The sequence below is a fragment of the Palaemon carinicauda genome, chromosome 20 (assembly GCF_036898095.1).
Source record: "Palaemon carinicauda isolate YSFRI2023 chromosome 20, ASM3689809v2, whole genome shotgun sequence".
Lineage (NCBI taxonomy): Eukaryota > Metazoa > Arthropoda > Malacostraca > Decapoda > Palaemonidae > Palaemon > Palaemon carinicauda.
This window is the reverse complement of record NC_090744.1, coordinates 13,320,558-13,384,142: the sequence shown is the minus strand read 5'-3', so window position 1 is coordinate 13,384,142 and position 63,585 is coordinate 13,320,558. Positions and strand designations below refer to the sequence as shown.

Genomic DNA, 63,585 nt, shown 5'->3' with positions numbered 1-63,585 from the left:
TTACTACTGGTGCTATCTCTATTATTATTATTATTATTATTATTATTATTATTATTATTATTATTATTACTACTGGTGCTATCTATATTATTATTATTATTATTATTATTATTATTACTACTGGTGCTATCTTTATTATTATTATTATTACTACTGGTGCTATCTATATTATTATTATTATTATTATTATTATTATTATTATTACTACTGGTGCTATCTATATTATTATTATTATTATTATTATTATTATTACTACTGGTGCTATCTATATTATTATTATTATTATTATTATTATTATTATTATTATTATTATTATTATTATTATTACTGGTGCTATCTATATTATTATTATTATTATTATTATTATTATTATTATTATTATTATTATTACTACTACTGGTGCTATCTATATTATTATTATTATTATTATTATTATTATTATTATTATTATTATTATTACTGCTGGTGCTATCTATATTATTATTATTATTATTATTATTATTACTACTACTACTACTACTACTACTGCTGCTATCTATATTATTATTATTATTATTGTTATTACTACTACTACTGGTGCTATCTATACTATTATTATTATTATTATTATTATTATTACTACTACTGGTGCTATCTATATTTTTATTATTATTATTATTATTATTATTATTACTACCGGTGCTATCTATATTATTATTATTATTATTATTATTATTATTATTACTACTGGTGCTATCTATATTATTATTATTATTATTATTATTATTATTATTATTACTACTACTGGTGCTATCTATATTATTATTATTACTATTATTATTATTATTACTACTGGTGCTATCTATATTATTATTATTATTATTATTATTATTATTACTGGTGCTATCTATATTATTATTATTATTATTATTATTATCATTATTATTATTATTATTACTACTGGTGCTATCTATATTATTATTATTATTATTATTATTATTATTATTATTATTATTACTGGTGCTATCTCTATTATTATTATTATCATTATTATTATTATTATTATTATTATTATTATTATTATTACTGGAGCTATTTATATTATTATTATTATTATTATTATTATCATTATTACTGGTGCTATCTATATTATTATTATTATTATTATTATTTTTATTATTATTACTACTGGTGCTATCTATATTATTATTATTATTATTATTATTATTATTATTATTATTACTACTGGTGCTATCTATATTATTATTATTATTATTATTATTATTATTACTACTGGTGCTATCTATATTATTATTATTATTATTATTATTACTACTGGTGCTATCTATATTATTATTATTATTATTATTATTATTATTATTATTATTATTATTATTATTACTACTGGTGCTATCTATATTATTATTATTATTATTATTATTATTATTATTATTATTATTATTACTACTACTGGTGCTATCTATATTATTATTATTATTATTATTATTATTGTTATTATTATTATTATTACTGCTGGTGCTATCTATATTATTATTATTATTATTATTATTATTACTACTACTACTACTACTACTACTACTGCTATCTATATTATTATTATTATTATTATTGTTATTACTACTACTACTGGTGCTATCTATACTATTATTATTATTATTATTATTATTATTATTATTATTATTACTACTGGTGCTATCTATATTTTTATTATTATTATTATTATTATTATTACTACCGGTGCTATCTATATTATTATTATTATTATTATTATTATTATTATTATTATTATTACTACTGGTGCTATCTATATTATTATTATTATTATTATTATTATTATTATTACTACTACTGGTGCTATCTATATTATTATTATTACTATTATTATTATTATTACTACTGGTGCTATCTATATTATTATTACTATTATTATTATTATTACTGGTGCTATCTATATTATTATTATTATTATTATTATTATTATTATTATTATCATTATTATTATTATTATTACTACTGGTGCTATCTATATTATTATTATTATTATTATTATTATTATTATTACTGGTGCTATCTCTATTATTATTATTATCATTATTATTATTATTATTATTATTATTATTATTATTACTGGTGCTATCTATATTATTATTATTATTATTATTATTATTATTATTATTATTATTATTATTATTATTATTATTATTACTGGTGCTATCTATATTATTATTATTATTATTATTTTTATTATTATTACTACTGGTGCTATCTATATTATTATTATTATTATTATTATTATTATTATTACTACTGGTGCTATCTATATTATTATTATTATTATTATTATTATTATTATTATTATTATTATTATTATTACTACTGGTGCTATCTATATTATTATTGTTATTATTATTATTATTATTATTATTATTATTATTATTATTATTATTACTACTGGTGCTATCTATATTATTATTATTATCATTATTATTATTATTATCATTATTATTATTATTATTATTATTATTATTACTGGTGCTATCTATATTATTATTATTATTATTATTATTATTATTATTATTATTATTACTACTACTGGTGCTATCTATATTATTATTATTATTATTATTATTACTGGTGCTATCTATATTATTATTATTATTATTATTATTATTATTATTATTACTACTACTGGTGCTATCTATATTATTATTATTATTATTATTATTATTATTTTTATTATTATTATTATTATTATTATTACTACTGGTGCTATCTATATTATTATTATTATTACTATCATTATTATTATTACTACTGGTGCTATCTATATTATTATTATTATTATTATTATTATTATTATTATTATTATTATTATTATTATTATTATTATTATTATTATTATTCAGATAAATGGAGGGCGTCATTATGACGATAGACTTCATTCCTTTATCTTGAAGAATTTTGACATGCAAATTGGGATGGTGAAATCCTTAACCTTTACAATTCAGTTATGAAATATATTAACAAATGTTTGATATATATATATATATATATATATATATATATATATATATATGTGTGTGTGTGTGTGTGTGTGTGTGTGTGTGTGTGTGTATGTGTGTGTGTGTGTGTGTATTGTATACATAATGTTATGCTAGCTTTAATAATGTCAAGTAATATTTATTTTGTCTTTTTCGTGAAGTTCCCCCTTAATTGTACTTCCATAGCATTTACTCTGTAATCCTTGTTTGAACTGTGATTTTGTTTGTATTTATTTTTCCTTGTTTGGGGTGAAGTTTAGTCTTCTTTGGAAGTTAGAATTTGTTTTAAGGTCAGATTCTCTGGTGCGTTGTAACTATTAAGTATTACTCTTTAAGTATCTCCAGTATTTCGTAAGTTGCTCCAGCAAGAGTTGATTTTGTATTCTATTCAATTGTTTTGTTTTAGTGTACATGAGTTGTGGTGAATTTAGTTGTATATATTTTGTAGTGGTCCAGAGAATAGTGACCCCCCCTTTTGTTCAGTGTTTTGAAGTGCAAGGGGCGAACTACCTATGCAGTCTTTTAGATTTTCAACGATGCTGTGATAATGAATCTCGGAGGTTAGTTTGTAAGGCGTATAAGCTAACCCCTGAATTCTATGGAAGTAATATTCGGAAATTTGTAAGGCCGAAATTGTGTAGAACATGTTCATACCTTAGTATTTTGATGTGGGTCAAATCAGCTCGGGTTGACATATTTGTGAAGTAAAGAGAATTGAGTGAGACAATTTTACGAGGTATTTAGTTAAACCTTAATGGAAAGTAATTATGATAATATTACACACCTGGTAGACTTAAGAACCATAGTTGAATTGAATCGCTAGAAATTCTATGGAATAGATTGTGAAAATTCAGATGGTTAAACATGCCTACTATAATTACGGGTGATAAACTCTTCCTACAGTAGGAGGTTAACTTTGTATATCTAGCACTATAATCTTGCAGGACATTTCATGCATTAAATTCCCAGCTTGAAAAAGCTTTTCTGATATCATTACTTTTTCAGATTTACCTCTACTATCAGTTGTGGCTTCACAATGTGGTATTGACACCTGCGACTAATCCATTCTGTTGGAGACCTACAACTACCTCCTTACAAGCAGGAAGCTATGGAACGGGAAGTAGTTTCTTATCCAGAATGGGTTGGCAGAGCAGTGACCAACTCATGGGCCTTACCCTGCATCTTTTACCAAAAAACCAGGTTAGTCTTAAGTCTCGAAAGTTTATCGGAAGTTGAACTCTGCCTCCCTTAAAGACACTAATCCTTTGATAAGCGTTTCCATTAAGTTGCAAATCCCAAACTTTTAATTAAGTTTTATTAACCTACTAGAAAAGTACCCTTGACAGAAAATTCTAGGAAGGCTTCTGCCTATGTCATATCTGTAGTTAAATTTCGAAACTGTTATTCCCTTTGAAATGACAAATGCTGTTTTTAAACATTTCAACCTTTTAATGTTATGTTTCAGTTGAGAAATGTTGTCATTGACACTGGTCCACGACTATACGTGCAAAATACATTAAAAGATCGTGAGACCTGTTACTTCACCTACAAGACCTGGCAGAAAACTACCATTGGAAAGTCTCAACTTGGGTCATGGATGTTGGGAGCGGAATGATTTCACCCAAGTATGATGGGTTACATGTATCAAATATTGCCTACTCACAACCCTCTATGGCTAGATTTTATAAATCTGAACTTTTCAGCTAGCTGTACCAATGGTTAATCTCGCCAGCCCTAAGATTGACTCTAGTGGGCAGAAGATTGTCAACGTGCATTTGCAGCTAATGAATCCAAAGTCTTCAGTGTTGAAGGCTATCTGAATCGGACAAGCTGTTTATCTCAAAGTAGAAGCTAGTGATGTGGCTGTAGGAGCAGCTTTGATGCAGATTGGTGACTGATTTACGACCCCTAGATTTCTTAGTCAAGTAAACTGTAACCTCAGTTCCTAGATGACAGTGGAAGAGGCGGTTTGGGCTCTTTCATGCTCTTGAAAAAAAAATTATTTGTAAGTCATATTTCTCTTGTGAATAAAATTTATAGATAATCTCGTCTAGTTTTTTTCTGACGGTAATCCATTGTGTTTTGTTAACCCTTTTACCCCAAGGCTATTTGGAACTTTCCAGCCCTTAACCCCCAGGGGTTATTTTTTTCAAGCACATTATGCAGTATATTTTTTTCAAATTGCTCTAACAGCCTTAATTTTCGTCATAGAGAGGTCAGGTTGGTCTCATTCTCTTGGAAAATGCCCGGTTTCTCAAAATATCAAAAATATGCAAAAAAAAATTGTAAATAGCCGTTATTTTCAAAGACGTACTATTACGTCCATGGTGGTAAAGGGATGTGTTTTGTGAAACGTACCAGTACGTCCTTTTTGGGGGTAAAAGGGTTAATAGAATTAAAAAAAAAAAACTTAAAGGTCTACTCTATGGGCCTTGGTCCTGCATCAGTATAACAAGTATATTTCGTATTAAAGTTGTGATTAGACCTCATTGCTGATATGCTTTCCAGATGTTTAGACTTTAGCTTCTGTGTAAAAATTCTTAACTATCGGTTTGTTACTTGGATCTACAATGTTCTGTTTCCTCTTTCAGAGGGATGTGTTGTATAAGTTATTCTTTTAAATATTTATCCCTTTTGTGTTCCCTAATGTGCTTATATGAAATTGCCATGTGATTTTATTGAATTATTTATATTTGGTTATTCTTTGTTATAGTTTAATCTTTGAGAAGTTGTATTTTAAGTAGATTCAGTCTGTAACTGTGAAGGTTTGATTAAATTTCCAAAGGTATTTTCGTAATTTGGTCCCCAGGAATTGATTTGTCATTACTTTGTTCTATTAGAATTAAGCTTTTCAGTTTTTAAGTTGTGTGATGATTTGGGAGTTTTCGAAAGATAAACATTGATTTATATAAAATATTTATACATAGTCGTGTTCAAATATAAATCAAGTAGTGTTTTTCTCTAGTTTTTGTCTCCTTTATTATATACTAAATACTATTGTAGAGTCTCTTAGACAAATAAAGGATTGTTACCAGTAGCGTAACAGCAGATATACCTATATAATTTATTATGGGCATGTATATTATTATACAAACTCTTAATTCATTCTATACTCTTAAAAGCATAAAACTGAGGCTTTCTGCAAGGGAAAGGCAGAGTTAGAAGAAAGATAAGTGGCCTTGAGTGAACTCGCAGATGGTAGAAATGTTCCTTATTCCCGTGCAGACCTTTAAAGTGGGAGAAGGGTGTGAGGTATCTAATAAATAATTCAAATTAAAGTTGATAAATCCAGAGGAAAGCTTAACCACATTGAAGTAGGATGGCAAATTAGAGAAGCCTTTGTCAGTTCTTTTAGAATATGAACTGGATATGTATATTCACTGAAACCAGACTGACTGGATTCTTAAAAAAAAGCCTTATTATTATTATTACTATTATTACTATCCAAGCTACAACCCTAGTTGGAAAAGCAAGATGCTATAAGCCCAGGGGCTCCAACAGGGAAAAATAGCCCAGTAAGGAAAGGAAATAAGGAAATAAATAAAAGAGAACAAATTAACAAATCATTCTAAAAAAAGTAACAACGTCAAAACAGTCATGTCACATATAAACTATTAACATCAAAAACAAATATGTCATAAATAAACTATAAAAAGACTCATGTCCGCCTGGTCAACAAAAAAGCATTTGCTCCAACTTTGAACTTTTGAAGTTCTACTGATTCAACTACCCGATTAGGAAGATCATTCCACAACTTGGTAACAGCTGGAATAAAACTTGTAGAGGAAAGTGGTTTCTACATCCTGGGAGAGAGCATGGCACTTCATATCGGGAAGTAAGTTTTTTTTTTTTCTAATGAACTGATGATGGGGAACAGATATACCAGAGTATGCTTGGACATCTTCGTGGGAAATATCTCTACGAAATTGACCATTTAGGAATAAAAGGTAATATGAAAAGTCACTACTGCATGACATATTTAGACCGAGACCTGATATACGAAGCGACAACAAAACTTTGGTCTCGACTCTTTAGACACCAAGTTGAGACCAGGAAAAGTAATGCAACCCTACTTCATAATTCCCAGATTTGACATTGAAAAACTAAGATAACACAAGTAATGAAAAGGATTGTTATAGCGCTGAAACAGATTTGTGGCCTTAGAAATGTTACTTGATAATGAAGAACACACAGATTCGAATATTCATTGTAAAATAAGTTGAAATCTTTCAAGAATCTGCCAACATCACAATCAGACAGAGGAGTAAAACGGAATAAATGGTTCAGTTGTGAAACATGGAAACTAATAAAGAAAAGAATAGCAAAACTTGACTTTGAATCATTAAAGGAAAACAACCGATTTTTTTTTACCTAATTAAGAACTGAATACACGAACCTTGATAGTGAAGTAAACGAGATGATTTAGAAGAGAAAAGAAGGTTCACAATTCGTTTTGTTTTTGGACAAGAATAGAAATAGCAATCTTCTGGCTTATGGAACCTGTTTGAAATATCTTAGACATATAATAATGTATGGACAGCACATACATTAATGTATACTCTGCGAATGTGTTTTTATATGATTATATATAGGCCTATACGTATCAACATAAATGTTTCCCAATATACTGAAATAACTAAATCCTTATTTATGGATTTTACATGGCATTTTGATATTCGATTGGTCATTTATACATATAATGCACATTTAATCAAAACAATGATTTGGTTAATTTTATATTGTTCTATAATGAATAATATAATAACATGATATAATAATAATTCTCTCTCTCTCCCTCTCTCTCTCTCTCTCTCTCTCTCTCTCTCTCTCTCTCTCTCTCTCTCTCTCTCTCTCTCTCTCTCTCTTTATATGTGAATAATATAATGTAGCATATATTTAATAGAATATTATAAAGTAATTATTTCAATGAAATATAATACTTACAGTATGAAAATAAATAAGTTTATCATATCATGATGAATAAATCTATGATAATATACTGGAAACTGCATTACAATACACAAAATGGCCTTTGTTCGGTTGCCCAAATAATGCCAACATATGTATTAATATTTCATATTTAATATTGTATTTTTACTTAGCAAGACATAAGATAAATTAAAATAAAACTTAGAATTTATATAAAAACCTTTAAACAAGTATATAAACTCAAATAAAGCATACATATATATTTAAAAAACATTAAATAAATTTAAAAGTTGAAACCTTTTTACTTTTCTTCCCGGTATTGGGTGCCAGAATGAACCAGGGGTGCCATTCGTACGATAATTATCGTACATGTACGATTATTTTAGGTCCAGTACGATGTACGATACATACCTTAGGTATATATATATATATATGTGTGGTGTGTGTGTTTAATTAAACAATTATACTAAAATATTTTAAAATAAGTCAATTATGTAACTCCTTGATAATTATATTGAAACTGTGTACGATAATTTTGGTTGATAAACGACAATTTTAAGGCTCATGTACGATAATCCAGTCGAAATAATCTGGCAACAGAGTTGCCAGACTTTCTAAAAGAGAAAAGGCCAACTTCTAATCAACCACAGCTTTAAAAGGCCAACCCATTATTAGAAAAAAAGGCCCAAAATACAGTATTTAAGGCCCACTTTTTTCATAATGTTACTAAAGGCCAACATATTTCAAAAAGGTTAAACTTGAGGTTTTTTGGCCTGAAAAAAGGCCAACCTGGCAACCCTGTCTGGCAACCCTGACGTAAACAAAAACAAACTTTGTTGATCCTCGGCAACATGGTTAAAAAAGCAGTTTCACTTGTACAGTGCTTTATTTAGATGTGAAATGAATAGGTAAGAGTAATTTCAATATTGTAATACTTTTTAAAAGTGATTTATGTTTATATATAAAGATTATAGACTTAAATTCGTTGAATTATACTTGAATCTCAGTCCCCAAGATCTTGTCCCGCTTACGATCGTTTTAACCTTTGGCCACAAAAAGGTGTTAAATATTTCATTATTAAGAGAATTTCCTCTATAACAGTTTGATCTTATATATCTCAATATATAATTGATAAATAGTATTCAATCGTACTGTAGCAGGGAAAAGCCATTAGTTCAGGCTAGATCGAAAATAGTCATACGGTGGTGGGTAGGTTCTCAAATGCAGTTTTCGGTGTATAATTATATTTTAAGAAGATAATCGATAAATATTATTAAAATATATCATGTTTCAGTTTTATTATGGTTATATGCAGTAAATTACCTATATAGTTTAACTTGAGAACTGGTATTAGCATTATTTAAATATAACGGGCTTATATTTACCCTTGCACCGCTAACCCAATTTAGGAAGGTAGCTATACTTTGGCACCCCAATGACTTAATATCAGTTTGGTGACTCCGTTCCTACTCGGAACAGTGCACTGATAAGGGGTGTATGTGTGATAGCGGCCACCTGTATGTATGATGTCGGCCAGCTAAGAATACGGCAGTGTAAGGGGGGTTGCAGGGGTCGTTAACCCCCCATTAGTTAAGTAGGTAAGGACACAGCCTGGAGGTCAGGTTAGGGCAGGGGAGTTTAGGTTAGCTGGTGTCTACTGTGCACTCGGGAGGAACTAGCCGTTGATATACAAAGGCTCCTATGGTGTAGTTAAGCCGAAGGATTTTTAGGTTAACTAAAGTGGCACAAATTAACGTCGGGTTTACTGTGTAGAATGTTGGAACAGTCCCTTTAAAATGTTGCATTTTTTTATGGTTTTTGCAAACGTGTTTGTTGTTTTGGGTGATTATAACTGGTGTTTGGGGCCAAATACACAAAATAAAATTATTGTGGGGTTTTGTGTGTACAACGATGGGACACCTACGTACAAAATGTGCGTTTTCCTGTGTTTTTACAATATTTTTTTCTGCATTTGCTGGAGTATTGTGTTTTTTTTAAATGGTTGTTTTGTAGGAAAACAGCATCAGTTTTGGGTTGATAACTACACGTTAGGTTTTCTGTGTACAATGATGGGACAGTCATGTACAAAATTTGTATTCTTCAATATTAAACTTACCCGATAATCATGTAGCTGTCAACTCCGTTGCCCGACAGAATTCTACGGGAGGGATACGCCAGCTATCACTATACTAGAAGGGGGTGTACTCACCAGCGCCACCTGTGGCCAGGTACTACAGTACTTCTTGTTGACACCTCCTCAATTTTTCCTCTGTCGTGCTTCCGGCAAGACGTTCTGGGATACGCTTATGATCTTGGAGTATTTTCACGGCTTTTGGTGAAGTATTTCTCTCAGATTTCGGCTGTCGCTTTACTGGAAAACTTCTATATTAGCTTAGATAGCTATTATTTAGTTCTGATTAATGGTTAACGATCTTTTTGCTTGATTTGGAATCCCCACTTGGCTAACTCTTTGATTCAAGATGTCTGACATTTCACAAGCCCCACCCCATAGACGATGTAGGTCTTGTAATAGGCGTATTCCGAAGGCCTCGGTAGATCCTCACACCGCGTGTTCTGACTGTAGGGAAAGACCCTGTCAGTTGGAAGATCGATGTGAGGAATGCGCCGGACTTTCGGAACTTGATTTTGTCCGATTTCTTAAATATTCAACCAAGTTAGAGAGAGAGAGAGTTAGGAGGAGTTCTTCTCGCTCTTCACTTTTTTCCTCACCTCATGATCCCCTACCTTTTCCTCCCCCTGTAGTGGCTACCCCCGAACCTACTATTTGCCCTCAACCTGATATGTCTGTTGTTTTGCGTGCCATTCAGGCTTTAGGTGACAAAGTGGAATCGGTGGTTAGTGATCATAAGTCTCTTATGGCCGAAGTCAAGGAACTTAAGGTCAAGAGTGCAGTGGGTGGTAATAGTGCCAGTGCTGTGACAAGTGCTAGTGTCAGTGCAGTGCCAAGTGCTAGTGTCAGTGTCAGTGTGGTGCGTGAGGGTACTTCTGTGCGTGCCAGTCGTCCTCCCAGTCCGGGACCTCTTGCAAGCTCCCAAGCCCAGGGGAGAAGCAATGTCGAAGGGCAAAAGGGTTCGGCAGGCCTTGATCGGCGCACAGAAGTATCCTCGGTGGTTGCGGGCGTGTCTTCCAGAGACCGTCACTCCCACCCGCAGACGATTGAGCCCGTCTTTTACTCGTCTGCTGAAGAATTGTCAGGGAGGAAACGTTGGACTCAGGTCTCAAGACCTCTCAAACGCAGAGTCCAGACCTCAAGAGCTCTACAACCTGGCTGCAGTCATTGGATCAGCTCTGACTCGCCGCAGTCATCAGTTGAATGCACTCCTCCTAAGAAGAGTAAGGTGCTGCCGCAACAGATCTCTTCTGTTAAGGCTTTGCCTCAGCAGACCTTAGTGTCTGCCGACCCCAAGTTGACTCTACTGCAGTCCATGCAGTCACAACTTGCGGTCTTGATGCGTGAGTGTCAGGCTGAGAAGGTTACACCTCCTCCTGCGATCGCTCCGCCTAACCGCAGTCCTGTCTGCCAGGCGTACGATGTTGAGGCTCCTCAGGATACCTTACCACGTACTGAGTTGTCAGTTTCCAGCGGTGTGCAGCTACCTCCGCCTTCCTTAAGGCAACCTCAGCAATGGGAACAGGAAGCTTATACCTTACTTCCTCCGCTTCCACTTGCGGTTCCACCAGTGAGGCAACACTCTCTTGAGGTACAACAACCTCTCCCATCCATGAGGCAGACACCTCAGCTCTCGCTGCAGCGACATCAACCCTCCTCAAGGCGAGAGCCTCAACACCTTAGCCTTGCGCCTCAGGAACCTCTACTCGCGAGACAAGTACTGCGTTCTGCGCAGCCACTACCTCAACTCTCGCAGCTCACACCTCAGGAACCTCAACTCGTTCCTCAGGAACCTACTACTGCGCATCCGCTAACCTTACAGCAAGCGCAACTCTTGAGTCCAGACACTCATGCCAGGAGTCAGCCTCCACAACCCATGCGCCTACCTTCTGCTACTCCTTTTGACCAGCCTTTGCAGCCTGAACCTCAGGTTTTGCCTCAGCAACAGAGACTTGAGGATGAAACCACAAGCGTTTTTGCTCCCGCTCGTGCAGATTCTGCTGTTCAGCATACCTTACCTCTCACTTCGCTACACTCTGGTGATGAGGTTTCTGATGATGAGGCTGCACACCTGGATCCCTCATCAGACGTGGAAGAATCCAAGTCTTCTCCTCCTCCTATTGACTTTCGTAAGGTCCTGGCTCTTTTCAGAGAGGTATACCCAGACCATTTTGTCTCTGCTACCCCCCGCTCTCCGCCATCTGAGTTTTCGCTGGGCATGCAGCCAGCCAAGTCAACTTATACTAAGCTCGTCTTTGCAAGGTCCTCTAAGAGAGCTTTAAGAATTTTAGGGGAGTGGTTGCAGTCTAAGCAGCAACTAGGAAAGACTTCCTTTATGTTCCCACCGACTAAGCTCACTTCTAAAGCGGGCGTTTGGTATGCCACAGGAGAGGAACCAGGCTTGGGAGTACCTGCCTCTGCCCAGGCTGACTTCTCAAGTTTGGTAGACTCTCCTCGTAGAACAGCAATGAGGCGCTCTAAGGTTTGCTGGACCTTCTCCGATCTAGATCACTTCCTAAAGGGTGTATTTCGAGCCTTTGAGATGTTCAATTTCCTAGACTGGTGCCTGGGGGCCCTTAGCAAGAAGACCTCCCGTGCGGACAAGGACTCAGCCATGCTCTTAATGTCCTGCATGGACAAAGCTATTAGGGATGGATCTGGCGAGCTTGCTTCAATGTTTGTGTCAGGAGTGCTTAAGAAAAGGGAGCAGCTTTGTACCTTCCTTTCTTCCAGCATCACACCTTGTCAAAGGTCTCAACTCCTTTTCGCTCCGCTCTCTAAGTTCCTGTTTCCCGAAGAGCTTGTTAAGGACTTGTCTGCGGCCCTGATTCAAAAGGACACCCATGATCTTGTGGCCTCTTCAGCTCGTAAGACTAAGGTTGCTCCCTCAGTCCCAAGGACTTTTCGCACCCCAGTGGCTGATACTCCTGCTACGAGGTTTATTCCGCCCTTTCGTGGTAGAGCCCCCAGCCGAGGAAGCTCCCGTCCAGACTCTTCCAGGAGCAAGTCTAGGAAAGGTTCCAAGGCTTCTAAAGGCAAAAACTGACTCTCCTCCTCTCCAGACAGCAGTAGGAGCCAGACTCAAGATCTTCTGGCAAGCCTGGGAAAAGAGAGGTGCAGACGCCCAGTCTGTCAGTTGGCTGAGGGAGGGTTACAGGATACCATTCTGCCGCAAACCCCCTCTGACCTCATCTCCCATCAACCTCTCTCCCAACTACAAGGAAAAGGACAAGAGGCTAGCGTTGCACCAGGAGGTGTCGCTCCTGTTACAGAAGAAGGCAGTGGTTATAGTCCGGGACCATCAATCCCCGGGCTTCTACAACCGTCTCTTTCTGGTGGCCAAGAAGACAGGAGGTTGGAGACCGGTGCTGGACGTCAGCGCGCTCAATGCTTATGTCACCAAGCAGACGTTCACTATGGAGACGACGAAGTCGGTCCTAGCAGCGGTCAGGCAGGAGGACTGGATGGTCTCGTTGGATCTGAAAGATGCTTACTTTCACGTTCCTATTCATCCAGACTCCCAACCTTTCCTGAGATTCGTTTTTGGAAAGGTTGTCTACCAATTCCAAGCCCTGTGTTTTGGCCTAAGCACAGCTCCTATGGTGTTTACGCATCTGATGAGGAATATAGCAAAATTCCTCCACTTATCGGACATCAGAGCCTCCCTTTATTTAGACGACTGGCTGTTGAGAGCCTCCACGAGTCGTCGCTGTCTGGAGAGTCTCAACTGGACTTTGGACTTGATCAAAGAACTGGGTCTGTTAGTCAATTTAGAAAAGTCCCAGCTCATTCCCTCCCAATCCATTGTGTACCTGGGAATGGAGATTCGGAGTCAGGATTTTCGGGCTTTTCCATCGGCCCCAAGGATAAGCCAAGCCCTAGATTGCATCCTGAGCATGCTGAAGAGGAGCAGTTGCTCGGTGAGACAGTGGATGAGTCTCACAGGGACCCTTTCATCGTTGGCCCTGTTCGTCGAGCTAGGGAGACTCCACCTCCGCCCTCTCCAATTCCATCTAGCAGCTCATTGGGACAAGGGTTTGACGCTCGAAGCAGTCTCTATCCCGGTCACCAAAGAGATGAAGACCACTCTCTTGTGGTGGAAGACCAATCTCCTTCTCAGGGAGGGCCTATCGTTGGCGATTCAGACCCCCAATCTTCATCTCTTCTCGGATGCATCGGACTCGGGCTGGGGCGCGACCTTGAACGGACAGGAGTGCTCGGGAACGTGGAACGAGGAACAGGAAACGCTCCACATCAACTGCAAGGAGCTACTAGCAGTTCATTTAGCCCTATTGAACTTCAAGTCCCTCCTGCTAGGCAAGGTGGTGGAGGTGAACTCCGACAACACCACAGCCTTGGCTTACATCTCCAAGCAAGGAGGGACCCATTCGAGGAGCCTATACGAGATAGCAAGGGACCTCCTCATTTGGTCAAGAAGTCTAAACCTCACCCTAGTTACGAGGTTCATTCAGGGCAACATGAACGTCTCAGCAGATCGCCTAAGCAGAAGGGATCAGGTCATCCCCACGGAATGGACCCTCCACAAGAGCGTGTGCAACAGACTTTGGACCTTGTGGGGTCAGCCGACAATAGATCTTTTTGCCACCTCCATGACCAAGAGACTTCCTTTGTACTGTTCCCCAGTTCCAGACCCAGCAGCAGTTCATGTGGATGCTTTTCTGCTGAACTGGTCCCATCTCGACCTTTACGCATTCCCACCGTTCAAGATCATAAACAAAGTCCTTCAGAAGTTCATCTCGCACGAAGGGACACGGCTGACGCTGGTTGCTCCCCTTTGGCCTGCAAGAGAATGGTTCACAGAGGTACTACAATGGCTGGTCGACGTCCCCAGGACTCTCCCTCTAAGAGTGGACCTTCTATGTCAACCTCACGTAGACAGGTTGCACCCAAACCTCCACGCTCTTCGGCTGACTGCCTTCAGACTGTCGAAAGATTCGCTAGAGCTAGAGGCTTTTCGAAGGAGGCAGCCAGTGCGATTGCCAGAGCAAGGAGGGTATCCACTCGTAGAGTCTACCAATCCAAGTGGGAAGTCTTCCGGAGCTGGTGTAGAGCCAATGCAGTTTCCTCTACCAATACCTCTGTAACCCAAATAGCTGACTTCCTATTACATCTAAGGAATGAGAGATCCCTTTCAGCTCCTACGATTAAAGGGTACAGGAGTATGTTGGCTTCAGTTCTCCGCCACAGAGGTTTGGACCTTTCTTCCAACAAGGACCTTCAAGACATCCTTAAGTCTTTTGAGACTTCTAAAGAACGTCGTCTACCCACTCCAGGCTGGAATCTAGACGTAGTCTTAAGGTTCCTTATGTCACCCAGGTTCGAACCTCTCCAGTCAGCTTCCTTCAAGGACCTTACCCTCAAGACTCTTTTTCTCGTCTGCCTTGCAACAGCTAAAAGAGTCAGTGAGGTTCATGCCTTCAGCAAGAACATTGGGTTCACATCCGAATCTGCAACATGTTCTTTACAGCTCGGATTCTTAGCTAAGAATGAACTTCCTTCACGTCCTTGGCCTAGATCGTTTGAAATTCCTAGCCTCTCCAACATGGTAGGTAACGAGCTAGAAAGAGTTCTTTGCCCTGTCAGAGCTCTGAAATATTATCTTAATAGGTCAAAACCTATTCGAGGACAGTCAGAAGCCTTATGGTGTGCAATCAAGAAACCTTCGAGGCCCATGTCCAAAAACGGGGTTTCGTATTATATAAGGCTTCTGATTAGAGAAGCCCATTCTCACTTGAAGGAGGAAGACCTTGCTTTGCTGAAGGTAAGGACCCACGAAGTGAGAGCCGTAGCTACTTCGATGGCCTTTAATAAAAACCGTTCTCTGCAGAGCATAATGGATGCAACCTATTGGAGGAGCAAGTCAGTGTTTGCATCATTTTATCTTAAAGATGTCCAGTCTCTTTACGAGAACTGCTACACCCTGGGACCATTCGTAGCAGCGAGTGCAGTAGTAGGTGAGGGCTCAGCCACTACATTCCCTTAATCCCATAACCTTTTTTAACCTTTCTCTTGAATGCTTTTATTGTTGTTTTTATGGTTGTTACGGTAGGCTAAGAAGCCTTCCGCATCCTTTTGATTTGGCGGGTGGTCAATTCATTCTTGAGAAGCGCCTGGGTTAGAGGTTGTGTAGAGGTCCTTTAGTAGGGGTTGCAGCCCTATATACTTTAGCACCTTAGAGTTGATTCAGCCTCCTAAGAGGAACGCTGCGCTCAGTAAGGAAGACGAACTTAAAAAAGGCAGAGTAACGGTTCAAGTCGACTTCCTTACCAGGTACTTATTATTTCATTGTTATTTTGAGATAACTGATTATATGAAATACGGGATACTTAGCTATCCTTTAATCTTGTACACTGGTTTTCACCCACCCCCCTGGGTGTGAATCAGCTACATGATTATCGGGTAAGTTTAATACTGAAAAATGTTATTTTTATTAGTAAAATAAATTTTTGAATATACTTACCCGATAATCATGATTTAATTGACCCTCCCTTCCTCCCCATAGAGAACCAGTGGACCGAGGAAAAATTGAGGAGGTGTCAACAAGAAGTACTGTAGTACCTGGCCACAGGTGGCGCTGGTGAGTACACCCCCTTCTAGTATAGTGATAGCTGGCGTATCCCTCCCGTAGAATTCTGTCGGGCAACGGAGTTGACAGCTACATGATTATCGGGTAAGTATATTCAAAAATTTATTTTACTAATAAAAATAACATTTTCCTCTTTTTCTGATATTAGATGCTGTTTACGTTGGATTTTGTGTATTTGGAGCAGTCTGTGTGGTGACTACCACAACTCATTTCGCCAGCTATCGTCATTTGGAATGTTCGAAGCACCTAAGTTTGAACTTCAAAAGTTCAAACTTGTAGAAATTTTTTTTATGTTGAACAGGCTGACATGAGTCTTTTTATAGTTTATGTATGAAATATCTGTTTTAATGTTTTTAAGATATTTTATTTTAAATATAGAACTTACCCGCTGGTTATATAAAAGAGCTGAAGTCCCTGACGCCAGGGCAGAAATTCAAATCTCGCGCTATCGAAGATACGCCAGGTGTACCAACCGCGCCCTAGCGGTAGAACAGGTGGAACTACACACCAACTCCAGTTCTTCTCTCTGCCGTCATAGCTGACTGACATATAGAAGTTCGCTCTCGTGTTTTACTCTCTTGGGAAGTTGTTTGGTGATGTACAACGTTTCTTTTTTGAGTTTAAGCTATCGTTGATTAATTTCCCTTGGTTCTTATCTTGAAATCTTTTTGTTTGAGATTTTCTTTATTGCTTTTTCCCTTACTTTCTGCTTGTCGGTCTCTCACGTTAGCTTTAAAAATGGCCGACTCCTCCCCTGCTCAGCGTAGGTGTGTTAGTGAGGGTTGTCGTACACGACTTCCTAAAGGATCTATTGATCCTCATTCTATTTGTGTAAAATGTAGGGGTAATTTTTGTTCATTAGATGATAGGTGTAATGAGTGTCTTTCCTTAACTGATGATGATTTTGTTACTTTCGATCGTTATGTTAGGAGACTAGAGAGAGATAGAGTTAGGCGTAGTTCTTCCCGATCTGTGGATAGAGCCTTACCTAATTTACCTGTTCCTAATCCTGTTCCTTCCCCTGTGGTGGTAGATCAGGAACCTACTATGAAAGACATGTTTACTGCTATTTTGTCTTTTGGTGAGAAAGTTGAGTCTTTAGCAGCCGATAGAAATACTATCTTTTCCGAGTTAAAGGTATTGAAAAACCGTGAGCCTATCGGAACTATGGAAAGTGTTTCAGTGTCTGATGTGGTACCGAAGAATCGTGACTCTCTCGGTATTGTGACAAGTGTTGATAATGTGTTTAGTGTTGCGGAGGGTGCGTCGGCACGATCTTGTCGTTCACCTAGCCTAAGACCTCTTTCGAGCTCTCGAACCCATGGGAGAAGTAATGTCGAACGGCTTAAGGGAACGAGAAGCGTCATCAATCGTGCAGACGTCCCCTCGAACGTTCCTGTTGCCGTAGCTCAGGTCGTTCACCCTCATCGTAGGAAAGGTGAGGTTCATGCGTTATCCCCGTCTTCCGATGAAGGGTCGGGGAGTGAGATCTGGCGTCGAGCGTCAAGACCGCTTAAACGGACGCATGATGTTTCACAGCGTCGGGAATCGCCTGTGCGTCCAGGATGTAGTTCGTGGGGTTCACCGGAACGTTTCCGTTCTCCCAGCGCTTGCACTCCGGCCAAACGTTCAGATCACCGTGTTCGTGTGGATATGATTCCTTCCGATTCGGACCTTGTTACTATTCATGCACCCCCTCTTCCATCGGATTGGCTTTCTTCCCCCGAAATGCGTGGTGACGTTGGTGCGAATCTTCCCTCTAGGAGTTCTGTTGATCCGAAATGGTCTGCGCTTATGTCTATGAAGGAACAACTCTCGTCGTTGATGGATTCTTATCAACCAGGTGTTGGCGTTATGTCTGGGCGTTCGATGTCAGACCAGTTATCGCACAGACGTTCGATAGTTTCTGGTCTTGACGAGTTATCACTTAGGCGGTCTCCCAGTCATAGTGTTCAACGCCAGGTTGATTTTGATGAGTCGCGTCAAAGAGTTTTGGTTGACCAGTTTTCGTATTCTGGTCGCGGGGAAGAACATCGGCGTCGACGAGTGGACGAGACGCGTCAACGATTTGAAGTAGTGGATCATCCGCGTCAACAACTTTTGGACGCTTCGCGTCAAAACATTGATTCGCAGCGTCGACATCCTGACTACTTTGATCGTTCGCGTCAACAGTCCTCAGACTTTACGCGACCTCTCGGCGATCTTCGACAGTTACCTTCTGATTTCAAGGGTTCTTCTGTTCAACAGCAGTCGGATTCGAAGCGGTCTAGGCAGTTGTTGGTTGAGGATGATCGTCTACACGTCCGTGTTTCGCATCAATCTACTTCTACTTCTCCCCATCAGATTGACACAGATGTTGGCCTTGACAGGCAGTCCCATCCAGACGTTGTTCCTTCGGTTCAGGCTGCGGCTGTTGCTGCACCGCCAGAAGACGAACCAGAGGAAAAGTCGGATGAGGATGATCCTATTGAGGAAGTCTCTGAGAATGAGGAGGAGAAGCATTATCAGCATGCGGTGGACCTTCGCAAGTTTATGCTTATTCTGACTGGAATTTTCCCGGATTCATTTACCCCTGTGGCCCCTCGTTCTCCGCCTTCTGAATTCATCTTAGGTAAAGCTACCAAGGTTCCAGTTTATACCAAGATGGTTCTTTCTCGATCCTCTAAGCGGGCCTTGAAATTAATGGGTTCTTGGTTGGACTCCAAGAAATCTTTTGGCAAGACGGCCTTTGCCTTTCCTCCCGCTAGATTAGCCTCTTAATCTAGTGTGTGGTACGAGACTGGTGAAGTATTGGGCTTGAGTTTTCCTTCGTCTGCCCAAGGGGATTTTTCAAGTTTGGTAGATGCTTCTCGTCGTCTTGCCTTAAGGAAGACGAAGATTTGGTAGTCCATTCCAGAGTTCGACCATTTGCTTAAAGGTCTGTTCAGGGCCTTCGAAGTTTTTAATTTCTTGGACTGGACTTTGGGGGCTTTGAGTAAGAGGGTCTCTGATATGACAGAAATGGACACTAGTGGTTTGGTTCATTTGATGTCCTGCTTGGACAAAGGTGTGAGGGATGGCTCCAACGAACTTGCTGCCTTGTTTACAGCTGGAATTCTCAAGAAAAGGGTCACGATGTGCTCTTTTCTCTCTGCAGGAGTGTCTCCCTACCAGAAAACGGGCCTTCTTTTCGCACCTTTGTCTAATTCCTTATTTCCGCAGGAATTGGTAGGCGAGGTGGCTACTGCTCTCACGCAGAAGGCCACACATGACTTAGTTACTCATTTGAATAGGAAAGTTTTGCCTCCGTCATTCTCCTCTCGTAAACCTAAGGAATCTTCTTCTGGGTTTCGACCTCAGTCCTTTCGTGGGAAGCCCTCTGGAAGAGGCTCTTTTAAACCAGAAGGAAGGAAGCCTAGAGGCAGAGGGGGCAAGTCCGGCCGAGGTAAAGTCTGAGTGCCCTTCCCTTCAGACAGCAGTGGGTGCCAGGTTGACTCACTTTTGGGAGGCTTAGGAGAGGAATGGAGCGGACCCCTGGTCCGTCCAGGTGTTAAAGGAAGGCTACAAGATCCCCTTCCTGACCAATCCTCCTTTAGTCACAGATCCAGTGGATCTTTCGCCCAAATACAGAGAGGGTCCCAAGAAGCGAGCCATGCTTCTGCAGACGTCTCTTTTATTAGAGAAGCAAGCAATAGAGGAAGTGCAGGATGTTACGTCTCCGGGGTTTTACAACCGCCTTTTTCTAGTACCCAAGAGTTCCGGGGGGTGGAGACCGGTTCTGGACGTAAGTGTGCTAAATGGTTACGTCCAGAACTCGACGTTCATTATGGAGACTCAGAAAACAGTTCTGGCAGCTGTGAGGAAGGACGATTGGATGGTCTCTTTAGATCTTCAGGATGCCTATTTCCACCTTCCGATTCATCCCAGCTGCAGACGTTATCTGAGGTTCATGGACGGAAACAAGGTCTTCCAGTTCAGGGCTCTTTGTTTCGGACTCTGCACGGCTCCTCTATTGTTCACCAAGATCATGCTGAACGTGGCAAGCATGCTGCATTCGAGGGGAATCAGGGCCTCTCTGTATCTGGACGATTGGCTGATAAGAGCCTCCTCAGCCGATTGTTGTTTGAAGAACCTCAAGATGACTTTGGATCTCTCCAGAGAACTGGGTCTCCTGGTGAGCTCGGAAAAATCACAACTGATTCCATCCCAGGAGATTCTTTATTTGGGGATGGAGATTCACAGTCGGAGTTTTCGGGCTTTTCCGTCGTCGGTGAGAATCCAAGCAGCCCTCCTAAAAGTCCAAACGTTCCTGAAGAGAGATCTTTGCTCCGTCAGAGATTGGATGAGCCTTCTGGGGACTCTCTCGTCGTTAGAGAAGTTCGTGACCCTGGGGAGGTTGTACTTGCGTCCTCTTCAGTTTCATCTCTCAACCGCCATTGGAAGAAAGGGGACAGCCTCGACAGGGATTGCATTCCCATCTCGGCTTCCATCAAGTCTCATCTTCAATGGTGGGACAACGAGCCCAGACTGAAAGAAGGCTTGTCTTTACTTCAGAGGAACCCAGACCTCGTGTTGTGTTCCGACGCCTCCAATTCGGGGTGGGGAGCCACTCTAGAGAAGCAGGAGCTTTCGGGGACTTGGACGGTGGAGCAAACCTCTCTCCACATCAATCAAAAGGAGCTTTTAGCTATTCATCTGGCTCTCATCGGCTTCGAAAAGCAGATCAGGGGCAAGGTGGTCCAAGTCAATGCGGACAGCACGACAGCTCTGGCCTATATTGTGAAACAAGGCGGGACCCACTCTTGGCCTCTGTACGAGATTGCAAGACTGCTCCTCATCTGGGCGGAGGAAAGGAAGGTGACTCTTTTGACGCGGTTCATCCAGGGGGTCAACAATGTGAGCGCAGACAGACTCAGCAGGAAAGGTCAGGTTCTCTCTACAGAATGGATTCTGCACCCGGACATCTGCAAGAGTCTGTGGCGGTTATGGGGTCGACCTCTCGTGGATCTCTTTGCCACCACGAAGACCAAACGGCTAGAGTGTTACTGCTCTCCGGTTCCAGACCCCGAAGCTTTGCACATAGACGCTTTTCTGATGAACTGGTCACACATGGAGGTTTATGCTTTCCCTCCGTTCAAGATCCTTTACAAAGTGATTCAGAAGTTCATTTCACACGAGGAGACCAGAATGACACTGATAGCTCCGTTCTGGCCGTCAAGGAGCTGGTTTCCAGAGGTACTGGAATGGATGGTGGATGTTCCGAGAAGCCTTCCCATGAGACCCGATCTTCTCAGACAACCTCACTTGGCCCGAAATCATCAAAACCTCCGAGCTCTACGTCTGACTGCCTTCAGACTATCGAAAAACTCGCTAGAGCTAGAGGATTTTCGAAGAAGGCAGCCAAGGCAATTGCAAGGGCAAGAAGGTCTTCAACCATCAAGGTGTATCAGTCCAAGTGGGAGTTGTTCAGGGAATGGTGTAGAACTAACGCGATTTCCTCTTCCAGTACCTCGCTTTCCCAAATAGCAGATTTTTTCTTGGACCTTAAAGTTAAGCATAACTTCTCGTCATCGACTATTAAAGGTTACAGGAGTATGTTGGCGACGGTTTTTCGACACAGGAACCTAGACCTTTCTAATAATAAAGATCTACGAGATTTACTTAGGTCTTTTGATACGACCAAGAAGATTCAAACAGCTCCCATCGCCTGGAATTTGGATGTTGTCCTTAAATTTCTCATGAGTGACAGATTTGAGCCTTTACACTCGGCTTCATTTAAGGACTTAACCTTGAAAACCCTTTTTCTAGTTACCCTCGCCACTGCGAAAAGAGTTAGTGAAGTTCACGCTTTAAGCAGGAACATTGGTTTTCGGAATGGGAAAGCCATTTGTTCTTTGCAACTGGGGTTCCTGGCCAAGAACGAAAACCCTTCTCGGCCATGGCCCAAATCCTTCGAGATTCCTAACCTTTCTGATTTGGCTGGCGGTGAATTGGAAAGGGTTCTCTGTCCAGTTAGAGCGCTACGGCTTTATGTGGACAGGACTAAGAATCTGAGAGGTAACTCAGACGCTCTGTGGTGTGCAGTCCGGAAACCCTCGATGCCGATGTCTAAGAATGCCTTGTCTTTTTTCATTAGATTGTTGATTCGAGAAGCTCATGCTCAGTGTGATGAGTCGGATCAGAGGCTCCTCAAAGTCAAGACACATGAAGTCAGAGCGGTAGCGACTTCAGTGGCCTTTAAACAGAACCGTTCTCTGCAAAGTCTGATGGGTACAACATTTTGGAGAAGTAAGTCTGTTTTTGCATCCCATTATTTGAAGAATGTTCAGACTCGCTATGAGGACTTTTTTACGTTGGGTCCTTTTATAGCGGCTAAAGCGATAGTAGGTGAATGATCTACCACTACGTTCCCTTTTTTCCTAATACCCCTTTTCTATCTCTTGGAACTCGTTTGTTATGGTTGTTTGTGGAGATTGGGCGTCAGTCTTCCGCAATCTTTGATTTGGTTAGGTGGTCAATTTGTTCCTTGAGTGCACCCGGAACAAGGGTATTGGTTGAGGTTCTGTCATGTTATAGGTGGCTGTACCGTTTGACAGCTCCTAGAGATTTTCAGCCCGAGTGGATTACTGGATCTCTTAAGGATAGCGTACGAAATGAGGCAGAGTATCATTGCTGTCAGCTTCCTTATCAGGTGAGAACTGCTTAAGTTTATTGTATGTAACCCTTAAGTGAATTTTCTATATGTAGCTGTTTCTGACCCACCACCAAGGGGTGTCAATCAGCTCTTTTATATAACCAGCGGGTAAGTTCTATATTTAAAAATGATATTTTCATAATAAGATAAATTTTTGAATATACTTACCCGCTGGTTATATAAATTTAACACCCACCCTCCTCCCCTCTAGAGACTACCTATGGTATGGCTATGAGGCATGGAAGAACTGGAGTTGGTGTGTAGTTCCACCTGTTCTACCGCTAGGGTGCGGTTGGTACACCTGGCGTATCTTCGATAGCGCGAGATTTGAATTTCTGCCCTGGCGTCAGGAACTTCAGCTCTTTTATATAACCAGCGGGTAAGTATATTCAAAAATTTATTTGTTCCGTAACCGAAATACAAACCACGCTATTTACAAAGGGTTTTACTTTAGCGCAGCTGAAATGACGAGCCAATAGTTTTTAACGAGGGTTAATTACCCCCGCGCTAGTTAGCGGGGGGTGGGGAAGGGTAGCTTGCTACCCCTCCCCCCTCCACACACCGGTGACTTGCTTCACTTCACTTTTGGCTCGGCGGTGATCAGACGTGTCTGTTCATCGCCTTCGTGACAGCCTTTAATTTTCTTCTTTTTCTTTTCAGCTTGCGTGATTGGTTGGAAGTTGACCTTCAGTTATTTTCTTTTATTTAATATGCGGACATGCCCTGGAGTTGCCGGCCGTCCTTGTGTGACTTTCATGTCGGACGTGATTACGGATCCTCACACCCTCTGCCCTCAATGTCGGGGCCGACGGTGCGACCAGGATAACATGTGCCGTGAGTGCAGGGAGTGGTCTGCCTCCCAGTGGGAGAGGTTTGGCCGTCGGCGTAAGAAGAAGTCCAAGAGAGACCGTTCTCCTCCGGGGTTAGCCTTGAAGGAGGAAGGTTCTCGGGACTCTTCTTCCGCCGCCCAAACCTCCTCCGAAGCTCCCCCTCGTCCGCCTCCTAAGGAGAGTCGTCCGAGTGGGAGCGCAGGCCCTTGTTCTGTTTCCCTACCTTCGGTGGGGGGAGAGGGCGTCGCCTCCCATAGCGAGGCGGTTCCCCCTCCTCCTCCGGGGGAGGTTATTGATAATAATGCCTTATCCAGTGATGATCTTTTACAGATTTGGTCGTCCCTGGGGCTTAAGGGCTTGCCCTCCAGGGTCGCTCTTATTGACCTTGTCTCGTTGGGGGCCGCTGTTAAACAGTCGCCGGTGGTAACGGAGGTAGACCCTCTGTCTATTGTCGACGTCGTGGTGACAGAGGCCTCCGACGTGGCTGGGCCTTCCGACGCAGGTGCTGTTGCTGGTGATGGTGCTCTAGGCTCTCCTCCTCCTTCCGTGCATCCTTCGAAGGGGGAAGTGAGTCCTTCGGTCTCGACTGCTGCCCAGCTTCCTTCTGAGGGAAGTGTTTTGACGGAGACTCCCCTTCGGAGGACCGATGGTCCCGACGATCTCCCCCGAGGCAGCCTCCGCCGTAAGGCTCACCGCCCTCTACGCCACAAGGGCCTCCCTTCCCCTTACAGGGGGACTAAGAGGCGCCTTTTTGGGTCTTCGTCCCCCGGGGGGGACTCTCCTCGTCAGCCTCTACCGACTGCTCCGCCCTCCTTGAACCTCTCTGCAGACCGCTCACCATCTCCTGCCGGATCTTCGCCTTCTGGAGAACTCGTCACCCGACGGGCAACGGTCCCTTCGGGGCTAAGGGATTCTTCCCTTACGCGAGCAGGGCCAGCACACAAGCGCTCTCCTGCTCGCCAGCGATCTCCTGCTCGTCGACGATCTCCTGCTCGCCTGCTCGTCGGCTCTCTCCTGATGTTCGCCCCCCTCGCCAGCGCTCTCCTGCTCGTCAGCTCTCTTCCGAGCGTCAGCGCTCATTTGAGGACCATCGCCCTGCGGTCTCTGACCACCCTTTAGTTCCTGCTGAACTCCCTGCTCACTATCCACCTGGTACTGTGGCTACGCAACATCGTGCTGCGCGTGTCAGAAACACATGTTCGCCAACGTGCCAGCGATCTTCCCGTTCCTGCTCGTGAACGCGCCGCTCCACCTGTCCTCTCACAGGACACGCGTCGACCTTCTGCTCGCCAGCGATCACCAGCTCGCCAGCGATCACCAGTTCGCCAGCGATCACCTACACATGCTGCCCGCCATCGCACGACCCTGCATGATCGCCCGCTTACGCATGCTGCTCCTCATCGCACTACCCTGAACGATCGCCCTCCTGCGGATGCTGATCACCATCGCACCCTTTCACGCGATCATTCACCTGCGCATGCTGCTCGCCATCGCACAACCCTGCACGATCGCCCGCTTACGCATGCTGCTCCTCATCGCACAACCCTGAACGATCGCCCTCCTGCGGATGCTGATCACCATCGCACCCTTTCACGCGATCATTCACCTGCGCATGCTGCTCGCCATCGCACAACCCTGCACGATCGCCCGCTTACGCATGCTGCTCCTCATCGCACAACCCTGAACGATCGCCCTCCTGCGGATGCTGATCACCATCGCACCCTTTCACGCGATCATTCACCTGCGCATGCTGCTCGCCATCGCACAACCCTGCACGATCGCCCGCTTACGCATGCTGCTCCTCATCGCACAACCCTGAACGACCGCCCTCTTACGGATGCTGATCACCATCGCACCCTATCACGCGATCCTTCACCTACACATGCTGCTCGCCATCGCTTACCATCACGCGGTCATTATCGCCAGCGATCTTCTTCACCTACGCGGCAGCACGATCCCTCGCCGTCGCGCCATCGCTTGCGTTCGTCGCCTCGGACACGTGTTCATTTACCTGCCCACCCTCACGCCTGCGCGCCCGCGCGATCGCTCGCCCGCGCGACCGCTCGCCTGCGCGCCCGCGCGATCACCAGCGCAACCATTCGCCTTTGCGCGACCGTTCACCCTCGCGCGACCATAGTTCGCGGCGAATTCCACAGCCGGTGGTAGCAGCAGGGACGCGTGCTCCTAGACGGCACTCGGGATCACCTCCATCCAAGCACAGGTTGGTATTGCAGGACGAAGACAGATCAGTACAGCATTCTTCCCCACCTTCTTTTCAGGCAGGTACCGTCGTGTCCACTCCAAAGGATCGCCCGATCCCTTTCACCTTAGCGAGGATTTCGGACTCTGTGTCCTTTGAGCAGCAGACTTGGTTTGGTCCGCTGGCACGGGCGTTAGTGAGGGTTATGAAACCAGCACTCGCCGGCCAGGGTAACAAACCAGCGGCTGTCTCTCCTGCGCTGAAGAGAAAGAGAGGAGTGGACTTCGTGGTGACTTCCCCCAGGGCGAAGTTGGTTCCCAAGAGGTCGGTCTTGAGGGTCCCCTCTCCTGCACGAGTACTCTCTCCTTCTCCCGTGGACGAGGCCTTTCCGTCCTCAGGTGAGTCCAGTGGGGCGGTAGTCTTCCCCTCGGCACCAGGGGGGGAGACTTCGCTTCAGGCAGGAGAATCGTCTCGTGAGGAAGGGGCCCCTCGAACCTCGTTGTTGGGATCCTGTATCCCTCCTAGGAGGGAACCCAAGGATTCCAAGACCATCCCTAAATCCTCTGCAAGGATTCGACAGGAACCCACGACTACCCAGGGGAATGTCCACGTATCACCCCAGGAAGAGATTCCTGGGGCAGGAGACTTAGCTGCCAGCCCGCAGGGAGGAGAACAGCAAGAGTCCGAACATGCCTTCTGGCAGGTCCTAAGCCTGATAAGGCAACTTAACAGTCTTACGGATCCAGTCATCCCCCCCCGTGAAGGCAAAGACACGATTCTGGATGAAGTGTTTGACGTTCGGAAGGCCCCTAAGACCAGTGCAGCTCTGCCCTGGTCTCGGGGGCTGAAGAGTGCCAGAGCTAGGGCCAATACTCAGCTCGCACTTCTTGCCTCCTCCAGTCGTTCCACTGCCGGGAACAAACTCATCCCTCCTCCTCGCCTTCAGCAGAGGAGGTATTTCGAGATCCTGGGTGAGCACAACCTCGCTCTTCCTCTCCATCACTCTGTGGAGGAGCTGGCGAAGGGAGTTCCCTTGGAGAAACTCTCTGCCCGGCAGGTGTCGTTCTCGGCGGCAGAGATCCTTAACCACGAGAAGGTCGCTAAGTGTGCCATGCAGGCCACTTCGTGGCTGGACTTCTGGTTAGGATCTCTGGGCATCCTATTGCGATCGGAGGACTTGTCCAAGGAGACCAATAGGAAGGCCCTAGAGACCTTCTTGCTCTCGGGCACCCGCTCCATCGAGTTTTTGGCGCACCAGGTTACCACCCTGTGGGCCAACTCGGTGTTGAAGCGTCGCGATGCTGTGTCCGAGAGATTCCATCCGAAGGTCCCCGCCGTAGATGTGTGTAGGCTCCGACATGCCTCCCTCCTGGGGGAGAGCCTGTTTGAGCCTCAAGACTTGGAGCGAACGGCTGAGAGGTGGAGGAAATCCAGCACGGACTCCCTCCTCCACAGGGCCCTTACAACTCGGCCCTATAAGCCTCCAGCCCCGCCACAACAGCAGCAACAGCCTCGTAAGGCTCCCAAACAGGCACCGGCAGCTAAGAAAGTGGTGTCTAAGCCCCAGCCCTTTCCAGCCAAGGTCAAGAGGGGCGGTAAGTCCTCCAGGGGAGGCAAGACTTCTAGGGGTGGCGGCCGCGGCCGCAAGCCCTAGGGGTGGCAGTCCCCCTGCGTGTCCACCTGTGGGGGGATGCCTTCAGCGTTGCGTCCGCAGGTGGCAACATCTCGGGGCCGATGCTTGGACGGTCTCAGTGATCGGCCAAGGTTATCGCGTCCCGTTCACGTCATCTCAACCTCCCCTGACAGCGAATCCAGTGTCGTTGAGCTCCTATGCCATGGGATCGGCAAAGGGGCTGGCCCTTCAGGGCGAAGTCGAGACCATGTTCGAGAAGGGTGCTTTCCAGGAGGTCGTGGACGGCTCTCCAGGCTTCTTCAGTCGACTCTTTCTTGTAAAGAAGGCTACTGGAGGCTGGAGACCCGTCATCGATCTCTCGGCTCTGAACAGGTTTGTCAAACAAACCCGGTTCAGCATGGAGACAGCAGACACGGTCAGACTTGCGGTGAGACCACAAGACTTCATGTGTACACTGGATCTAAAGGATGCGTACTTCCAGATCCCAATCCATCCGTCTTCCAGGAAGTACCTGAGATTCTGCCTAGACAACAAGATCTACCAGTTCAAGGTGCTGTGTTTCGGTCTCTCCACAGCTCCTCAGGTGTTCACCAGAGTGTTCACCCTGATTTCGACTTGGGCGCACAGGAACGGCATTCGTCTCCTTCGTTACCTAGACGATTGGCTGATCCTAGCAGACTCGGAGTCGACCCTTCTTCGACACCGAGACAGGCTTCTAGATCTTTGCCAGGATCTGGGGATCGTGGTAAACCTCGAGAAGTCCTCTCTGCAGCCGTCCCAACGACTGGTTTATCTAGGCATGCTAATAGACACCAATCTCCACAAAGCCTTTCCATCAGACGACCGGATAGCAAGGCTGAGGAGGGTGGCGGAACCTTTCCTCAGGCGAAAAGAACTCCCCGCCCAATCGTGGTTGCGTCTCTTGGGCCACCTATCCTCCCTGGCCCGTCTGGTTCCAAACAGCCGCCTCAGGATGAGATCCCTTCAATGGCGGCTCAAGTCCCGGTGGAATCAAGGATCCGATTCCCCGGACACTCTGATCCCAATGGGGTCTCTGGAACAGACGGACTTGCGGTGGTGGCTGGCCGACGAGAACCTGCGAAAGGGAGTGAGTCTTCTCGTCCTCCCCCCGGAATTGACTCTGTTTTCGGACGCGTCAAAAGAAGGGTGGGGGGCGCACGTTCTGAACCAGAGGGCCTCAGGCCTTTGGTCAGAATCAGAAAAGTGCCTACACATCAACCTGCTAGAATTGAAGGCCGTCTTTCTGGCCCTTCAACAGTTCCAACGGTTCCTGGCGGGTCACTCCGGGGTGGTGATGAGCGACAACACCACGGTAGTGGCTTATATCAACAAGCAGGGAGGCACTTTTTCGCAACAGCTATCCCATCTTGCAGTAGAGACTCTGAGGTGGACCGAAACCCACTCGATAACACTATCAGCTCGCTTCATTCCTGGCAAGAGGAATGTGCTCGCCGACAGTCTGAGCAGGGCTTCGCAGATAGTGAGTACCGAGTGGTCTTTGGATCCTCAGATAGCCAACAAAGTCCTGACTTTGTGGGGTTCCCCGACGGTGGACTTGTTCGCGACAGCCTTGAACTTCAAGCTGCCCCTGTACTGCTCACCAGTCCCGGACCCCAAGGCACTCTGGCAAGATGCTTTCCAGCAACGGTGGGACAACATCGACGTGTACGCCTTCCCACCTTTCTGTCTGATGAGAAGGGTGCTCAACAGGACCAGACTATCGGTCAACTGTTCCATGACTCTAGTAGCTCCGCTATGGCATCACGCGGAATGGTTTCCGGACCTTCTGCAACTCCTGACGGAACTCCCAAGGGAGCTTCCTCCACGACACGAGCTTCTCAGACAACCCCACTCCGGTGTCCCTCACAGGGCCGTAGCCTCGCTTCGGCTTCACGCCTGGAGACTATCCAGCGTCTCCTCGCGGAGAGAGGCTTTTCGCAACAGGTTGCGGAGAGAATGTCTCGGCACCTGCGAAGGTCCTCTGAGGGAGTCTACCAAGCGAAGTGGAGAGTCTTTTGTGGTTGGTGTCGTGGAAGGGGTATCTCTCCACTCGATGCCACTATTCCAGCAATAGCGGACTTCTTTGTGTATCTGCGAGAAGAAATGCGCCTTTCTGTCTCGGCAGTGAAAGGCTATCGCTCAGCCTTAAGCTTGGCCTTCAGATTGAAGGGCGTGGATATTTCTTCATCGCTAGAACTCTCTTTACTCATACGTAGCTATGAGCTTACCTGCCCCCAGTCGGAAGTGAGACCCCCTCCTTGGAACGTGGTTCGAGTCCTCAGGTCTCTCAAGAGACCTCCCTTCGAGCCATTACGCCAGGCCTCCGATCGCCACCTGTCTTGGAAGACGGCTTTCCTACTCGCCTTGGCCTCGGCCAAGCGAGTTAGTGAACTTCATGGTCTCTCGTACGACATCGCCCATTCAAGGGGATGGGGGGAGGTAACGTTCAGGTTCGTCCCTGAGTTTGTGGCCAAGACTCAGAATCCTGGAGTGCCGGATCCTCGGTTCGACTCTTTCAGGATCGCGAGTCTCCGTTCTGTAACAAACGAGCCAGACCAGCAGCTACTATGCCCAGTGAGGTGTCTGAGGTACTACTTGAAGAGAACGGCTGCAGTCCGTCCTCATGTGCGAGCTTTGTTTGTGAGCACAGGCAGGACAAAGAGGAGGGTCACCAGGAACACCATCTCTGCTTGGATTCGAAGGGTTATCCACCATGCCCTGAATCCTGACCCTCCTCCGTCACGTCGCCCTCGGGCCCACGATGTCAGGGGTATTGCTACATCCCTGGCCTTCAAGAGAAACTTCTCTGTGACGCAGGTACTTCAAGCTGGGGTCTGGAAGCGTCAAACGACCTTCACAGCCCACTACCTGCAAGACGTGACCCACAGGAGCCTCGATACGTTCTCTATCGGCCCTGTGGTGGCTGCACAACAGCTGGTCTAACCTCAGGCTCCTTTTTGGACAAGTAACAGTAGGTTGAGGGCGTTGTTACCCGGTCTTAGTCTGTGTGAATGAAAGAGTATGTCTGACCCTTACTTCTTTCTTCATTCTCCCCTCTCTTGGGGAAGCAGCATCCTGGTCCTCGCATAGCTGACCTCGACCTCTGCAGGTAACCCATGCTTCTTTGTGCTCCTAGTATTAAGCTTAATACTGTTGCGTCTCCCATACCCTGACGAGGTGGTATGGGGAACGTCCTATCCTAGAATTCCTATCTGAAGGTCTCAAGGTCAACTTCATAGGACGAGTCACACTCTCCTCCTCACACTACTTATGTAGGCCACTCGTTCCTAGCGATGCTAGGAACCTGTGAGGTACAGGGGCTCCCTCTCTCTAGTGCTGCTCACTAAGGGATCGAGCCCCCGGGCAAGCCGAAGTCAGTAAGGCTGGGGATTTTCCACCCTTCCTAAGGGGTAAGTCACCCTTTGTAAATAGCGTGGTTTGTATTTCGGTTACGGAACAAATGACAAATTCGAAGATAATTTGTATTTTTCCTAACCATACAAACCTTAGCTATTTACACATATGTGCCCGCCATCCCTGACCCCCAAGTCAAGTCCTACCTCTAAGTGAAGTGAAGCAAGTCACCGGTGTGTGGAGGGGGGAGGGGTAGCAAGCTACCCTTCCCCACCCCCCGCTAACTAGCGCGGGGGTAATTAACCCTCGTTAAAAACTATTGGCTCGTCATTTCAGCTGCGCTAAAAGTAAAACCCTTTGTAAATAGCTAAGGTTTATATGGTTAGGAAAAATACAAATTATCTTCGAATTTGTCATTTTTTATATTTTTTGATAATTTTTTGAGAAAATTCAGGCATTTTCCAAGAGAATGAGACCAACCTGACCTCTCTATGACCAAAATTAAGGCTGTTAGAGCAATTTAAAAAAAATATACTGCAAAATGTCCTGGGAAAAAAATAACCCCTTGGGGGTTAAGGGTTGGAAATTTCCAAATACCCCAGGGGTAAAAGGGTTAATGAAGCTCTCAGGTCAGTCTTGTGGTAAATATTTTGAAATTTTAAATTTGCAGTGGCTGAATGAAAATCTTTTGTTCCTATGCAGATACAATCCCTCGTCTTTTATTGGGTAAGCTGTGGCGCACCTTTTGTTACGACCAGATTGAAGAGTTATTGTGGGTCTGGCAACATTATATGATTGCGCTGTGCATTCTCTGCTACTAAGGTCTTGGTCTGGACGACGAATGGTGGTCTGTTGGAAGGATTTTATTTTCAAACTAGGAAGCTTTTTATCACCCAGCTATCATAATGACTGACCTCATGGTGGGAAATCCATTCACGAAACAGTTGACGCTTCTTAATACCCTGCTTGTGTTTCAGTAAATTTCTTTTACATTTTTATTATTACAGTAATCCCTCACCTATCGCGGTTAATGGGGACCAGAACCGACCACGATAGGTGGAAAACCGCGAAGTAGGTTCCCTCCCTATTTTTGGAATACAGTATGTACAGTACATCTTTTTGTGTACATGTATATATGATAACAATAAGTGTATATTAACCCTATAAATGCATATGTTATCATTAGAACATTAAAGAATCATGTAAATAAATATTGATAATATAAATTATATACTGTACATAAAATAAAGTACTGTACTGTATAAATACAGTATTTAATACATTACGTATACTGTATGTACATTTACGTTTATACATAAATAATATAAATAGTGTAAGTGTACATGTACATACATATGTAGATATAAATAGTGTACGTGTATATACTGTAGATATGTTTTTAGAACTCTTTTATTCTTATAACCAGATACGTAACTCACCTCTAACAATGACGATGAACTTGATAATTGACGATGAAACACCTGTGCAGTATAATGGAGGTGATGAAGATGAAGATGATTTACTGCACAGGTTAATGAGAGCTTTACTGCTCCTCAGGTGACGCCTCATCCTCAGTTGATAGAGACGGTGGATCGTCAACGACAGCTTCCGATAGAGCTGGAGAAACTGCAGGAGGCGGCGTAGTGGCTCGGTGGGAAGCCGGAGAGGCTGCAGGAGTATTTGATGCTTCTGCAGAAGGTTTTCAGCGCACTAGGAACATCGTGATGGGAAGTTGTTGACGTTCTTTTATCTGAGCAAAGATGCTCTTGCACAACGCCATTACACTGTCAATACGGTTAATAAATTCAATGGCTCTGACCATGTTATCATCGATTTCCTGCGCCTTTTGTTGCAGAGCCCGTGCCATGTTGCAGAGCTCTTGCAGGTTGTCCACGGTAAGGCCACGTTCGTCAGCTTCGTCATCGTCGCCGACGTCGGCTGCCTCTTCTTCTTCCTCACTCGCTAATCTTGTCATTTCGACAAGGTCCTCGCTGGTTAGGGGCTCCGAGTGGCACTCGATCAGTGAGTTGACGTCATCTGTCGTCATGTCAGAGAAACCTTCGTTGGCTACTAACCGTGCCAGTCTCACAGCCTTATCTACGGCAGAGTGGTGAACTTCATCTGGCGTAAATCCCTCATAGTTATGAACAACGTCTGGCCACAATTTTCTCCAACTTGCATTCAATGTTTGTTGTTATATCTCATTAAGAGCTTTCTGAATGTTGGCCAGGCATGTTGCAATGTTGTATTCCCGCCAATTTCTCTTGAGGCTGAAATCCTTGTCGTCTTCATCGATGGAGGAGATGAGGCCCTCCATCGTGGACCTCGTGTAGAGGGCCTTGAAGGCCCGAATGACCCCCTGATCCATTGGTTGTATGAGGGAAGTGGTGTTGGGAGGCAGGAACTCCACTTGAACCCCGTCATAATGCAGATCCATTGCATGTCCGCCTGCACAGTCCATCAAGAGGAGGACCTTAAAGTGCAGCCCATTCTCCGCGAGGTACAGCTTCACCTGTGGGATGAAGCAGTTTACGAACCAGTCGAGTGTGAGGGCTTTAGATATCCATGCCTTTTTATTACTCATCCAGTAGACAGACAGCAAGGCTTTGTTTTTGTTTTTCAAATCCCGAGGATTAAGCCAGGCTTGAGCATGAAGCCCGCGGCATTCCCGCACATGAGGAGAGTGACGTAATCTTTGTGGGCCTTGAACCCTGGCTCTTTTACTTTGTCCTTGTAAAGGAACGTCCGGGACGGCATCCTCTTCCAGAAGAGGCCAGTCTCATCCATGATGAACACCTGCTCCGGGAGATAGCCACCTTCTTTAATTAATTTCGGGAACTCATCCTCGATGTAACGAAGAGCTGCCTCTTGGTCTGCCGAGGCAGGCTCCCCATACAAAGAATGCTGCGAAGGCCAAACCTCTTGAATTTCTCGAACCAGCCCTTCCGGGCAACAAAACCACATTTTTCTCGTGGGGCAGGTTCATCACCTTCGTTGTCATCATCACCTTCGTCGTCTTCGTTAGATTTCCCTTCAGAAACTAGGCTATCATACAGGGTTTTGGCTTTGGTTCGAATCATGTTGTATCGAGCGTAACCTTTTCCCAACAGTCCGATATACACATTGATAACGTAGTCTCCATTTGCACAATCGTCTTATTACGAGGAGTCACAACGCGCTGAGTGTCCTTGGAGAACGTTATTGAGGCAGTTTTACGTATTTTCATTTCATCTTTTTTTTATGTAGCGAACCGTCGATCCATTCACTCTGTAAATGCAGGCAACAGACATTTTCAAGGGCGTCACAAGAACTATTTTACAGTACACTAAAAAGCACAAGAAAACAGCTAAAAGTTCCACGCGGCAAGACTAAGCAACACAAGCGAAGCGAGAGAGAACAATGAATGCGGTCTCCCTTCGCTGGGCGCACGGCAGGGAGAGATGCTTAGTAAAGCGTCTCGGCGGCTCGGCCAAGAAGCATCTTGACTAAGACGGGAGTAAGAATGTCTAGCTTTTTCCTTAGTTTCCTCGTCCATCCTTGGGGGTACAGCAGTTGAACTGATATGTCGCTGGATCAGATCTTGATGCAGATAAGCTACCATATCGAGTAACTATTCCACTGTATTTTAGGTTCTTATAGAAATGTTTTCCTCATCCTCCTGCCGAGAGGGAGGATGGAGAGTAATGTAAACCAATCGCTTTACTTTAAGGCTTACATTGAGGACATCAGATCCCTTGGGAATATATGTTCTTCCCTGATCGTCTGTCTAATGGTAGAAACCTAGATTAATATTCGGAATTCAGGTCATTGAAGGTGAATTGGAGTCAACGCTCTCGCTCCTCCCTAGGTCCGAATGTTTTGATATCCCTGGATTTTAAGCCAATCAGTTTTCTTATAGGGACTAACGCCATCCTAAGGGTAAGTAAACTATTAAGGGACGAGGGTTTTGTATATTTGTAAGAATGTCATAAATTAAAGTCATTCGTATTTTTCCTAACAACAGTATATAAACCCCAGTCCTTAAAGCTTTAATTTCTGCCTCATCCACCCTTTAAGTCCTAGTTGAAGGTAAAAGTGGCTAATATGTGAGGTGGCAGGGGGTGGGAAGGGGCACTGACACTTCTATGAATTTTAATAGCTGAGTTTTCAGCTTCACTGAAATCCTATGCCTATAAAAGGACTTTGGTTTGTATAGATAAGAAATACAAATTAGTGTAATGTATAGTACCTGTAGTTTGATCCGTCTTTTTATTCCTCTAGTGGATGGCATGTGGAGAAGGAAATGGAAGAAGCCATACAAAGGAAAAACAATGAGTTACAGCAGTTTATGGATGACGTAAAGGTAATACTTTTATTCTTTTTATATTTTACTGTTATTTTCAAGTTATTTTGTTCCTAAAGCAGCCAATTTTTATGATGTTATAATATCAGAATACTGCCTAAGAAGAATATTTTACAGCATTAACGTAATTATTCTTACTTACTTATTTCCACTCCCAGGTAGGCTTTCAACCTGCCAGTGGAATCAGTTGTCTTCTCCACTCAATTCTGTTTTCAAAAATTCCCTCTCTTCTCACCTGTTCAATTGTTGGCATGTTGTTCTTTGTCAGAATCTCTTCAATTCCATCCTTCCAGCGTTTACGTGGTCTACCTCTTGATCTCCTCCCACCAGGCGTCCAGTCCCATCTCCTCCTTGCAATTCTATTTCCATCCATTCTCATTAAATGTCCCAGCCATCTCAGCTGACCCTTCTCAATCTTGTTCAACATAGGAGATACCCCAACCATCCTTCTAAAATCTACATTTTTTATTCTCTCTCTTCTTGTTTTGTGCATTATTGTTCTTAGGCTTTTCATCGCTGAAGCTTGGACTCTGCTCCTGTTTTTGATTGTCTTTGTCCAGCTCTCTGATCTATATGTCATTATTGGTGTTAGTAATCCTTCAAATATGGTTTTCTTTACTTCTATAGGTACATCCCCTCCAAAGATCCGAGGAAGAGATAACGTTGCAATAGCAACATGGAACGTGAGAACCCTTGCCCAGACAGGGAAACTACAGGAACTAACACACGAACTAGAGATATACACCTGGCACGTTGTGGGACTTTGTGAGGTTAGGTGGAAGAACCATGGGGAGCATCTCACCGAGGAAGGTCATGTACTTTACTACAGTGGAGAGATGGACAAACATACCAATGGCGTAGGTTTTCTTGTCAACAAGAACGTCAAGAACTCTGTACTAGGTTGCTGCCCAGTTTCCAGCAGGGCCATTTTCATCCGCCTAAGAGCAGCACCATTTAACATGACAATAGTACAGGCCTATGCACCAACAACAGACCAAGATGATGATGCTGTGGAGGCATTCTATAGTCAACTCCAAGAAACCATCGACAAAGTGGACAAAAATGACATACTTATCATCCAGGGAGATTGGAATGTGAAAATGGGCAAAGACGCATGGACTGGAAGGAATTCCGCGGCCCCTCGTGCAATGACGTGTCCAATGAGAGAGGACTACGACTACTAGAGTTTGCCAGCTACAACAATGCTGTGCTTGCAAATACACCCGGTGAGCACAAGGCATCACGACGCTGGACATGGCATGCACCTAATGGAATCCACCACAACCAGATCGACTACATTCTTGTACAAAATCGGTTCAGATCGGGGATCAAAAGAGCTACGACAAGAACTTTCCCTGGTGCAGATGTCGGTAGCGACCATGATCTGGTGTTTGTGAACTTCAAACTCAGGCTGAAGACAATCAAGAAGCCCAAGAACACCAGGATGAAATTCAACCTGGACAGGTTGAGGGACCCCAACATCGCAGAGTCCTTTAAGGCAACAGTTGTAGGGAAGTTTGCCCCACTGTTAACGCTTGAGGAAGACCACAGCTCAATTAAAGTCATGATAGAGTCTGCAAACGAAACGCTTGGAAACGTTCGCAGGAAAACACAGCGATGGGTCACAGATGAAATCAGAAGAGAACTGAAAAAGAACAAGATCACACCCACCGGAGCAACAGAGTACAGAGAAATAAACCGCAAGATAAGAAAAAGCATGAACCAAGCCAAAGAAGATTGGATTGGGAAACAGTGTACAGAAATTGAGGAAAAGCTGGAGAAGAACAACAGTAGGCGAGCGTTCCAAATCGTGAAAGATCTAACAAAACCAAAGCAAGCACGAGTCAGTACCATCCAAGACAAAGCAGGGAACTGCCTCATGGAAGAAGAAGACATACTCAAGAGGTAGACAGAGTACTGTTCCGACCTTTACAACTACCAGACCAATGGAGATCCCAATGTAACATCGTGCCACAAATCATCTAACAAGGAAGACTTCCCAGTTTTGAGAGAAGAAGTGGAGGAAGCGATCAGATCGCTAAAACATGGAAAAGCTGCAGGAGTAGACAACATCCGTGCAGAACTTATAAAGCATGGTGGAGAGACAGTGACTGACATCCTCACTAGCATCTGCAACAAGATCTGGCACACAGGTGAATGGCCCACACCCTGGACACAGTCCCTCATCATCACGCTTCCAAAGAAAGGCAACTTACAGCAATGCCAAAACTATAGAACGATTAGCCTTATCAGCCACGCAAGCAAAGTGATGTTGAGAGTCATTCTGAACCGACTGAGACCCCAGGCAGAAGAGATCATTGCTGAAGAACAAACTGGATTTAGAAGAGGAAGGAGCACAACGGAACAGATTTTTAATCTTCGAGTTCTGTGTGAGAAGTACAGCCAACACCAGCAAGACATCTTTCATGTGTTCATTGACTACAAAAAGGCATTTGACCACGTATGGCATGATGCCCTCTGGGCCACAATGAACAGGTACAACATGGGACAAAAACTGATACTGACGATCCAACAGCTGTACAACAAAGCAACCAGCGCGGTCCTTGCCCAAGGCAAAATAGGCGAATGCTTCCGCACTTCAGTAGGTGTCCGCCAAGGCTGCCTTCTGTCACCAACCCTGTTCAACATCTTCCTTGAACAAATTATGACAGATGCACTCGAAGATCATGTGAGCACAGTTAGCATCGGAGGACGAACAATCAGCAACCTTCGGTTTGCTGATGATATTGACGACCTGGCAGGGAACGAAGATTAGCTGGTCAACCTCGTGAAACGTCTGGATGAAACATCAACCAGATACGGAATGGAAATCAGTGCTGAAAAAACAAAACTGAGAAACAGCGACGAATCAATCAAAGCAAAAATCGTGGTCGGTGGTCAACAACTTGAAACAGTCCAACAATTCAAGTACCTTGGTGCAATCATCAGCCAAGAAGGATCCAAACCAGAAGTCCATGCAAGAATCGCGCAAACAATAGCGGCGCTTGCAAAACTGAATCCAATCTGGAAAGACAAAAACATCGCTGTCAAATCCAAATTGAGACTATTGCATGCCCTAGTCATTTCCATCCTTCTGTATGCTTGTGAATCCTGGACACTGACGGCAGAGCTACAGAGAAAGATCCAAGCTGCAGAAATGAGATGCTTCAGACGAGTGCTTGGCATCTCGTACATTGAGCATGTCACAAATGAAGAAGTCAACAGAAGAGAGAGACAACACTTAGGACGCTATGAAGATCTGCTGTCCACAGTGAAGAGGAGAAAACTAAAATGGTATGGCCACACAACAAGATCATGCGGCCTGTCCAAGACAATTCTCCAGGGAACAGTTCAGGGGAAGAGGAGAAGAGGGCGGCAGAGAAAGAGGTGGACCGACAACATTGCTGAATGGACAGGAAAAACCTTCGCCCAGACCCAGGCACTCACACACGACCGTGACAAGTGGAGGCTCCTATTGTGGTGTTCCACCATGCAGCGCCCCTACGATCCTGTTGGATTGTGGGATCGGTAACGGTAACGGTATAGGTACGTATGCATCTCTCATAATTGGATAGAGTGCTCCAGAGCATTTATTATATTTCTTTATTCGTTCAGTAATTTCTTCTTTGTTCTTATAGCCGTTGTCTGTAAACATACACCCTAAATACTTGAATGCGTTGGTGTCCTTAATTACCGTATTTCTTATCATGATGTTCTTTGGAGCTTGTTGTTGTTTGTTGATTGTTAATATTTCTGTTTTTTTAATGTTCATCTTCAGTCCGGCTTCTGTTAAACAATTGTTCAAGGCTATCAATGCTCTTTCTAGTTCTTCCCAATCATATGTCCAGAAAGCAATATCATCAGCAAAAATCATGAGTCTCCCGAGATATTTATTCTTTCCTTAAAACTTCTTATAATTACATCTATATATGCAATGAACAAGAGTGGGGAAAGAACGCTTCCCTGCTTAACACCTGTTGTTACTCTAAACCAATTTTCATTCTTGTATTCAGTCCTTACATTATTCATACATGGTTCGTGCGTGCTCTTTATTGCAGCTCCCAATCTACCGTCGAGTCCATAAACCTCTCCTAAGCACCACAATTTGTTCCTAGATACCAAGTCATATGCCTTTTCCAAGTCAATAAATGCTATATACAGTGGCCTATTGTATTTCCATGATTTTTCAATAACAAGCCTCAAGGCGAATATGAGAACTGATGTACTTCTGTCCTTTCTGTATCCATGTTGTTCTTCGCCTAGCTGAGGTTCAAGGATGTTTCGTACCCTCTTTTCTAAAATCCTCTCATAAAGTTTTGCTGCATGACATATGAGCGTTATACCTCTATAATTCTTGCATTTGCCTGAATCACCTTTACCTTTATAAAAGGGTACAGAAATATGTTTTCCCCAGTCTTCAGTAACCGTGCTCTCTAACCAGAATGACAAGGTTAGGTCATATGATATCTACTTTGCTAGGTCCCCTCCCTATTTGAATAACTCAATTGGTATATTATCATACCCTGGGCTTTTCCCATTTTTCATCTCTTTCAAAGCATTTTCAAACTCATGATAAGTAATCACATCCTCCCTATTTTCTCTGTTAAATTGAAAAATATATTCTTCATTTCCTTCTGTAGTTACATTTAGTAACCTATTGAAATAAGTAGTCCATTTTTCATTAAGTTCTGTAGCCGTGCCAATAATGTTTCCATTTTCATCCTTTATATTATATTGCATTTATCCATGATCTTCTCTTAATCTCTTCTGATTGATTCCTAGAAGATACATATTCTTCTCTAGTCTGTTGGTTCCTTTCTTTCATCCATTTCATGTGCATTTTGTTCTTCATCTTTATTGCACCTTTTACTTCGTCATTCCACCAAATTGTACGTCTTTTCCTAGTACCTCCAACAAACCTACAGCCAAGTTCCTTCTCCCCTACATCCAAGGCACTCTCCTTTAGTCCCTTCCAATCCCGCTGCTCCAAGTATTGCAAACTCTCTATAAACTTGTTTTGAAATCTCATTTTGATAACTGGGTCTTTCAAGGATTCTGTTTTTATCATTTATCTCTTCTCTGTTTGCTCTTTTCTTATGGGAGGAATGTAAATTTTTCCTATGACTAGTCTATGATTTGAATCAAGGGAGACTCCTGGCAATACTTTAACATTTTCTACAAGCCTCTTATCTGATATAACGACATAATCAATTACTGATTTTTTATCAAACTGCCCTGTGGTTTGATTCCATCTATATCTAGTGTATTTGTGTGAGTCCTGGTTTATTCCGTAACTGGAATACAAACCACGCTATTTAATAGGGGTATTACTTTCGGCGTAGCTGAAATGACGAGCCATTAAATTTTAACGAAGATTTACTCCCCACACCGCTAGGTAGGGGGGGTAGGGGAGGGTAGCTTGCACCCCCCCTCTCACACACCTGTGCTTGAGCTCACTTTGCTCTCGGCTCGGATGGTGGTCGGACGTGCCTGCTTTCATCCTCGCCGTCATTTGGCAGCCATTTAATTGCTTTTGCCTTTTCTTTTTCTAGTTCTGTATATGTGAAGTTGGCCTCTGCGATCATGCGCACCTGCCCTGGGTTTCCCGACCGCCCCTGTGGAACATTCATGTCGGCGGTCGAGACTAATCCTCACGCCCTTTGTCCTTCTTGTAGGGGCCAACGGTGTGATGGCAACAACAAGTGTAGGGAGTGGTCTACCTCCCATTGGGAGAGGTTTTCGCGACGACGGAAGAAGAAGTCCAAACGGGATATTTTTCCTTCGAAGGTTGCTTCGAAAGGAGAAAAACCCAAGGCCTCTTCTTCCGTTGTCGAATCCTCTTCTGAAGCTCCCACCACTCGGTCGGTCTCTTTCGAGAGACCGTCGAGTGGTAGCGTAGATCGATGTATATTTTACCAACCTTGGGACTCGAGAGATGACGTTGCTTCCCCTAGCGAAGCAGCTCCACCTCTCCCCCCTTGGGGAGGATATGTCACTAACCTCCTTATTTCAGCTTTGGTCCTCCTTGGGGCTTACGGGTTCGCCCTCCAAGGAGGTTTTGCTTAACTACATCCGATTGGGTGCCGCTGTCACGCAATCTTCGTCACCGTCAGAGGTTGATCATCTGTCTCTGGTCGACGTTGTGGTGTCAGAGGTATCCCATGCACTATCACCCATCACCTTTGCCTCTCCAAACTCAATGGTAGCTGACGGCTTAATTTCTCTCTTTCCTGTTCAACCTATGAGGAGAAACTAAGTCTATCGTCAGTCTCTCCTGCTAGTGTTTCTCCCCCTCAGGGGAGTTCACTTACAGAGACTCCTCTTTGGAGGACTGCAGAAGGTCAGCTTGCTGATCCAACGGCCCCTAGAGGGCGCATTCGTCCGAAGGCTCGCCTTCCTCTTCACCCTAAGAGGCCTTCCTTCACCTGCGGTGAGGAGACGCCTCTTTGGTTCAACATCTTCGATGCAGTCCACCGCAGAGGAGCCTCGAGACCAATCATCTGTCACTGCTCCTGCACTTGTCCTGGACCTTTCTGCAGATCGTTCGCAATCGCCTTCGGTGGAAGGTCGTCCTTTTAAAGAACACGTTGACCTTCCATCCGACAGACCTGCCGACCTGCCGTCGTCATTTCTACATGGGCCTAACAAGGCTCCAGCTAAGAATACGCGCGCACGCTCGCCCATCCTCTCCAAAGGATGCGCGCCAACATTCTCTCACTCGCCCCACATGATTCAACTGCGCGCCCGCGCGCTAGGGATCTTTTTCCTGCAAGCGCGCCCTACAGCTGGTAAAGATGCGCGTGAACTCTCTCCTGCACGCCCGCGCACTCAACGTATTAATCCTGCGCGCCCGCGCGTCAACAGTCTCCCGCGCGCTAGCCCCGATATTCTCCCTCGCACGAGCATCAATATCATCCCGCGCGCGAGACTACTAAACTACGCACGGCAAGGTCGCCATCGCCTCATTCCCCTCCCCGCGAGCGCATACCACCGCGCATTGTGGGAGAAGGGATACATCCAGAGGGGTCCAGGATCCCAAAGCCACCTTAGGCAAACTCACCAATGATGGGGACTCCTCTCAGGGATCCTTCAATCGCTATCCCTTCAAGGGGTATGTCTGACAGTGCATCTGTCAGCCAACAGCCCTGGTTCGGTGCACTGATCAGAGCCGTAACGCACGCTTTCAAGCCTGTCTTCTGTGAATTGGGACACAAAACCATGGCTTCTTCTACGCCTTTGAAGAGAAAAAGAGGAGTTCCAGACGCGGTCATTTCCCAAGGGCGAAACTGACTCCACGCAGACCTTCGAGGCAGGTTCCTTCTTTTCCTCAGACTGCCTCTCCTTCCCTTTCGGACGAAGATTTCCCGTCCCCAAGGGAATCACGCGAAGAGAGACTCCCCCGTCGCACCGAGGGGTCTACTCAGTCGGGGATTGAAAGGAACATGCCACCCTCGTCAATGTTGGAGTCCTACATCCTTTCCAGGAAGGAATCTAAGGACTCCAAAACATTGCCGAAGTCCTCTACTAGGACTAGGATGGAGCCAGCTAGCCACTCAGAGAATGTCCGCGACTCTCCCCAAGAAGAGCCTTTGGGGATAGAAGGAGACTTCACTGCAAATCCTGCAGCAGGAGGAGACCAGCAAGAGTCAGAACATGCGTTTTGGCAAGTTCTGACTCTGAGGGCTCTCAACGGGTTTTCAGACCCAGAGATCCCTCCTCAAGAGGGCAAAGACAGTGTCCCGGACCGTGTCTCTGGTACTCAGAAACACTCCAAGACCAGTGCAGCACTGCCCTGGTCTCAAGGGGTTAAGAGTACCAGGGACAAGATCTCACAACAGCTCTCCGAAATGTCCTCCTCCAACCGTTCCGGTGCCACCAACAAGCTCCTCCCACCTCCTCCTGTACAGCAGAGGAGGTACTTCAAGATCCTTCAGGAGCCTTGTTTAGCTCTTCCTCTTCACCACTCGCTGGAAGAGCTAACCAGGGGAGTCCCTCTTGAGAGACTCTCCAACCGACAGGTCTCGTTCTCGGCAGCCAAGATCCTCAACCAGGAGAAAGTTGCGAAGTGTGCTATGCAAGCCACTTTGTGGCTCGATATCTGGTTGCGGACCTTAGGTATCCTGATACGTTCTGAGGATTTCTCCAAAGAACGTACCAGGAAAGCTATGGAAACCTTCCCTCTCTCAGGTACTCGCACGATCGAGTTTCTGGCCCACCAAGTCTTGAACTTGTGGGCAAATACCATCCTGAAATGTCGGGATGCAGTAGCTGAGAGATTCCATCAGAAGGTCCCTAGCACCGAGATCAATAGGCTTAGACAGTCCTCCCTAGAGGGATCCGTCTTGTTCGAGCCTAAGGATGTGGAACATGCCACTGAGAGGTGGAGTAAGTCTCATCAAGACTCCGTCCTTCTTAGGGCTTTAACATCTAAGCCGTATAAGCCTCCAGCACCACAGCAGTCCCGTCCAGTCAAGACCACTAAGACGACAACAGCAGCGAAGACCTTGGTGTCTAAGCCCTTTCCTGTCAAAGAAAGGAAAGGCAAAAAATCCTCCAGGGAAGGCAAGAATCTTGGAGGGAGCAGCCGAGACCGCAAACGCTAGGATAGGCTGTCCGTCCCCCTGCATGTCCACCAGTGGGGGGATGCCTACAAAGTTGCTCAAACAGGTGGAAGCAACTCGGGGCAGATTCCTGGACAATCTCTGTGATCAGTCTAGGATATCGCGTCCCGTTCATAACATCTCTACCTCCCCTGACGACGAATCCAGTGTCATTGAACTCCCTTGCCATGGGATCGGCAAGGGGGCAAGCCCTTCGGGCAGAAATCCAGACCCTGTTGAAGAAGGGCACTCTCCAAGAGAACCTCGACGGATCTCCAGGCTTTTTCAGTCGACTCTTTCTTATAAAGAAGGCGTCTGGAGGCTGGAGACCAGTCATCGACCTCTCAGCGCTGAACAAGTTTGTCAAACAAACTCCGTTGAGCATGGAGACGGCGGACACGGTCAGACTAGAAGTAAGACCGCAAGACTTCATGTGCACACTGGACCTAAAGGATGTGTACTTCCAGATCCCAGTCCATCTGTCTTCAAGGAAGTACTTAAGATTCAGCATAGACAACAGAAATTACCAGTTCAAGGTGCTGTGCTTTGGTCTCTCCACAGCACCACGTCTTCACCAGAGTGTTCACCCTAGTATCATCCTGGGCACACAGGATTGGCATCCGTCTCCTCCGTTATCTGGACGACTGGTTAATCCTAGCAGACTCTGTGTCAACCCTTCTTCAACACCGAGACAAACTTCTGAGACTTTGCCAAGATCTGGGGATCATGGTAAATCTCGAGAAGTCTTCACTGCTTCCCACTCAAAGACTGGTATACCTAGGCATGATTATAGGTTTGTATAGTTAGGAAAAATACAAATTATCTACGAATTTGTCATGTTTAAAGAATCCATTCATGATCATTAGGTGATTTCCTATGCAAAAATTTCTTAGGTTTTCTCCTTCAACATTTCTTGTTTCCTCTCCAAATGGGCCTATTACACTCTCTATCCCTCTTCTCTCACAGCCAATCTGTGCATTAAAATATCCTAGTAGTAGGTTGATGCCTTCTGGCTGTCCCTCCAAATGTAATTCTAAAAGTTCCATAAAAGTATCTTTTTCCTCTTGTGTATGGCCTTGCTGTGGTGCATAAATCTGAAAGACATTATAATTTGTGTTCTTTACTCTAAATGTGCAACTAATAAGTCTTTTGCTGATCAAATGTACTTTTTGTATATGGGGGCAAGTCTAGGTCCTACAATCATAGCAACACCATGCTTTCTGATTCCTGCACCTACTCCACGATAGATCAGTACATATCCATCTCCTAGGTCCTGTCCTGCACTTTCACCTCTATGCCTGGTAGTTATTCTGAAAACACAGAATTTTGAAAGTGAACGTTCAGACCTCCGCATGGCTGTTGAAGAACTCCAGGAATGACTGTCAGAAGCATCCCGGGATATCAATAGCATAACTTCCGATTACCTGAGCACTAAGGAATCCCTGTCTCATGTACAAGGTTAGTGCTGTAGAATTTGTTTGCAAAATGTTAGAGGAAATGGATAAATATGTTGCTAGTTTTAGTATACAGTTGTAACATGGTTTATATGAGTTTAATTTGTTCTAGGATCGAGCTCATAAATTAATACAATTTTTCCCAATTTATTTGGGCTGTCTGATCAAAGATATTGCAGTGATTTTAGCCCTCTGGAAGCGTAGTAAACTTTATAGATGCTGTCTAAGCCAAAGATCTGAAAAAATAAAGGAAATTCTCTTGGTGTGTTCCTCATGTCTGTAAGTACACATACTGTACAGCGAACATATCTTTTGTTTGAGATCACTTCTTAGTCCATGGATTGGATTTTGTAGTGGTGCTGGACGGAAGGAATTTGATGTCCTCCTTTATGTCGTCTTTAATGGATGAAGGATGGGCCGTAGCATTTTCCTTTAGTAACAAGGCTTGGAGTAGGAGGTTCTTCTCCTTAAGGTACTTTTTGACCTCAAAGACCCATTGCACTAAGAAAATAAGAGTCACCCAAGCCTTGTTATTTGACCCCACAAATAACGTTCAATTGCGTCTTTGCACCTCGTACTTCTCAGAGGTCCGTGGATTCTAGTTATGCACTAGGAGAGGGTTGATTTTGCAGTCCCCGTTAGCGTTAGCTCAGAACAGCAGGATTAGGCGGTCCTTAGTGGGTTTGTGACCAGGAATCGCCTCTTCTGCTGTATTGTAGATCCTCCTGGTCATCTTCTAAAAAACATTGGTTTGCTTTTCAAAATGTCAGCAGACATTACTTTTGATTTTTCACAAATAGTGTTTACAGTAATCAAATCTCCTCCTAACTGCATTTCATTGATGCTGATAAGCAGCACCTTTTCACTGATATAAAAAATATATGGCTGTTGTTTTGTCAATGCACAACACTTAATTGATTTGATCTCTTCCCTTTTTTTTTTTCTTCAGAATTGTACAAATCATGGGTGTTATATGATTGTATATTTTTGGCTTTTCTGTCCCACACACACTTTATTCAAGTGCCTCTATAAATAGTTTTTCACTTTTATAGTAATCATCTCCTCACCGTCTAAATTGATCATCTTGGAGGCCATTGTCTTGAAACTGTACTGTTAACGTGACAATGTGAGCTAATATCCAAGAAAATAACCTAGAAATCTCATGAGCAATGGTTTCTTCTCTTTACATGCTAGTCTCATTAATAATTGTTCATAATAAATGTCCATGCAAAGCAGTGTCTGCTTACAGATTTATATAGTCCTCATAATTTGATTTTAATTTTTGTGCTCAAATCCCGTTTTGCTCGTACAGTGTTCAAAATTACTCCTAAAGCAAGGTACTATACAGTACTGCTGATGATCCAACACAGCTGATTTAGATTTCACTTAATCAATATAAGCTCCAAGGTGTAATTCACAAAATAATTTTTTTAATCCATTGGAAGATGCTTAACCCTTTTACCCCCTTTTACCCCCCAACGCTGTTTGGAACTTTCCAACCCTTAACCCCCAGGCATTTTTTTTTCAAGCACATTTTGTAATATATTTTTTTTTTTAAATTGCTCTAACAGACTTAATTTTTGTCATAGAGAGGTCAGGTTGGTCTCATTCTTTTGGAAAATTCCTGAAGTTAAGTTATCAAAAATATGCAAAATAATGTAAATATCAGTTTTTTTGCAAGGACGTACCGGTGCGTCCATAGGGTAAAGGGATGAGTTTTGTGAAACGTACCAGTTCGTCCATCGGGGGTAAAAGGGTTAATGCCCAGTTTGATTATAGTGCTGTCTTGTTACCTTCTCTAACTTTTTGGGAAGGTTATATTTTGATAGACGTGTACTTGTTTGTATGTCTGTTTGTGTGTGTGTGATTCACATAACTCAAAAACTATTTTACCGAATCTCATAAAATTTTGTGAGACGATTGGCCTTAATCCAAGGTCAATTTGATTAGAATTTGGAAGAGATTGGACCATAGGTCAAGGTTAAGATCATGAATTATAAAAAACACCTTCCAGCGCCTAATGGACAACATTCTGGGGGACCTACCTTTTTGCGCTGTATACGTCGACATCCTTGTATTTCCTAAGTCCCAGGACGAACATTTTCAGCACGTAAGAACAGTGTTGAAATGACCACAAGAAAACGGCCTCGTAGTGCGTTTTGACAAATGCACTTTCAGGGCCGAGAAGGTAGAATTCCTGGGACACGAATTGTCAAAGGTTTTTGATAGATTCACCAACATTTTCAGTTAGAAACTTTTCTCAAAATTTTGTTCTTAGACAAAATGTTGTAATTTTCATTTCTTTTGATATGGGCCAACAAATAATTTTTGACAAGGCAAACTCATAAGGGTGAGTGAGCTGGGTATATTCCTGGCATTCCATGCAACTTTTTCTCCGGTATATCTAGAAGTATTTATACCTTAGAAATGGTGCTATAAGGAGCATTTCATGGAGCGACACAGGTCCCTCGCCCAGAAATAGATTTTTCCTTTATCAAAATCCTTTTTTTACTACTTAAATAATATTCTCTTTTTGTATGGGAATGATGTTGACTGTTTTTCAGTTCAACTTTGATGCAGCATTTCCTTCAATTAATAGTACGCAGGTACTTATTGTATTGTAATTCTTACATACATACATAACCAAGGCACCTTAATTTTATTAGTAAAGAGCCTTTTCTTATGTATTTGTTTACACTTTTGATAACAATCTTCAATCAATCTTGGTAAAATTACATGTAAATATTATTATTATTATTACTAGCTAAGCTACAACCCTCATTGAATATGCAGGATGCTATAAGCCCAAAGGGCTCCAGCAGGGAAAATAGTTTAATGAGGAAAGAAAATAAGGAAACAGAAGTGTGACCGAGTGTACCTTCAAGCGAAAGAACTCTAACCCAAGACAGTGGTACAATTATGGCACTACCCAAGACTAGAGAACAATGGTTTGATTTTAGAGTACTGTATCCTTCTCCTAAAAGAGGTGCTTACCATAGCTAAAGAGTCTCTTCTATCCTTACCATGTAGAAAGTAGATACAGAACAAATACAGTGCAGTAGTTAACCCCTTAAGCAAAAAAGAATTGTTTGGTGATAGTGTTGTCAGGTGAATTAAGACGGAGGAGAATGGGAAAGAAAAGGCCAGACTATTCGGTGTATGTGTAGGCGAAGGGAAAATGAGCAGTAACCAGAAGGATGTCTAGTGTAGTACAATATGGCCAGTTGAAACGACCCAATAACTCTAGCGGTAGTATCTCAACAGATAGAATAAGCAGCATGAAGAGGAAATGGCAGTAGAATTGATGTATGTAGATGGAAATAAAAAATCAAAGAATATCATTTTGTAATGAAGTTTCTCTTGTTTTAAGAACAAGAGGTTTGTTTTTAGGTCAGAACATATACGATTAAAAGACAAGTTTATTAACGGCCAAAATACTACAAATTTTAATAGTAAGTTGTATTTTTCCTAGCTATACAAACCTGAGTTCTTTATAAGGCTTACCTCTGTTGTTTTGTTACAACTAAATTGATGAAATATTGTGGGGCTAGCAACATTGTACAGTTGCAGATTATTCCCACCTGGCTCAGGGTGTCGGAGCTAGCTCCTTTGTTATCACTCTGTTCTTGGTCAGGAGTTGTCGCGTGAATGAGGCGGGAAATGTAAATAAACTAGATGGGAATTCAGTAGAGTGCAGTCCTCCGCCACAACAGCTTGTTTCTCGACCTTTTGCTTGCCCTTAACCTTTGACCTTACACTCAAATATAAACCAGGTTTTAAGTCTCTGTGACAACGATGTACAAAATTGTGGCTGATCCCATGAATTGGACATTTTCCTTGACCAACCTTCCAAAATTTAATCATTTCCAGCTTTTTTACATAACAGTTCATCCCTGTAAGTTTCATTACTCTATGATTAAAATTGTGGCCAGAAATCTGTTCACAAACAAACACACACAAACCAGGGTAAAACATAACCTCCTTCCAAATTTGTTGGCAGAGGTAATGATTCAAGTTTGCATAGCTAGGAAATTTACAAATTACTTTTGAAATTTGTACAGTAGTTTGTTCCTACGCAAATACAAACGCTTGTCACTTATATGGGAATCTTCCTTACGAAGCCCTCAGCTATAAAATTTAGGCCGTCTGTCTGACCCTTAACCCAAAGTATCCATTCATGCTTGGCTCATGAGAGAGGCAAAGAGCAGGACTCATAGCCTCATTTGAAATAGAGGTAAGTGATGGAGTCACAACCCAACAAAATTGGCCTTTTGTAAGAACATCATCAAAGTCATTGGACAATATATCTGGCCACAGTGGGGAGTTTACCTGCATATGTAGTCATCAATGTAGGTATTCCCAAGAGAATAAAGAGGAAACCATTCACTCTACTCTCATACCATAATAACAATGAAGTAATCGATGATGCAACAAAATGCTAGCTGTCCTGCAGGGGCACGGGTCTTTATATAAACTGTTGGGCGGCTACCACAGGACCTAAGGAGAAAGTATCCAGAGACCTATACGAGCAGTCTTTCAAATGATATGCAGTGAAGGTGGTCTACCTTTTCATACGCCTGAGCTGAGTACCTGTGTTTCCAAGTGGTTCTTGCAGAATGCCAAGGTTGCAGCAATACCACGGATATCATTATTGTTTCTCAGAGCCAGAATAAGATAGTACTGTACTCTCAGTTATTCCCTTCTTGTTTTGACCTGTGCATAAAAACAAGTTAGGGATGCCTGGACAAAAGGGTGCAGTCTTCTTTGAGGAAAGACAGACTGCCGTTACAGGACATAATAACAAACTATCTGAATCATCAGTTACTTCCTTGATTGATGAAATAGAAAAGCAGTTAAATCGGTTGTCATTAATGGATTTTGGGTCTTAACAACATACGGTACCTAAATCTGCCTGAACAAAAGCTACAATGGCTCCACTGTGTGTCTTAATCTTCTTTCAACTATGGGAGGTGGTTCCATCTACAGAGGGACTAGACAGTTATGGCATCTACCGGTTACCGTAGCTCTTGCCCAGGCAATCTCACTAAAGGCCTCAGTGTGATGGTAATTGATTTAAAATAAAGCCAATTACACCCATATGATCTGTTAGGGGGACCAAGCTGCACATATACATACATATACAAAGGCATTTCCTCAATTTTGGGGGGTAGCCGACGTCAAACAAATGAAACGAAAAAGGGGACCTCTCCTCTCTGCACACTTACTGTACCATAAACAATAATCCTTGAAAGTAACTGTTGTTCAGTGGCTTAAAAACTCCTAAAAAGATCAGCAAACAATTGTAAGCAGCCTTCAAAATAAGCTGATGGACATGGCCTTATAGAATGAGGAGGAGGACCGACGACTGAGAGACATTACCGGCTGATTGGCATGAACTTTCAAATGATGGAACATAGGCAAGAAAACACCTCAGCACCAACCCCAATTGCATTACAGGTAATTGGATTCCATCAATCCAAAGTTTCCCAGAAAGATGTCGCTTACCAACTTAAAATAAACAAGGACAAGGCAACCATTAAAGATGGCTGAGAAGATATAATAAAGGAGAAGGCTTAATAAAATCATAACATCAAAAGCAAAGAAGTGCTAAACAAATTTATGGGTATCAAAGCAAACAGTTTACCATGGCAAGAGAGCATTTGAGGTTATTTATATTCTCTCGGCTTTTAAGCCAAAACAAAATCTACACATTCTCGCCCTTCAAGTTACTTCCTTAGACAATTGGAAATTCAACTAGAAAGCTTTTCAGAAAATAATGGGCTTTAGTTAAAATAACTGTGTTGATAGATCTAAGACATAGCACTAAAATCATTATGGAATAGCAACTACTACAAATTATCAATAAAAGCACATTCATTAATAAAGTAGCAGCTCAGGAGATTTCTTAACGGAATAAAATAACATACTGACAATCTTGAGAACAGCCCAACACTTCGAAAAACTAGGAAAACAATATTTCTTTCATATTTTTCCTTTTCAAAATGTAATGTGTAATATTTACTAATACTGTATTAATGGCTGACATAGCTGAAAGACACAGACATGAATCCAAATTCTAAATTAGAAGAGCAAGTATTAGATGTCGAGTAACAGCTCACCTTTATATAAAAGCTCTTAAAATATACTTGGGTGCATAAATATAATTTTGACTTACAATTTACTTTTCTTGAGCTTGGAAATAAGAATTGCTCCGGTCACTTTCTTTTGAAGACGTGCTATTTCTAAATCTCTCTCTGTGGTGGGTTAGAGAAGCTTCCTTTTCAATAGCAAAACACTAGAACCTGCATCAATCAGCACTCGAATGGTCTTATCTGGTAGGACAGTCCTGATGGTTCATATTCCGAGCTGCCATTAGGATCCCGATATGGGAAACACGAGCTAACAACCTCATTTGGAATACTGTCGCCTCTGGCCCCTGTCTCTAGTGCTGTGGGGGTGAGGTTGGGGGTACAGAGGGAGGTGCAAGTGCCAGCATGTCCGTTGGGTGTCACTCCATTGTACCTGCTGTCTTGTTGGCTGCTGCTACTGTAATGTAAGGGGCTGTTAAACTTCCTCCCCCACCTTTCTTCTGCCTCCTCTTCCTCGGGAATTTGGCAGTGGGTTGTGTAATCGGCGTCAATGACCTCAGATGTCAGGATGCCTGAAAACTTTAAATCAATCAATCAATCAATTCCTGTAAAAATTTCTAGATTATTAATATACCCCTCCAAAAGAAGAAACCTTATCATAAATATTACTCAAATTTAGACTTCCTCAATATGGTCACTAATCAGTTGATAAAATAATCACTACGGTACTGTACACTACATAAGAGTTCAAATTTGGTCTTGACTGTGTCACTCTAGTTAATAACTGCATTAACCCTTTTACCCCCAATGCTATTTGGAACTTTCCAACCCTTAACCACAAGGCGTTTTTCTTTTTCAAGCACGTTTTGCAATATTTTTTTTTTAGATTGAGCTGACAGCCTTAATTTTCGTCATAGAGAGGTCAGGTTGGTCTCATTATTTTGGAAAATGCCTGAAGTTTCTCATAAAGTTATCAAAAACATGCAAAAAAAAATGCAAATAGCAGATTTTTGCAAGGACGTACTAGTACGTCCATGGGGGTTAAGGGATGAGTTGTGTGAAACGTACCAGTGCGTCCATTGGGGGTAGAAGGGATAATACAGTAATCCCAATTTTGTCTACAACTCTATACAAAGTTCTTTATCAAAGCCATATTAAACTTTAGGATGAGTATATATATAGATACCTTCTCTGGGTGTACTGTATATCATATTGCGATTTTCACAGCCATTTTGTGATTTTATTATTTCAAGTCTGTACATTTCTCAATGTCAAGTTTCATGACTCTTATTACTGCATTCTAATTGGCTTTATAAAACTTATGAGTTATTGCCCTTATATTTCAACCATTTAACATCGCTATAATTTTTTTGATTTAAGAATTACAATGATGTCTCACAGGATTATAATACAGTAGAGGGGGTTCCTAACCTCCTCGTCCCGTCCCTTTTAGTCGCCTCTTACGACACGCAGGGATACATTGGCGCTATTCTAATTGTTTTTATCACGGGGGGCTGTGGCACCCTAGCAGTACCAGCCGAACTCGGTTGAGTCCCTTGTCAGGCTGGGAGGAACATAGAGAGGAGACGTCCCCTTTTTTGTTTCATTTGTTTGATGTCGGCTACCCCCCAAAATTGGAGGAAGTGCCTTGGTTATGTATGTATGTAAGAATTACAATGCAATAAGTACCTGCGTACTATTAATTGAAGGAAATGCTGCATCAAAGTTGAACTGAAAAATACTTAAGGATTGGAGTAAAGTGTCCTTAAGGATTGGAGTAAAGTGTCTTTTGAAAGGATTGGTGAACTAGTTAAAATTTGGAGGGATTTATAGCATTAATAGTTTTGGTTTTTAAGTAATTTTACACAACCCTGGAATTATTTTATGCTTAAAAGTATATTAGAAATATTTTATGTAAATGCTACTATAAGAATTTCATACTCTCAAAAGCCTAAAAGTGTAGAGAAAATAAGGTCATTTAAAAGTTGAAAAGAGGCCAATAATGTAAAAAAAGAAAAAAATTATAATTGCATTTAGCAGAATGGTCAGCTTGGTTGATGCTGAAGATATACACTGTTTTAGAGACTGAAAGATTCATTTCTATTTTCTTTATGCAATTTTTCTGTTTCACTAACATCTTCAGTATAAATACTCTCTTTATAATTGGATTTTTAGTAATGGAGCAAAATTTATCTTGAATGATGTACTGTAGTGCATTTTTTGTGTACTTTATTTGACAACTCTGTAACTTTATAACCAAAGTTTGAAACGATAGATTGGTTTTGTAATATATTCATAAGCCGAAGGAATATTTGAGTTTTCAACACTTCCAGTTTAATGTATATAGTCATGCCCTGCTTATCGAGGATTCGCATATGAAACCTGACTATTTGTTGACTTTTCTAGTTGGAAATCAAAGTCATGGGTTCCAGGTTAGGCTTACCCTAAGTCAAAATCTAACTAAATTTGACTTACAAACAGCTTCTTGTAACCTATTAAATGTTTATTTCTTCGTTTTGCAGATCTTGTGGAAGATGGGCTTTTCACGGCACCCCAGATGTTTGTCCAGCAGTTTCCAGTCTAATCGGAGCCTTGGGGCCACATCTCGGTCCCCTCGTCACCAGAGAAAGATGCTGTCCTGAGTGTGATAGCTGGTAGGTAAAATGGAAATTACCTGGAGATCTAGGAATTTAATCCAAGAAATCTATTGCCTTGACTTCTCTGATCTATTGATCAGAGAAGTCAAGGCAATAGATTTCTTGGATTATTTCTAACATTTAACGTGTGTCGTATAAATTCTGTTAACTTTTTTCTTGCTTACACTCGATACATTTGTCCCTTTCACATATTTATGAAAAGGTGAGTATTCCATATTGTAGATCAAGTAAGTGGTGTTCTTAATTACCTTGAATTAGTTTAGATGGGTTGTGTCCTTACAGTCGAATATTATGATTATTATTATTACTAGCTAAGCTATAACCCTTCTAGGGAAAGCAGGATGCTATAAGCCTATTAGCTCTAACAAGGAAAATAGTTTAATGAGGAAATGAAATAAGGAAACATAGAATAGTGTGCCTGAGTGTACCCTCAAGCAAGAGAACTGTAAACTCTAACCCAAGACAGTGGAAGACCATGATACAGAGGCTATGGCACTACCCCAAAGAATAATAGTTTGATTTTGGAGTGTCTATCTCCTAGAAGACACTGGACACATCAACCAAGCTGATCATTCTGGTAGATGCAATTTTCATTTTCTTTCCACGCTTATGGTATTGATCTCTTCTTGTTAACTAAAAATATTTTTTAAATTTACACTTCATTAGTGAGCATCGACAATTGCACAGTTTACAAAACTAGAATTCTAAGTTACGACAAGGAAAAAACTACATTCTACACTTATAAAAAAATGTAATTTTAATCGGAAATTCAACGTAGAAATATACTGTTCTCGGCCGTATTATTTTGTTTGGTCCAAAATAATATTACTATCATCATTAACAATACATGAACCATATTTATTTTACAACTGGTTATCTTGTATTTATCAATCTCTCATACAGCACCAACAGCACATGAAACTCTACGGAAAATACGCGACTTTGGCTTCAAGTTGGTCGACCACCCACCTTACTCCCCCAAACCTGATCCCCTCCGACTATCACCTCTTTCCACAACTGAAGAAACATCTCAAGTGAACGAAATTTCATGAGTTTTCATAACCCAGTCAAAAAAAAACAATTACGAGGATCTCAATGTGAAGCTGGGCTCTTAGGTGAGGATTCTATAGTGGCATAGCTATATCTTGCTCCCCCCAGATTGCTATTTTAGTCTCAGAGTTTAGAATCTACAAAATTTATCTTTATTTTCTTTTTACTTTTTCATAAATATGCAACTTCCAGTGCACACTTGTCTTCTCTTCTGTCCCATTGGAAAATTCTGGCCACAGCTTCATTATAGTTTGCAGAATCAGCAAGTCAGTCCGAAAGCTCCATTCTTGAACGAAGTAGCAAGAAATACGCGTAAAGGGAAGGAACGAACACTGCAAAGACTTTTTCGTGAGGATTACAGTGTGCCAGGCCAGGCATACGTGCAATACCCATTTCAGATCTGTTCCGTGGTCATGAACAAACAGTGAGAAATCAAAATTGTTCTCTAGTCTTAGGTAGTGCCATAGACTTCCACTGCCTTGGGGTAGAAATCTCTACTTGAGGGTACACTTGGGCACACTATTCTATCTTATAACTCTTCCTCTTGTTTTGTTTTTTTCTTTAAGGTTTTAGTCTTTATATGAAAGTTTTCAATATTAAACTTAGCCGGTGATCATATAGCTGCAACTCTGTTGCTCGACAGAAAAACCTACGGTCAAAATACGCCAGCGATCGCTATGCAGGTGGGGGTGTACATCAACAGCGCCATCTGTCGAGCAGGTACTTAGTACTCCAAGTAAACAAAGAACCAATTTTCTCTCTGTCGGGCTACTGACAAGACCTACTAATACGCTGTTACTAACTGGATTTGTTTTCACAACTATTTGGTGAAGTACACTATTCTAGTTTTGAGCTTTCGCCATGCAGGGGTTTTATCTTCATCTCAAAACTTGAACTCGTTTTGGATAGATTTAATTATGGTGACAAAGAGAGTATGGACTCTCTTTCACTTTTAAATGGCCGACCCTTCCCTTAGACGGAAGTGTGTTTACATCATACATACATATACCAAAGGCACTTCCCCCAATTTTGGGGGGTAGCCGACAACAACAAAAAACAAAACAAAAAGGGGACCTCTACTCTCTACGTTCCTCCAGCCTAACCAGGGACTCAGCCGAGTTCAGCTGGTACTGCTAGGGTGCCACAGCCCAACCTCCCACATTTCCACCACAGATGAAGCTTCATACTGCTGAGTCCCCTACTGCTGCTACCTCCGCGGTCATCTAAGGCACCGGAGGAAGCAGCAGGGCCTACCGGAACTGCGTCACAATCGCTGTGTTTAGGTTTTTAGTAATTTTGCTTAACACGTTATAGATCTATATATTTTATATCTCTCCGCCTTTATTAGGCCTCTTCGATTAACTTTCCATTTATTATAAACATATAAAAATAAATTTTTATGTTTTGTTTATATGCGACCTTTCCTGATAGTAGGCGGTCCTAACTTGGAACCGAAGTTAATCAACGTTGAGCCCGTTATATCGTATTTAGCCTTTAAAGAATTTAAAACTTTTTAAATTTAATGTTTTATGAAAGAATTTCTTTGATAGTCTTCGTACTGTTTTCAAAGATGAACTAACGTTTAGTTTTTTAGACTACGCAGTTGTTGACGTTCAGGACGTTCAACATGCGCTCTATCGTTACGATAGAGAGAGACTGTATCACGGTTTCACTTTGCAGTAAGAGTAAATCGATTCTGACGTTTCGTTCATTCTTTCTTAGCTTAAATGGTTTAAATTCTAATTTAAAGGAACTTTTTATTTGGAAAACCTTTCAGTTTTTTCCTTTAGCCAAATAACATGTTTTTTTTGACGATATATAATTGGGCTCTTCTCTCAGGTGCGAAATCAAGAGAGAAAGAGAGAGAGAGATAGAGACGGAGGGAGAGAGAGGAGAAAAAACATTCCGTTCAAGCGGGTAACGTTGTTCTCGTGTTACTCTCCTCCCTAGTCGCTGTACGGGGAAGAAGGTAAAACGTTTCTAGGGTTTTATTCTTGTCCCCAGGCTATGTGCGGTGAGAGATTGTAATCGTAGTTTATTTGAACTAGTGTTTAGTCTCTTTCCCAGCCACTGAATTCTTTATCTTTATATATGTTTTCTGTTTTTGCTAGTATTAATGAGCTGCATTATACGACTGTTTTCGCAATTACTACCTTTTAATGAAGGGTAGAATTGCGTGTTTCAGGTAGAAATCAGTAAAAGTTTCGATTTCAGTGAAATAAGTGCAAAACAGAAAATCGAAGTGATAAAGTGATATGCGCAAAGTGTTACAGTGTTGTGTCCGAGGGTTCGTCTGTTCGTGCCTGTCGTTCACCTAGTCCGGGACCTCTTGCAAGCTCCCAAGCCCAGGGGAGAAGTAATGTCGAACGACTTATGGGTTCGTCAGGCCTTGATCAACGAACAGACGTTTCCCTCCGTGGTTTCGGGCGTATTTACCCAAGATCGCCCCACCCACACAAAGACGAGAGAGCCCATTTACTTCTCGTCTGCGGAAGAGGTTTCTCGTAAGAAACCATGGACCAAGGTCTCGCAGCTTATTAAGCGCAAGTCGGTCCCTTCCGCGCAAGTCCAACGGCCCAGTTGTAGCCACTGGGTCAGTTCGGACTCGCTGCAGTCTTCCGACGACTGCTCACCTCCTAAGAGAGGCAAAGCGGTACCGCAACAGGCAGTAACACCGTCTGTTGCCGCACCTGCTACTGTAGACCCTAAGTGGTCTTTGCTGCAGACCATGCAGACACAGTTAACATCTTTAATGCAGGACTTTCGTGCGGAGAAGGTTGACGCTGCACCCGTTAGCCTACAACCAACCACGGTTGTGCGTTCAGTTGACGCTGAGGCTACCTTCTCCCGCACTCCAGCTGTGAGAGTCCCGCCACCCATGCGCAGTGTACCCTGCCAGCCGCATGTTGACGTTCAGCGACGCACGGAACCCTCCGTTGACGTTCGCGAGTTACAACAACAACCTAAGTTGTTTTGTTTTGAAGCGGTGCGTCAACCTCCGCATTCTAGAGTTGTTTTGACTGCTCAGTATAGACAGTCAAAGCAGTCTCGAGTGAACACTGTATGTCCTCACGCACCTGTTGTGGTTGACAGTTCAGTTGTTGACAGTTCACAGACTGTCAAGCAGTTACATGACGTTGCCTTCTGGTCTGCTACTAATGCACCAGTGCTGTATGTCCTCACGCACCTGTTGTGGTTGACAGTTCAGTTGTTGACAGTTCACAGACTGTCAAGCAGTTACATGACGTTGCCTTCTGGTCTGCTACTAATGCACCAGTGAGAGACTCACTGAGATAACCTAGCTTTTATCGGACAAGGTTCCTGTAGATGAGAAAGTGCTGTTCTCCCTCCTACTGATATTCCTTTGAGGACTCTGTCATTTGGAGAGGAGCCTTAAGCTGCTTAGCCTCCTATGGACTTTAATTAAATCATGATGATTTTTTAAGGATCTTCGTCCGGATCTTGTAACTGCTGCTCCTCGTTCGCCTAAACGTCAGAACTTACACTAGGCCTAGCTACTTCGAAGCCGTTGTTGTTAAGCTAGTGCTCTCTCGCTCTCCTAGAGAGCGTTACGTTGGCTAGGCGACTGGTTTTTGCACCAGGAGGAGTTTTAGGGATACAGCCTTTGATTTCCCTTCTTTTGAACTGGCTTATAGAGCGAGAGTCTGATAGGACACGAGAGAAGTTCTCGGCTTGGGAGTTCATGCCTCTGCCCAGATAGACTTCTCAATTCTGGTAGACTCGCCCTGGCGCCTAGCCAGGAGACGCTCCAAGTTGTTTACAGGTCAACTTCTCAACTTTTGTCGAGCCTTTGAAGTTTTGCTGTACTATTATGTCACACATAACAAGGCTTCCAGGGATGGTAAATGGTTCCGCCTCAGTCGCTAACCCCGTCTGTTGCCACACCTGCTCCCGTAGACCCTAAATAGGCTTTGCTGCAAGACATGCAGTCCAAGCTTGTGTCCTTGATAGAGGACTTAAATGCGGAGAAGAACCTTCTGGCCAACAACCTTCCAACCGGTTGGTTGTGCGCCCTGTTGACGCTGAGGTATCCTACTCGCGTCTGCCAGTTGAGGTGGTTCCTCCACCGATGCGACCCAGTGTGGGTTGCCAGTCGCACGTTGACGTTAAGCGACGCTCGGAGGTGGTTGTTGACGTTCAGTGTGTCACTAGGAAGACGTTCAACAACCAGCAGAGGTGACTTGTTGTGACGCAGTGCGTCAACCTCAGCAACCCGGTAGGGTGTTGACTGCACAACCCAGATTTCAGGTTGACGCTGTACTTCCTCGCGCACCCATGGTTGTTGACAGTTCACAGACTGTGCAGCAGTGCCATGATATTGCGTCCGGCTCCGTCACGCATCCACCAGTGCGACCGGATTCAGCGAGTCAGACGTTGCCCACTCCGTTGCCGTTTCCTCATCAGTTTCGGATGAGGAACCCTCTGATGAGGACGTTGCTGAACTAGACGATCAACTCCCAGCCCTGCTATCCATCCAGAAGATGCTGAAGAAGGAACGCTGCCCAGTCAGGCTGTGGATGAGTCTGGTAGGGACACTGTCATCCGTGGATCAATTTGTGTCACTAGGAAGACTACACCTCCGTCCTCTTCTATACCATCTAGCTTTTCACTGGAAAAAGGACAAGACGCTAGAAGCGGTCTCGATCCCGGTTTCCGGAAAGATAAAGTCTTGTCTGACTTGGTGAAAGGACTATATCAACCTTAGAGAGGGTCTTCCCCTGACTGTTCAGACTCCCAACCACGTTCTCTTCTCGGACGCATCGGACGTAGGCTGGGGTGCGACATTAGACGGTAGGGAATGCTCGGGATTATGGAACTCGAGTCAAAGGACAATGCATTTCAACTGCAAGGAGCTACTGGCAGTACGTCTGACCTGGAAAGCTTCAGGTCTCTCCTTCAAGGCTAAGTGGTGGAGGTGAACTCGGACAACACCACGGCTTTGGCGTACATCTCCAAGCAAGGAGGGACCTACTCTCTGACATTGTACGAGATCGCAAGGGACCTCCTCACCTGGTCAAAAGGTCTAGACATTTCACTAGTAACGAGGTTCATCCAAGGCAACTTGAATGTCATGGCAGATTGTCTCAGTCGGAAGGGACAAATAATTCCAACAGAATGGACCCTCCACAAGGATGTATGCAAGAGACTTTGGGCCACCTGGGGCCAGCCAACCATAGATCTCTTCGCAACCTCGATGACCAAGAGACTCCCAATATTTTGCTCACCAATCCCGGACCCAGCAGCAGTTCATATAGATGCCTTTCTACTAGATTGGTCACATCTAGATCTATATGCATTCCCTCCGTTCAAGATTGTCAACAAGGTACTGCAGAAGTTCGCCTCTCACGAAGGGACAAGGTTGACGCTAGTTGCTTCCCTCTGGCCCGCGAGAGAATGGCTCACCGAGGTACTTCGATGGCTAGTAGACGTTCCCAGAACACTTCCCCTAAGGGTGGACCTTCTACGTCAGCCACGCGTAAGAAGGTACACCAAGGCCTCCACGCTCTTCGTCTGACTGCCTTCAGACTATCGAAAGACTCTCGAGAGCTAGAGGCTTTTCGAAGGAGGCAACCAGAGCGATTGCTAGAGCAAGGAGAACATCCACCCTTAGAATCTACCAATCGAAGTGGGAAATCTTCCGAAACTGGTGCAAGTCAGTATCCGTATCCTCGACCAGTACCTCTGTAACTCAAATAGCTGACTTTCTCTTATATCTGAGGAAAGAACGATCTCTTTCAGCTCCCACTATCAAGGGTTACAGAAGCATGTTGGCATCAGTCTTCCGTCACAGAGGCTTAGATCTTTCCAACAATAAAGATCTACAGGACCTCCTTAAGTCTTTTGAGACCACGAAGGAGCGTCGTTTGGTTACACCTGGTTGGAATTTAGACGTGGTACTAAGATTCCTTATGTCAGACAGGTTCGAACCGCTACAATCAGCCTCCCTGAAAGATCTCACCTTTAAGACTCTTTTCCTGATATGCTTAGCCACAGCTAAAAGAGTCAGTGAGATTCATGCCTTCAGCAAGAACATCGGATTCTCATCCGAAACGGCTACATGTTCTACAACTTGGTTTTCTAGCCAAACACGAGCTGCCTTCTCGGCCTTGACCAATATCGTTCGATATTCCAAACTTATCGTATGGTTGGAAATGAACTAGAAAGAGTCTTATGTCCTGTAAGAGCTCTTAAGTTCTTTTTAAAAACCTTTACGAGGCCCGTCTGAAGCTTTATGGTGTTCAGTTAAGAATCCATCTTTGCCTATGTCAAAGAATGCTTTATCCTATTTTATCAGACTGTTAATACGAGAAGCTCATTCCCATCTGAATGAGGAAGACCAAGCTTTGCTGAAGGTAAGGACACACGAAGTTAGAGCTGTCGCAACTTCCGTGGCCTTTTAAACAAAATAGATCTCTGCAAAGTATAATCGACGCAACCTATTGGAAAAGCAAATCAGTGTTCGCGTCTTTTTATCTTAAGAATGTCCAGTCTCTTTACGAGAACTGCTACACTCTGGGACCATTCGTAGCAACGAGTGCAGTAGTGGGTGAGGGCTCAACCACTACAATTCCCTAATTCCATAACCTTTTTAATCTTTCTCTTGAAATGTTTTATTATTGTTTTTGGGTTGTCCGGAAGGCTAAGAAGCCTTTCGCATCCTACTTGATTTGGCGGGTGGTCAAAGACATTTCTTGAGAAGCGCCTAGATTAGAGGTTTTGATGAGGTCCTGTTGTATGGGTTGCAACCCTTGATACAGTACTTCAGATCTTAGGGGTCGCTCAGCATCCTAAGAGGATCGCGAGGCTCCGTAAGGAAGACGTACTTAAAAAGGCAGAGTAATTGTTCAAGTCGACTTCCTTACCAGGTACTTATTTATTTTATGTTTGTTATTTTGAATAACTGCTAAAATGAAATACAAAATACTTAGCTCATAATAATGTAAACATGTAATGCTGGTCTCTACCCACCCCCCTGGGTGTGAATCAGCTATATGATCACCGGCTAAGTTTAATATTGAAAAATGTTATTTTTATTAATAAAATAAATTTTTGAATATACTTACCCGGTGATCATATATTAAAGGACCCTCCCTTCCTCCCCAATAGAGACCCAGTGGACCGAGGAGAAAATTGGTTCTTTGTTTACTTGGAGTACTAAGTACCTGCTCGACAGATGGCGCTGTTGATGTACACCCCCACCTGCATAGCGATCGCTGGCGTATTTGGACCGTAGGTTTTTCTGTCGAGCAACAGAGTTGCAGCTATATGATCACCGGGTAAGTATATTCAAAAATTTATTTTATTAATAAAAATAACATATTTATATCAATGTTGTATCCATTCTTAAAATATTTTATAATTGTTCATTACTCCTCTTGTACTTTATCTATTTCCTTTCCTCACTGGGCTATTATTCCCCGTTGGAACCCTTGGGCTTACAGCATCCTGCTTTTCCAACTCAGGTTGTAGCTTAGCTAGTAATAATAATAATAATATATTTTCTTCTTTGTCATAACTTTCAAGTTTAGTAAAGTGTGTGCATATAATTGTGGTGTTGGTTGGTTGTGGTGTGACTATCAACGAATCCACTGTGAAGCCGATGGAGGTTGTACACATTACTGGGTTTTCGTGTGTTGTTAGCGAGAAGTGCAACTGTGCATTCCTCTTGCTATCCAAAATGGTGTTGACATGTAACTTGTGTTCTTTAAGGATATGTGTTAATGCTACAGATGATGGGAGAAATTACTTGACGTTTGTTACAAGATATTTCTGATAAGTATCAGAGATGGGGCTTTGTCGTAAGTGACTTTTTTAGTTAATTGTTACTTATGTACCGACTTGGTGGTAATGGTGATTGTGTAATGACATGATAATGATTATTCTTATAATTATTGGTGTGAGTTTATATATGTTTATGTTATGTGGTGATTACCCATGTTTCTGCTGTATTGA

The 63,585-nt window shown here is 43.2% G+C and overlaps 1 protein-coding gene and 2 long non-coding RNA genes across 3 annotated transcripts; all 3 read left to right on the top strand.

The window, feature by feature from the left end:
* Positions 1-3,355: 3,355 nt before the first annotated feature.
* Positions 3,356-5,086, top strand: LOC137659447 (uncharacterized). The gene is made up of 3 exons (XR_011047535.1): positions 3,356-3,392; positions 4,047-4,241; positions 4,507-5,086. It is a non-coding gene; the product is annotated as an uncharacterized lncRNA (long non-coding RNA).
* Positions 5,087-8,757: 3,671 nt separating this feature from the next.
* On the top strand, positions 8,758-37,685 carry LOC137660159 (uncharacterized). The gene is made up of 3 exons (XM_068394853.1): positions 8,758-8,878; positions 35,680-35,761; positions 36,389-37,685. Exon 3 carries the CDS (start codon positions 36,876-36,878, stop codon positions 37,668-37,670), a length of 795 nt encoding a protein of 264 aa, XP_068250954.1. The 5' UTR covers positions 8,758-8,878; positions 35,680-35,761; positions 36,389-36,875; the 3' UTR covers positions 37,671-37,685.
* Positions 37,686-54,424: 16,739 nt separating this feature from the next.
* LOC137660158 (uncharacterized) lies at positions 54,425-56,059 on the top strand. The gene is made up of 2 exons (XR_011047645.1): positions 54,425-54,558; positions 55,465-56,059. It is a non-coding gene; the product is annotated as an uncharacterized lncRNA (long non-coding RNA).
* Positions 56,060-63,585: the final 7,526 nt, after the last annotated feature.

Excerpts from the sequence above, each read along its gene's own strand:
- LOC137660159 (XM_068394853.1), top strand. The coding sequence starts at position 36,876 with ATGGACTGGAAGGAATTCCGCGGCCCCTCGTGCAATGACGTGTCCAAT.